At 36.2% G+C, this 72,089-nt stretch overlaps 1 protein-coding gene across 2 annotated transcripts; it reads right to left on the reverse strand.

The window, feature by feature from the left end:
• Positions 1–26,751: 26,751 nt before the first annotated feature.
• Positions 26,752–39,639, reverse strand: LOC134668558 (zinc finger TRAF-type-containing protein 1-like). Of its 2 annotated transcripts, none has more exons than XM_063526005.1 (7): positions 39,397–39,639; positions 38,026–38,192; positions 36,675–36,843; positions 35,352–35,552; positions 34,759–34,864; positions 27,845–27,969; positions 26,752–26,888 (listed from the first exon to the last, which is right to left on the reverse strand). In XM_063526005.1, the coding sequence occupies exons 1-7, from the start codon at positions 39,431–39,433 to the stop codon at positions 26,791–26,793; spliced, it is 903 nt and encodes a 300-aa protein (XP_063382075.1). In that variant the 5' UTR covers positions 39,434–39,639; the 3' UTR covers positions 26,752–26,790. The 2 variants fall into 2 exon arrangements, with proteins under 2 accessions (XP_063382075.1, XP_063382076.1); XM_063526006.1 differs by lacking the exon at positions 39,397–39,639 and adding an exon at positions 39,083–39,191.
• Between the last annotated feature and the right edge of the window lie 32,450 nt (positions 39,640–72,089).

The following is a 72,089-nucleotide window of genomic DNA, read 5'->3' on the forward strand; positions in this document are numbered from 1 at the left end:
TCCAAGTACTGACCACGCCCGACGTTGCTTAACTTTAGTCAAAAATCACGTTTGCTGTATGGGAGCCCCACTTAAATCTTTATTTTATTCTGTTTTTAGTATTTGTTGTTATAGCGGCAACAGAAATACGTCATCTGTGAAAATTTCAACTGTCTAGCTATCACGGTTCGTGAGATACAGCCTGGTGACAGACAGACGGACGGACGGACGGACAGCGAAGTCTTAGTAATAGGGTCCCGTTTTACCCTTTGGGTACGGAACCCTAAAAAGGATTCGCAATTGAATTGAAATTTCCCAATAACATTTAATCAAACAAGCGAAAAACGAGATAAAAATGATAAAATACGCGTGAAAACGTTCCGCCAGCAACAAAATAATTTCCATCAACTCTGAAGCCGCGTAACTTACGTATTCCGTTGTCCCAGTTACTTTTGTTTGAAGCCCCATCCGCCGGACACGGCCATAGTTAACGAATGTTTGCAGGCCCGCGTTGTCGCCTACACTACGTATTGTATTTCTGTGTTCATTGTGTGCCGCGTTGCGCTTAGGCGAATTTCAACCGTGGTATTTGGTCTGGACACTCCAATATAAATAAATACAAAACACTTTACAATTCTAGTAGCTATGCTTTCTTTAGAAAAATAAATGCTAATACAGTGAAACCTGGATAAGTGGGATCTCAACGGACGAGCAAATTTGTCTCACTTAAAGAGGTTTTCCACTTACCCAGGCTCCCAGTTAGCCAGGTACAAATAAATTTCTGTCTCATTTACAGAGGGTTCCATTAATAGAGGTGAGAATAGAGTATTTCAGTTATAGAGGTGGTTAATATAATAAATATCTTTAAAAATAAATAAGGTAAAATAATCCTTGTCCCTAAATATTTTTTAAGTCTGTTTAAATATTTCTTTGTATTTATTTTGAATCATTCTCCAAAGGATAGATATTTCAAAATTAAATTAAATTTGATACGGACTTCATTGCGTATTAGAAATTTAATATATGGGAAGCAGCTACATATTTGCGGCGTTTGGTGTCAAAACTTTGGGGCCGTGGGGGCCAAGTGCGCGTCGACTGTACAAAGACTTGTCGGCGCACTTAATAGAGGCTTCTGGTGACCGGCCACTATTTCGCCCAGCGTATTAGCATCGATATACAGCGGGGAAATACGGCCAGCCTTCTGGGCACCTTGCCCGTTGACGGCGACCTGGGGCAAATTTTTTATCTATAGTTTTGTAAGTTTTATTATGTTTGTTTATTCCTTTCTTTGTTTTTATCAATAAATATATACCCCATATATGAAAATTTATTTTTTCGTGTTATATATCAAAATTTCAGCTTTCGTTTCGATAGTTTTAACTACTTACATAAATTAACTAAATCAAACTTGAAGTTCTTTAGACACAATTAGGCAAATGCGGAATTTGTGGATAGACTAAGAGTTAATAAGAATACGGAAATTTTTCAATGAAGTCCAAGTTAGAGAGGTCATAGATTGACTTTATCTCAGATACAGAAGTCAATTCCCTATAAAATTCTAAAACACAATTAGGAAAATGTAATCTTATAAATATAGTCTCAGTAAAAGAGGTAAAAATACACTCTCTGTCTCAATTATAGAGGTAAATGTGACTATAAAATCACAACAACGAATCCCAGTTATAGAGGTTCGTTTTTTCTCAGTAACAGAGGTAATTCAGCGCTAAAGTGTCGGGACCGCACCATGAGTCCCAGCTATAGAGGTTTCTCACTTATCCAGGTTCCACTGTATATCATATTTTCAGGCGCAGCCGAGATGGCAATCGTTAATCGTTAACGCCTATTCATTGAGCAAACTTAAGAAGTTTCCCACGTGACTTTTCGTTTGCATCTGTTAATCCGATAATTTGTTTACATTGTTTACTTTTATTTAAATACCTAAAGATACAGACAATAAAAAGGTTTGGATCTCAGGCTTCTTTCGGATGCAACCGGGAAAGTATTAAGATAGGAGAATTAAAAGTGGATCTTACCGCAATATTGTCCTTTTGAGTTTGAATTATTTAAAATGTTCTTTTTTTATAAGTTAAAAATAAATAATAATATATTATTAAAAAAAAAATGTCAATGGATTGCGTGGGTCAAAAAACGTATTAAGTTTTTTTTTTATGTGTTCTTCATGGTAACTGCTGCAGTCCCTTTCTTCTCTCTCTTCTCGTTCACCTGCAGTTCAGTTTTGTGAACTTGGCGGGATCATCTAGTCTAGAAAATGATTTCATAACTGAAATGGCAATGACCGTGGAGCATATGTACCTATTGAGATACACGGCGCAATTCGGGAAATGAATTAGAGATTCACTAGATATGAAATAGTAAAGATATGTGACGTTCCATGGCAAAAGGTACCTCATGGCGGCTGGGACTTATGCTATTGTTAACGCCGCTCCAATATTCAGCCAGGGCAATGGTACCTTTTGCTGTGGATCGTCATATCTGTACTATTTCATATCAAGTGAATTTCTAATTCATTTCCTGAATTGCGCCGACAGACGGGGGCAGCAGAATACCGCGTTGCCTGGATACAAAGATCCTTTCTTGCTTGTATAACCAAAAGCTCTATTCTTACATAAGACGGTAGCTGTGTTTTGTTTGCGTCTTTTCATTACAGAGTATCCTATTCCAAAATATATCATACTAAAATCTTATACACGGAAAGCTCAGAAAGCTTAGCCATAATGTAATAACATTTGAGTAAGTATATTTATTAATTTACTTTATGCTTGAAAAATATTTATTTCGGTACGGTAAGGATAATGGTACATTATTTACAATCATACAAAACTTAAATATATCTAAAATTACTTATTAGCTTATAAATTCATTGAAATTTTTATTTAATTAATTAAATTATCAAAAATTACGTTATGTAGAAAACTATACGTAAGTATCGACGTATATGTATAGTATAGTTCGTTTTTTTTAGCATTAGAAAGAACTCCACAGAAGCAAACGTGCAGTTTTTATCAGGCTCTTTAATTGTTAATAATTATTGGATTATCTAATGTAGCATGGTCAATACATATAATTTACTTCAAATGATTACCGCTATAAGTGTCGGATTTGGAACCACAAGCTTACTTCTGCGAAGTTCTTTCTAATGCTAAAACAAACAAACAATATTTGTGTTTTTGAACAAAGTTTACATGTACTCTGTTTTTCATTCAATATTGTTATAAGTTTGTAGCGGACAAATAAACAAGAAGACTTTGTATTTTAATTATGTAGATATAGTAGCTATAAATGCTAACCACTATCAGACTCAAAGCCCTGTACTTACTGAACAAAAATATTCAAACACGGCTCAGCATAGAGCTGTACCGTGGACTCAAAGTAAACATTCGTTAGGGATTCACATGTCTCATCTTTGTCAAACGTGACCGGCCTCTGCGATGAAACTACACATAATATACATTACATAAGCTAGGTATGAGTCTTCGTTATGCGGGCTTACGTTTTCGCTAACGGATGGCTTTCAGTATTGTGCGAGCTTAATGACGATATTAGTTATGTAAGGAATGTTTATTTCTAAGGAATGTTTTTTACCTACCTTTCAAGGAATGTGATTAGGTAAACTTGTATAAATAAATCGAAGGGCGCGATTCGGAAAGTGAATTAGAGTTTAACTAGATACGATATAGTAAAGATATATTCTATTCTATTCTATTCTATTCTATTCTATATGACGTCCCACGGATAAAGGTACCTTATGGCGGTTGGCGCTTACGATTATTAACGTCGCTCCAATATTATTGCGGCGCTGTGCGACGTAAGCGCCGGCCACCATAAGGTACCTTTTGTCGTGGAACGTCACATAACTTTACTATTTCGTATCTAGTGAATCTCTAATTAATTTCCCGAATCGCGGCGCCAGCCGCCATAAGGTACCTTTTTCCGTGGAACGGCACATATCTTTACTATTTCATATCTAGTGCATCTCTTATTCATTTCCCGAATCGAGCCGATACACGACGACACGGGAAAGTGACAAGAAATGAAGGCGACGACGACGAAATAATTACTTACCTACTTGCGATGCAGTAGGCGCACTGGCGCGATGACGTAGCGTGGGCGCAGCTTAGGACGGAGACCCCTGGTATGCTCTGTTATTATAAGACTGAAATAAATGTTCTTTACTCTTATTCATAGTCTAATAAAACATGGTCTTCTCTTCCCAGAGTGACACAAGCCTACGTCACAATAACATGGCCGCTATGTATAGCGCTATCGCATATTCTCATATAGCGCTGTCGCATGATGACGTAGGCTTGTGTCAGTCAGGTGACCTAGAAAAGACGGGAAGAGAGTACCAGGCGGAGTATATTATTATACCATGCTCTTATTTAGTGATAAGTGCTAACACATAATAATAATATGTACTGAGGTAGTAACAAATTCAGCAGTTCGTGTTTTGTCCGCGTCACATGCCTTCACTTCAATATAGTTTTTAGTCGTTGGGCACCACATTAGATCAGAGACAAAAAATACATGTAACAGTGATTTTTTTTTACAATACCGTCCGATATTGTGTAACGGCTTTTTAATAGAATAGAGCGTTAACTTAATTTTCACCACACCAGCTCGGAAAGGTTTACTTTGCACTTCGAATACGAATAGCAAAGTTGCATTTTATCCACATGTGAGGCAAAGTAATCAAATGCAAATTTTGAGTTGTTTTCTTATGTTTGCTGGTAGATTTGACTTTTAAATGATGATTTTGGATGATAAATATTTAATAACATTCATTTGGATTTGATATTGTTTCATTTTGTTTGATATTTTACATTTAATATTTGCTTCGGGTTGGTGTGGTGAAAAATTGTGTGTTTCACTCGGGGGCAAATTTTGTTTAACCCTCGTGCTTTGAAACCCTCGCAACGCTCAAGATTCCATTTTTTCCAATTTTGGAATCTTTCGCTTGCTCGGGTATCAATATTAGCATGAGCGGTTAAACAACAACTTTGCCCCCTTGTAAAACAAATAACTATTAACTAGTAGGTTGACAATGACAACCCTTTTGCCTATTGTAGTTGGTACTTAACAGTGCTACGAATATTTATGATATGCTTGGGTTTTTAGATGTTTGTATGTTCATATTGAAATTTTATTGTATGTGTAAAAATAAATAACAATAAATAATAAAAATATCTATACCTCCTGCGTACTGTCTATAATATCTATCTGCTCATTATCCTTAATAACCATCATCTTAAAGTTAAAACCATTTTTGGGCCACGATTTGAAATAATTAGCAGCAATACTCGTAAAGTTAACGGTACCTAATAAATAAGTTACTCCGGACTCTAAGTAGCTAAATAGAAAAATAATAGAATGGTCCATCATCCAAGATATTTCTCCAGCGAATTGTTATAAAAGCAAGACTGGCGAGTATAGAATTCCTTTTTGCAATTTTATTTTAAATACCTATTTATCATTTGAGTGAGCTCAGATTCATGCTAAGAAATATGAACAATAAAGCTTCTCGGACGGCGGATGCAAACTGAATCGTAAAGATTCTGTGGTTCGTAAATATTCTAAGAAACAATCAAATTTCTAAAGGGGCCCACTGATTAACAGTCCGCCGGACGGTATCGGCCTGTCAGTTAGAACAAAATTTTGACAGTTCCGAACAACTGACAGGCCGATACCGTCCGGCGGACTGTTAATCAGTGGGCCCCTTAAACAGTATATAAATTATGATGCTAAATGTTATTAAAGGCTTTGAGTGGTATACTGTACTCTTACCTAATTTAATAGCATTTTCTGATTTAAGCAGATATTTCAAGAGATTTAAGTAGGTACTTCAGTTAAGATTAAAATAAGACAAGTAAAATCGTATTCAATTGTTTAAGAAACTTACCTACCTAGAGTGTGGGATACGTATCTAGTTAGTCCCAGAAATCGCGAAGTATTTGGTTAAGAGCTGGCGGCTTCCTCACACAACGTATCCTTGATAGGTACATTAGGTACAATGCCTCAAGAGCCTTTTTAAGATTTAAGCTAGTTATTAATTTAGATTAGTACTTGTACGGTTGCTGTAGGTGTATATCTGTTATGGAAATGTTTATGTTGATTTCGTTTTACATAAAAGAAAAATTAATGTGACTTCGCCTACCAATAGGTGCACTAACATTATTGTCCGAGAGACTTTTGATCTTTGATAGAAATAGGATCGTTTGGATTTTTAGTCTAAATTATACTGGTTAACTTTTGTGAATTATACAATAACTAAATTAGTAATAGTAATTAGTAAATTAGTAGTATGTTAAGAATTCTTATATACATATTTAATATGTCAAGTAAATTTAAAAATAGAGTACATGTGTTTGGTGACAACTAATGCGAGAATTCTTGTACTTTCGAATTAGTTCCAGGTTTATATAGTTTAAAAAAGTGGTTTACTGATGACTAGAGATGTAAATATGATGCACGCAACAAAATTGGTTTTCAGGGCAAAAGCAAACATAAATTTTACTTTACTTTTGTTTCAACATTATTCTAATTCAAGAGGTCACTGGTAGTTTGGAAAGAAAATCCACCAGCAAAGTCAGCAGTAGGTTTTCGGAATAATTCATAAGATGTAGATATCGCCTTACCGAGTGTCTTCCTCGGGACACACACTTTACACTAGCTAGGTTAAACTACATCCAACCGTCGTTAGGGTTCGTTCAGCAAAATGCTAGTAGGTATCTAAATAACTACGTGGCTATATTTGGCTTTATATGTCTAAAATATTTATTCACGAATAAAATATGCAAGCAGTTATTTATGAATAGTTACTATGGGTAAATAGTCTCAGCCCTGAAACAGCAATTTCGATACATACTTATTTAAAACATTTTATTTTTCGTTATGTTTTGCAAAAATATGTAATTCCCTACTTTTACATAAATATTTAATTACACAAACGGGTCTACCGCGATATAATTTCATTGTTTTCGTCACCTTGGCTTAGCTTGTTGGCTTGGCTATATTAGTGTGACAGTGACAGTTGCGTTTCGATAGCTACGGAGCGTAAGCGACTGGCATGTTTGGAAACAGCATTTAATGCAATTAGAATTTTTGGCCTAGGCTGGCTGGTGGACTGGTGGTTGTATCAACTTTCCTTTCTTCAGTACGTACAGCAATCTTACCAATAGTATTCCCTGTTGCAACATATTTACGGTGTTGCACACAAACTGCGATCACCCGCTGACACGCCTGTTACAGCGAATTCAATATCAAACGTGATTTCCTTTATCAATCATCTGCGTGTGACGTGACAAATTTGCCTACGCAGAGGGTTGATCGTTCTGATGTATGTGGGACGCTGTCATTGGCGTCACAGATAATATTTGCGTGGGACAGATGTCTCAATTTATCTTCGTATATAATCAGACTTGGGCTCTAATTTGTCTTTTTTGTACCTATATAAACCCTGTATTGTTTCAATTCTTGTAACTTACATCATCAAAATACTTTTGTTGGCATGTTAAATACTGTAAACCCAAAAGCTCAGCTTTTGAGTCCTTATTTTAGGATTAAGTGTTACGACTCCATACAAATTCCTTTTTATTACAAATAATAACCCTGGATAGCATTCGATAAGAAAAACTTTTACTATTTACTATTTTATTCATGTCTAACTGGTAGATTTGAAAGTTTAGGTTGAACGCTTTTACGCCGATTTCTGTTCTGCTGAGTTTGCATGACATGATTATTAATAAAATTACACTTGACTTGTCGCCTACTTTATTTTTAACCTCAATTTTATCTCGTGTCATAAGCAGAAGAGCAAAGGACCTTTGAAAATGCCTGTACCTGTACTCACCATCATTTTTGCCTCGCTAAGCTAAGGTAGAGATTACAGACTTTTACGTCGTGACACACTTTTCTCACTCCCGCATACTAATCGCCTATTACACACACGCCCGCCGATTGCAGCTCTGAGGGCAAAAAACCTCACCTTTACTCGGTGCAGTTTTTCAAGAGGTTATAAAAGTTGCATATAGTTAGCAAACAAGCAAATAAATGAATCTGACAAGACCGACTTAACAAGGAGGTAGGTACTTATGTGTAAAGAAAGACCATTTGTGACGTCCCACGGGTAAAGGTACCTTAAGGCGGTTGGCGCTTACGCTATTATTAACGCCGCTCCAATATTATTGCGGCGCTATGCGACGTAAGCGCCAGCCGCCATAAGGTACCTTTTGCCATGGAACGTCACATTTACTTAATACTAATATCCGAATATTATGAGTAACTTAGTCACGCAGCTACGAAATTAATTGCCGTAACCTTAGTCCTTCTTTTATCGTTTTATCATCAGCCAAAAAATATATTCTACTCCGGAACCTCTTTATCGGTTTCTTAGAATTTTAAATTCATTGCACCTTATTAAGGGCCTTCCCGTGTACATTTTCAAGCACATAATTGTAGTTCAGTTCAGTAGCTTTTTGTCCGTGTGCCTCCTACCGAATTATAATATGCAAAATGTGTCAACTCTTAGCAAGTTAGCTAATTAAGTATTATATCGTTGGAGTAAAAGTTTATTGGAGTCTGTGAGAGTAAAATAACCTTTAAGATTATTATGTCGACGCTAGTAATTTCTTAGTCACAGATACATTTATAACGTCGACTGAATTGAAAGGTATGATGTGATATGGTATATTTTGATAAGGTTAAAGCAGTTATGCGAACTCACGTTGACTCTTGGGTCCTAATGTGATTAATGCGTCAACACGACGGCGAGGACCACCCTGTATGATTAGTGGCGATCAAACCAGTTATGAAAATGTTATGGAATATTTGCTCGACTGAACCATCTATTCGTGACAAGGAATTAAAGGTTCTCTATCGCAAGTATCAGATAGTCTGATTAGGCATTTAGGCAGGTAAGCATTTTACGGCATTTTAATTTAATTAAGTTGTTTTTATTTACTTAATCTTATAAAACGGCATTAAATATTGTTTTTGGATAACTTACAAATTTGAATAATGAATTATCTACTTAATCTGAGATGAATTGTATCGTATATAAATTAAATAACAGTAGGTAACTTGGTTAGTTGTTACCATTATACAAATATACCCGTATTTTCATTAGGGCTTTCTTATTTCTATAATCTGAATTACACACATTTTTTTAAGTCTCATACAAAGAGGTATTACATTAAATGGGCACGCAAGTTTGCTTGAATATACAATTATACATGCCCAAATCTTACTTTACATGATCTTGGTCACGTTTAGTTTCTATAATTCCTTGGGAATTCATAACAATAAAAGGTTATTGAGAAATGAGGTTTCTGCGAGTAAGCTACGTTAATGTGCCAATGTCATGCTCTCACTTGTGTCGGTAACAAGGGTTAAGATCTGTTTGACTAATGGGTAGAACGTTTGTTACTTTGGGCCCGATTCGGATTTTGAAATAGACATCTATTAGATATCTTTTAGACATCACCAAGATACGACAACGATATGTTTAAGATCTAACCTGTCAAATTTGACATTTGCGCGATTCTGGAGATACTCTTGAACGATTTCCACAGGATATGACTTAGAGATCCAATTCACATCTATTATATATCTTACTCTATCTAACGTAAAAGTGACATTGGTTGCCCGAATTGCGCTGCAAAAGAGAACTAGTTGATATCTAAACTATAACGTATCTAGAATGGATCTTGTACGTGTCGGCTCTTGTGAATATCTTGAAGTTCGAATACGGCAGTTTGTATCCATTAAGTATAATACATTTACGCTGAAAGCAAGGAATCGGATGATTATAATAAATCTTTCAGTAAAACCTATCTAACCTTATATGTTATATCTGTCGGCGGCAGATCGTAAAATCGGGCATATCGAGATATTCCTAGGCATATCATTAAACGCCGCCATTTCATGATCTGACTAAGATTTGCCCAGGCATATCACGATCTGCCTTATAAAAGAGGCGGCAGATCGATCAGAGCATTGGCATTCGTTGATATTCCTAGCTTCATACCGGGCGCATCGTAAAATAACCTCGTGAGGATTGCACGATATGGCTGGTGTTCGCTAGGCATATCATGAAATGCCGGCGTTTCATGATCTGCCTAGGAATATCACCCTGTGAGGTTTGCACGATATGGCTGGTGTTCGCTAGGCATATCATGAAATGCCGGCGTTTCATGATCTGCCTAGGAATATCACCCCTTGTTGCAAAACGACGCGGTTTTGGAATGAGATGCAATGCTAATTCACAACATTCAGGATTCTGTACCTGAACCTGTATGAGGATTCTGTATTATCAGGCAAATCGTCAAACGTTGAGGTTTGAACGATATGGCTGGTAGTCGTTAGTCAGATCATGAAATGGCGGCGTTTCATGATATGCCTAGGAATATCTCGATATGCCCGATTTTACGATGTGCCGCCGACATATCGTTTATCTGTGAATTAAAATAGAATAAAGTATTCGTACAGTTAGCGTAGTAAATAATTGTTCGATTACAAAAAATGTCAGCACTTTATAAATAAAATACAAAGATTTATCTATATGGGTCAACATATAAATAATCTATTCTGATTTCTCTTTTCTGTCCCCAAAGTTAAGAGCATTGCCTACCTAAACAAAAATGCACGGACTTCTGGTACCGGTAAAGGTTGTGGATGGTATACCTAAATCACAACATGAAAATATTACGATTCAGTTGGTATCCTAACTTTTTATTACATGTTTGGCTTAGATAGGTGAGACATTAAAATAATAATATTATAAAATATTGTTTGTTTCGTCAGAAAATCATAAATAATGATCGTAATTAGGTAGGTACTAAAGTGAACGGATATTGGAAATTAGGTGTTTGACGGGAAATCTCCTACGTAAGTAAACAAAGGAAGATGGCGGAATGTTGCGTCCGCTCCTAATCAACTTGATAAATCGGGAGGGCTGTAAGTTTGGTTCTGATTCGAATGCAAGGACGTAGTAAATATTTGTTTAGGGTGGGACCCATATGTGCCTTATTTTAGTTCAAGAATCTACTTTAGGTGTGTATGTATAATACTTTTTGTGTACTGATGATGTGACTGGATGTGCTTATGAAAATATTTATTTATTTTAATCTTTATTGCACAATACATGAAGGTACAAATGGCGGACTTTTTTTTTTTTTATTATGAATGGGCTTACTCATGGCCACATGGGTACATGGGTTACTTAATGCCTTAAGGAATTATCTACCAGTCAAATACGTGCAAAAGATAATGCGAAAACTGACAAAGGAGCTTGTTTTTGTGACTGCTACATAATGCCTAATTATCGGTAAAGTAAAACGATGCTCACGCATGTCACGCAACCGTTACGTGGTTTATTTATTTAGACAGACTAGAGTTGGCGCTAAGTGCCTATCGCTCGATATCGAGTAATAGGCGAAATATGTCAAAATTATTTATTTCGAATAAAACGTCATCAGGCGTTTTCTAAAATAAATATTGAAAACCCGATTCTCACAGATCCTGGTGTTTTTGGGTTTTTTCAACTCAGAATCACTAGCATATTCAATCCCGATGGTAAAAAACGTGTTCCAAAAATTTGTATGAAAATTGTACATTCCACTACGTCACGTCCATACAAGTGAAAAATTTTCTCATAATAAAACGTGACGTAATGGAATGGACATTTTGGGACATCTTTTTTAAATGGAAGGATGGAGAATGCTGTCGATTCTAAGTAGAATGAGCCCAAGAATGTCCAGATTTATAAGAACCAGATTTTCGATATTTATTTCAGAAAATGCCCCATCTCAACTGGTTATTGGAGTTCAAATCTTGTTTGTCTTGTCAAAGATATTCGAAGTTAGAATGTATTTATAAAATCGATTTTGTTGCAATAATGAAGCAATAATAACAATTCCACAGATAAAAAATTTGGTGTGGCAAATAAGTTGATTGAAATAAACTGACCCAATAATAAAAAATCATCAAATTTTAGCCTTTTTGAATTAACTAAAAATTTCATAATTATAAATATCTATCAAATAGGTATGGTAATTTGTTACAGCGACTGTTCCTTAACCAACCAACGGACCAGCGGTAACGCAAGTAACGCAACGTTTAAAGAGCTTCATTACAATCTTCCACTTTTATGATGAAAAAGAAATTTGGTGCATTTAAATAAGCGATAAATGCTCCCGTCTAAATTCTAAATTCTACATTAAGTATAGTACCCAAGACACACAAAAATCAACTTAAAAAAATATTATTAAAACGTTTTCGCCAAATAGACTAGACAAAAAAATTCAAAATCGCTCTCCTTCTTGATGCGACTGGCAAATCATATTACTTTTTGGCAACCGGGTTTTTTAACCTAATTAGACCCCGCTGAATCCGAATTTGCCAGTTGCTCGATCGAAATCTTGACCGGAAGTGAGATATTTGACATTAAAGGTCCCTTTTTTTCGTTTTTCGTAAATAACTCTTAAACGGTGGCGCATAGCAAAAAATGTTCTATTACATAAGTAATCTACATAAAATTGCCTACAAGAAAGATTCAGTACAAGTTTTCGCTAGGATCAATATTCAAAGAGATTTCAACGCGGGAAATTTAATTATAATCACTTCTAAGGTCCCGTTTTTTAGGTTTTCGTAAATAACTCATAAACGGTGGCCAAAATCAAAAAATGTTGTGAGACTCTAATAATCTACATAAAATTTTGAATAAAAAAGATTCAGTACACTTTTCGCAGGGATCAATATTTAAAAAGATAATAAAGAGGGAAAGTTAATTATAATAAATTCTAAGGTTCCTTGTTTTTATTTTTTCGTTAACAATTTGAAAAGTATGACTCACAGCAAAAAAATCTTATACATAAATAATAAACGTAAAATTTCCTACAAGAAACATTTAGAACACTTTTCGCTAGGATCAATATGTAAAAAGACAAAGCAGCGGGTCAGTTAATTATAATCAATTTTAAAGTCCCTTTTTAGTTTTTTGTAAATAACTCGTAAACGGTGTCCCATAGCAAAATAGGTTTTTAAGAACAAATTATCTACATAAAATTTCCTCCAAAAAACATCTAGAACACTTTTCTCTAGGATCAATATTTCAAGCGATATTAAAGGAAGAAATTTAATTAGAATCAGTTCTCAGGTCCCTTTTTTTTAGTTTTTCGTAAATAACTCTTAAACGGTGGCCCGTTGCAAAACAATATTCTACATAAATACTAAACATAAAATTGTCCACAAAAAAGGCTCTGTACACTTTTTCGCTACGATCAATATTTAAAGAGGTATTAAAGGGGGTAAGTTAATTATATTCAATTTCCAGGTCCCTATTTTTAGGTTTTCGTCTATATAGGTAAAGAACTATTTTATTTTATTTTATTTTAAAAATGTAGACCCAGTAGTTCGGAGATTAAGGGGGGGGGGGTGGTCATTTTTTGTATTTTAATGTTTTATTTTGGGGGGAGGGGCTTTATCTCCGAAACTATTGGGTCTAAAATTTTGAAAAAATATACAGAATAGAACCTCTATAGATGACAGGAAAACCTATTAGAATTATGCAGTCAAGCGCGAGTCGGGCATTACTTAGTTTTTGAACCGATCCCGACAGGTTTTTAAAGGCGCGTTTCACATATACAAAATACATTGTTAAAAATTGGGTAATGTACGGAACCCTTGCAACGCGAGTCCGACTCGCGCTTGGCCGGTTTATTTTCATTTTAAGGTACGAAACCTTAAAAAGAGAAAAGTGTTCCATATGTTTTTCGTAGAAAATTTTATATCGATTATTTATTTACAAGAACATTAAGAACTTATTTTGTTTTGAGCCTTATTTTACGAGTCATTTACGAAAACCTAAAAATAGGGACCTGAAAATTGATTATAATTAACTTACCCCCTTTAATACCTCCTTAAATATTGATCGTAGCGAAAAAGTGTACAGAGCCTTTTTTGTGGACAATTTTATGTTTAGTATTTATGTAGAATATTGTTTTGCAACGGGCCACCGTTTACAAGTTATTTACGAAACTCTAAAAAAAAGTGACCTGTGAACTGATTGTAATTAACTTTCTTCCTTTAATATCGCTTGAAATATTGATCCTAGAGAAAAGTGTTCTAGATGTTTTTTTGGAGGAAATTTTATGTAGATAATTTGTTCTTAAAAACCTATTTTGCTATGGGACACCGTTTACGAGTAATTTACAAAAAACTAAAAAAGGACTTTAAAATTGATTATAATTAACTTACCCGCTGCTTTGTCTTTTTAAATATTGATCCTAGCGAAAAGTGTTCTAGATGTTTCTTGTAGGAAATTTTACGTTTATTATTTATGTATAAGATTTTTTTTGCTATGAGTCATACTTTTCAAATTATTAACGAAAAAATAAAAACAAAGAACCTTAGAATTTATTATAATTAACTTTCCCTCTTTATTATCTTTTTAAATATTGATCCCTGCGAAAAGTGTACTGAATCTTTTTTATTCAAAATTTTATGTAGATTATTAAAGTCTCACAAGATTTTTTGATATTGGCCACCGTTTATGAGTTATTTACGAAAATCTAAAAAACGGGACCTTAGAAGTGATTATAATTAAATTTCCCGCGTTGAAATCTCTTTGAATATTGATCCTAGCGAAAAATTGTACTGAATCTTTCTTGTAGGCAATTTTATGCAGATTACTTATGTAATAGAACATTTTTTGCTATGCGCCACCGTTTAAGAGTTATTTACGAAAAACGAAAAAAAGGGACCTTTAATGTCAAATATCTCACTTCCGGTCAAGAATTCGATCAAGCAAATTCGGATTCAGCGGGGTCTAATTAGGTTAAAAAACCCGGTTGCCAAAAAGTAATATGCTTTGCCAGTCGAAATCGTTTTTATGAAAAATATGACCAGTCTAAAAGATTCCGTTTGATGTACTGCGGTTTGATATCATGCGCCTTTGTACATTGTAAAGACACACAGAAAGTGTAATCGAAATTTGGACGAGAAATTGGATTTATTCTTTACTTTTGCTTTAGTTGAATGTCTCTGTGTTGAGGCTAAAATATTTTTAGACCGAGATGTTAAGTAAACTGTCTTACGGCTCGATTCCGAAAATGAATTAGATATCTACTAGACCTCAACAAGTTACGATATGGATAATTTAAAGATATTTGTAAGATAGATTCTGGAGGTCCTCTTGAACGATTTCGACAAGTTATGACTTAGATATCCAAGTCACATCTAGTCGATATCTAATATAAATCTAGTTGATCTCTATATCGTTTCTAGATCTTGTGATTATCTCGTTTCCCGAATACGCGTGTTAGTGTTTGCAAATTTAAATTTCAAGTTTCTGTTACTCGTAATCAAGAGTAGTCTAAGCATGAACCATTTTCAATCCACGTTTGTACTTAAATAGATTAGATTAGATTAGATTAGATTAATTTATTTCTTATTGAAAATTACATGATATTTAACAATGTCATAAATGTCATAATGTTTCCAAATAACATGAATTCACAAAAAGATCGTCAGATTGTAAACAATAATAATAATCTTTAAAATAATTAAAAAATAAGTAAAAAATATAAAACAATCAAATAATCATAATAAAAATTAAAAGTAATAGTCAAATACAGTAAAATAAAATGTCAGAGAGCGTAATAAACATACTAAATACAATGTCAAATAGTTACCTATGTATGTCAAAATAAAGCGGTCAAAATGTATATAATGCTAGGGCACCCTAGTTAATATAATGTCAGAATAACTAATAATATTGCAAAGTCAAATTAAAATAAAATTCCAAACAAACAGCTAAAAACAATAAGAAATAAAAACAATAAAACATAAAATATAACAATGTCAGATTAAATTATAATAGAAAAATATTTACATTTTAATCGCGTTTCATGTCAGTGTATTCTTTAACAGAATACAGCGATTTTGTGATTAACATTTCTTTGAGTCGGCGTCCAAAAATATCATTGGAGGTTTCATTTCTGAGACTAGCGGGTAGGCGTTCATAGAATGCAGGGCCGATAACGCGCGGTGACTTGTCGAGCAGCGCTAGTCGCCGCCGCACAGGCAGCAGGCGCCCGGTCTGGCGGGTTATTCTGCACGAGTTATTGGACCGTTTGAAACTGTCTATATTACGGCGTGTAAACATTATGACTTCATACACATATAGCGAGTAGTGCGTCATAATGCTATAATCTTTAAAAAGGTTTTTGCACGAGTGCCTCGAGTGTACACCTGCCAATACGCGTATGGCTCGCTTTTGCAGTTTAAACACTCTGTCCGAATGTGTTGAGTTCCCCCACAGGACGATACCATAGGACATAAGTGAAAAAAAATAGGCGTAATAGATTTGGAGCAATGCGTCACTGGAAACAACTGGCTTCAGTTTGCGCAGTGCAAATACTGCACTGCCCAGCCTTTCACACAAGTTGTTAACGTGCTCCTTCCACTTCAGTCCGGCGTCGATAGTAAACCCGAGGAACTTGCACGAATCACAGCGCGGTATCGGAATCTGCATTTGTGGAATATTAACCTGGCTACTGGCTGAAAACAACAATACGTTTGATTTATTGACATTAAGGATGAGGCCGCTCGCCGAGAACCACTCGTGGAGTTGGCTGCATGTATTTGCAATCTTTTGTTCCAGCTGTAGGTATGTATTCGCCCTCACTACCACGGTTGTGTCGTCAGCAAACAGTGCCATCATACCTTCGGCAACAGAGGAAGGAAGGTCGTTCATGAACATTAAAAACAAGGTATTTCCGAGCGATATATACTTATATTACATCAAAAAAGGCTTTTGTGATATTAATATATTTTCAGTTCACCTTGAAACATGAAGACGTTTTAATTTCTCGTTCAAGGATAAGTAGAGGACTTAGGTGTATGCCCTCAGAAACTATTTTGAATTATATTAAAATACATTATTAAATTTGAAACACTTTGTTAACAATAAAACGGAATGTTTTGACGGTGCACCTGCCACGCGCTGCGGGACACTATGTGAACACTTTCGAGATAACGCTCGCATTGTTTCGATTCAGTATACTCGGGTTCGTTTCGTATTTTGTGTTATTCGAAGCTTGAAATTATATTAACTGTAGTCATTTCTGTTCTACCGTAAAGTTTATTCAAAGGTTTTGCAAAAAAGCCTTTATTATTTCGGTTTTTAAATGTTTAGTTTTATAAAGATAGATTTTAAGTAAACTTATACAATGTATTTAAGCAGTAAATCTCTATCTTAACGTTTATGGTTTTGCGCATAATATTTGCATTAAATAACTTAGAAATATACAACTTTACTGTAGTGAACTTATAGGTAGTTAGGTTATTGACATGTAACCTTTGCAGCATATGAATGGCTATTAATAAAAATACATTAATTGATATCAAAATACATTAAGCCCACCAAAAAACCAGTAACATTATTAAAGTAATGATCCACTACAGCACACATTAAGACAGTTCTTTAGAATATTCTTAATACAATACCTTCAAGCAGAGCTAGAGCACAGTATTATTTAGGATTTTTATGCTTCTTTATTTTGTATGTACCTACTTTTTATCATGAAAATAGGATTACCGAGCTACGACTATTAGGTATGTTAGCTTTTGTGGATTGTAAATTCCCAGAATGACTAAATTGTACTCGAAATTTTCATGAAATTTTTTCCATATATTGCATTAGGCATAATTTCGATGCTTTCTAGTAGTACGAAAAAGGGTAGTCCATTAGTAATTACATCACACAAAATTTTGATTTGTTATCGAAACGACCCCAGGCTACCATGAGCCGTGGCAAAAAACCGGGACAACACGAGGAAGATGACCAAGGTATGCACTCTATTCTATACCTACCGCGTTCAATGATGATTCCTATGACAGTTAATTTACATATGCAGTGGCTGTCACTTAAAATGTTTGTAGACATTTTTTGGAAGTAATAATAATATCGTAAAACATATTTCTTTTTTTTTTAATCTAGCTTATCCAAAAGCGACTTAGACTAACTATCATAGATATTCATTTGACGCGTGAACCGTGGAAGTACTGGTACTCTATAGAGCTTCAGAATACTAAATTACAAGTTCAAATCAGTTCCAACCCACTAGACATGCATTATTTCCTAGTAATGAATGCATCGAATAATTTTCGTTATACCACAATTTGGTAGCTTCGAAATATTTAATTTTGCATCACAACGTCCAGGCTTAATTAATTTGCTCTCTCGACCTCGTAATGATCTCGAGGGGAATCGCAAGATGCCAGATTGATCATTCCATGGGGATTCAACTTTAATTTATTTATCAATATTTATTTTACAAATCTGATTAGGCTTTGTAGATTGGCAAAAACACATAAACTGATGTGAAGATTTAATTTGGTTGCAAATTAAATCTTAACACCTATTTTATAAAAAAAAATGAGGTTGTTTTACTGACTATCACATAGTTATTCCAAAAGTTCAATGAAAACTGTTTTTCGTGGTTATTCATATTGCGTTTAAAAATATCAAATTCGTAGCACAATGCTCAACCTTTTGTCGTCAGCTATAAAGAAGCGAAGCGTGCAAATAATGCGCTTCTTTCTACCGATTTTAAAAATTTCAAAAAGCTCATTGTATAGCGCTTAACATAGAAGGAACTTACTCGTACATACTTTTTTGAAGAGCTACGCTTGATGGCATGATGCTTGCTTGATGCAATACATACGGATCGCATTATTGGTGCAATTGGCATTTCTAACGCTTAGGTATTTGATTTCCTTTGTTTCGCTGTGCCTAGCTTTTTGATTTGATCTGCAGAGGTAGTGTAGAATAAAAGAGAAATCATTTGTTTATGGTAACATTTTATGTTTAAAATAATATAATCAGTACCTAGGAACATGCGTGTGCAGAAATAAACATAACTAGTTTACGCATATTATACCAAACGGAATATGGCTGTTGACATCGACTAATTGTGCTTTAATATTTTAATTGACACCGAGGTCCAGTCTAGACGGTACGGATATAATCCGCTTTCTGAATCAATTAATTATTTCGACCGGCATCGACATTCACCAAATCAGCTCTTAAATGCCCGTGTACTCGACAAGCAAGCCAACTAAATGTTGTTGTTTTTTACTAAAAAAAAGATTTTTTTTATATTTAATATTGTTTTATACGGGCGTATTTTATTGAGGACAGGTACTTACCAAAAAACGGCGCTGATAATTATATTAAATTGGTCTTAGAAGACCTCTTCTAACTTTTTAATTAACGTTGATTGGAATTTACGGATTTTAGAGATAATGTACAGTCAGCGTCATAAGTTATGGTTTTTTATGCAACTTGATTCCATTTTTTCCAAGAATTACAACTGGTTTTAAAAGGGTTATGCTTGTTGTGTACTTTTGATATACATTTTTTTTTATATAGTGGTATCATTCCGACCGATATTCAGTTCTCGACTTCAGCTTTCGAGACAGCTGCATGATGCATTAGATACATGATGGATCGTTTATATGCTGCCTTGCTCTGGCAAATAGTAATAGTTTGCTATAAGTAGCATTTTTGGCAAAATAATTTAAAAGGAACTAAGTATGAAAACTCTTAAAACGTATTGACCTTCTCGTAATTCTATCCACAAAAATACTTGAAGATAACAAAATTAAAAAAAATAATTCAAATTAAATTTATAATAAATAATGAATTTTTTAGAAGGAAATAAAAAAAAATTGAGTGGCTCATTTTATTTTTTGCCGCGTGGTTTTAAATATCATACTCTGTTAATGCCAGTTATGTGCCAGTCTTCGGGCAACACCGGCTTCCGACAAAAATCATGTGTGGGATTCCAGGGATACAATTTCAAGAAAATTATTTTTAAAAAGCTGATATAAAATCACCTAGGTATTACGAATATTTTTGTATAATGAAACGTAGTGTAGTGGTAGATGGGCAGGATATGCAGTATATCGACCAGTACATCTACTTGGGCCAGTTAGTATCCTTCGACAACAGGCAGTTCAAAGAAATCGAACGCCTGGAAGAGCTTCTGGTCCTTGAAGACACTAAAATGACGGGCAACCTTCCTCTCTTTAAAGCGCAAACTAGTCGACATGTGTATCCTGCCTATCGTCATCTACAGCGCCCAAACATGGTCTCAAACTTAAGCTGAAAAGTCTAGACTCAAGGTTTGCCAAAGAGCAATGGAACGCAGTATACTGGGTGTTCGTAGAACCGACCGTGTTAGAAACACCGAACTGCGTTCCAAAACCGGCAGTGTGGATGTAGGCAGGAAGGCCGCCAAGCTAAAGTGGGACTGGGCAGGGCACATCTGCCGAATGCACCCGGAGCGCTGGACCAAATTAACTACAGACTGGGTCCCACAGGACGGATCTCGGGGCAGAGGAAGACAAAAACGGAGATGGCGGGACGACCTTGACACATTTTGTAAAGTGGCGGGAGTGTGCATCGGATAAGAGTAAATGGCGGGAAAGAGGGGAGGCCTTTGCCCAGCAGTGGGACACTACTATAGGCTAATAAAAAAAAATTAACCAGGTGTCGTATCGAAAAAATATCAAACATTCGACTTTAATAGAAGGAAAACCTCGATTTGACAATAATTAGTAGCCGCCGGGAAGTCATAGTTAACTGTACACCAAAGAATAATGTACTCACTAGCTGTACAGGTACATAGGTACACTGTAGGTACCTCTAATGTTGCGGACTCGCAAGATCACTTCACTTAAAGAAAACTCAACGGAATAGCTGCATAAAAGACTTTCATTAAGCCACGCTATCACACTTTATGTTCTAAGGTACATATGAATGTTTATTTAAGAAGATATTCAAATTTGAACATTTCGCCAGCTGCGAGCAGACGTCGGTCGCAATTTGAGAAAGCCAAGAAATAATGAAGCGCATTCCTGGGCGCTGTCTCCCTTAATGAGTAGTCAAACGACAGACTTCCGGCAGCACTCAGAGTATTAAACAGTACAACAAGTTTCGTAAGATATTCATATTTTACCTTGTACGGACTACGTTTCGATATGATTCTAATTCAAACTAGATGGAGTTGTGTTTTCATAGCAAAGTTTTGGTTTATCTGTCGCCGTAAAATAGACAAATGCAATTTTTGAATCTTCATGACTCCCTTAATTTTATTCGAATACGTGAACTAGAATATCTTTAAAAATCCTAGTAAAAACTTTATATCTCCATAAAAACAATTAAGTTAACTTTAAAGGTTATTATTCTTATATGAGAAAAAAATAAAAACGACAAAGCCCCAATTCTTTCCATCGACTTAAGTCGCTATCCGGTGCATTGTCAATCTTTTTCGTCTAAATAACTCATCATACAGGCATAATCTGATTTTAAAGCATATCTACTCAAAAGTATAGTTTCATAAGTATAATACACCTCACAATACCAATATAACAAGCAAAATGAACAGAGATATGGATCGCATGTCATCGTATAAGTATCATATTTTAAAATATGAAATTTCCTCTTGAACTCTGTATACTGTAGCTCCACCTTGTAGCGCAAAAGTAATTTGTACGTAGACACATTTAATAAATAAATGACTTAACGAATGGAATGTTTCAAATTCAGTATCACTGTAAATGTGTTCAAGGTGCAAATGAGGTTTATTCAAGTATGTAAACCGTGAACGTATTTAGTTTGTAATTCGGATAACTTGCCATGGTAGTTTCATTTAAATAGGACGGATTTTGTAAACAAGAAACGTATTACCTAATAACTCTCGAGTTTGTTTTAACTCGAGAAATTTGAGGTGATCCGATTAACTGGTTGGTTGAATGGTTGTATAGGATTGAAATGTAAATAAGTAAGTATACGAAATAACAAAATCATTAACAATTCTACTAAATAATTGCATACCGATTGTATTTTTCATCCCACTCCGGAACTTGCACAGAAACTGGCGTTTAATATTGTTGTTTTTCGACGTAAAATCCACTAAAATAAGGTGTATTTACTTAGTAAGCTATACTATAATACTGTAATAGCTTTACATGCCCTTACAAAATTATGAAATAATGAAGACAATTAATATATTTACGGATACAGGATGTCGTAAAGCAACTCGCCCTAAACAGCAGCAGACGTGGACCCGTAAATAAGTCCGTATTGTGTAGAGAATTACTCTCTATGATGAAAATTTGCAACCCGAAGCGAATGTAATAAATTTCACGCTCTCATAATTCTGCGGCGTGATTTACAGCATGATTCCCAGCGACACGAAACACTTTTGTACAATATGCCAATTAAACATTGCGCTGAAATTTATTATTGCAATGAACAGTTAAAATATTAACCCGTTCGGGATACTACGCAGCGCTGTGGTGTGCTACGCAGTGTAGCTATATGGCTATTGTATCAGCAGCATTTTTAAATTATGTAGCAAATAAGTTATTGGCAAAAATTGACATTTTTGGTACAAGCTTTCATCGCTGACTGTACTTTTCTTACGACAGACAACATTGTGTCATCGAAACAATTCTAAAAACCCCTAACACCATTAGGTTGCGTTGTTTCATCACAGAGTTCCTATAGCCTCCTCCTGTCTCTGAAAGTAAAAAAGAGCTCGTAAAATTACAGACGATGTGACGCATCCCGAATCGAAGTATGCGTTAAATAGGTTATGAAGCAGTTTAATACGTACGTACTTAAGAAAGCTAGCTAAGCACTAACATTAACATTTCTGTCTGATCATTGATAGTAATTGCCAGTCAATAATGTTAATGTTTTTGTGGCTTAGTTACGATTAAAGTCATTGCTTAATAGACACGTGTACAAAAATTAAAATAGGAGATAAGATTAATAAAGTAAATGTCATCCGTCCATTTTCATTTATTTATTTAGCGTTACTCAAATAATTACTTTAATTTGTTCGATATATTGTTGTCAAGTGCTTCCTAAATAATACGAGACTTAGCGTATCTCATTCAATTGCTGCCTATACCGAAAATTTCTACTTGAGAGTAATTTAATAACAGTTTATACGCATATATTTGTACACTTTATTAACATAAAACCGCTAGTATTGGTGGCATTTTGTGGTATTTGTGGACAGTAGTGACATGACCTTTGTTAGTCTATTTTTAAACTGTATTTAACAAATGTGAAAGCCACTTGATGTAGGCATTTTACATGAGTGGTTATTTATATCTTAGCCGCGGGTCGGCTCAGTATAATATGATGTGATAGACAGGTACTATACTTGTATTTTAGTTAGTTATTACGAACACAGGTGGACAAACGAAAGCGCTCATACCCTTAAAGCTGCTGGCGAAATATTTTCAGGAAGAAATACTGGTACGCATGACGTGGAAAAAAAGGAAATGGCTGGTAGACACGCGGAAATTATAAACTAGACAGATATACTTACAGTCTCTTTTAGACCAGAGTATAGAAGGTTAAATCCAGGTATGCGGGATAAGGTATCTAGTACCTATGTGTGTGTGAAAAAACTGAAAAATAGTCCATTATTGGGTCGTAAGTGTATTCTTACACCGCTTAAATATTTTGTCTCTCCATTCCTGCGTACTCGAGTAATAAAATTTAGATCATTTTTATTTACAAAAATCAGATACTAGATTCAGAAGTTTATATAGACACTTATGCCATAAAATAAATTCTAAAATCTCCTGTCCGCAGTCACCATCTTGAAGTTTCTACAGCTTATCTAAATATATCATCGAGGGTTATTGTCAGGGCTCGCATCTGCCAGTCCAGCATGAGTTGCATTCTCGCGCGCGACTCCATACATCTAGCTTACTAGACTTCAAGTATGGACTCGCGCGCGAGATAGCAAGTTTATGCTAGACCGCCTGTTCAGTTTTACATTTATATTATAGCTGTACCCTACAACTCTCTTCTTGATCGGGACACTCTTGACAGAGCGGTCGTGGTCATCATTGGAAGTCTCCCTTTGTGACACGTTTGACGGCTCGCCTCCACTCCTCCCTGACGGCTGCGCGTCTAGCGCATTCGTGCAAGGGGCCGTCCATTGCTGCCTTTATTTGGTCCGTCCACCTCATGGGCGACCTTCCTCGCGCTCGGGTACCTTCTACTCTGCCCTGCACCCTACAACTACATATATGTAATATTTGTTAACATTCATCCGCTTCCATTTTGTACCGTTCCGCTGTGATTATTCAAGCGCGTCCCATTTTCGTATAAAGAAAGGGTAAGTTTAAAAATCATCCGACCGCACCGTAGTTGCCAAACGTCCATAAATGTAGACGGAAAAATAGTTTCAAAGGAGTATTTTGCTTTGTCGTGGTCGCTTTTTCCGATATTTTCCATCGTCCGCTTAGCGTTTAATGGTTTGTGGGAGATCGATTGCAGTACGTACCGATATATTTTTATTTTAGTAGTAAATTTTCAGTTCGTTTGCTGCCAGTCATGGCAGTATAAAAAGCAATGAACTAGAGATGGGAAAGTAGTTCTCAAAAAGTTTTGAAACGATCAACAGTGTTAACCGTCATGTTTCTAGTAGCATGCAAATGAGTTAGTTGGGAGTAATAATACTGACTAGCATGTATTTCATATTTTCTTTGTATCTTGGTTAGGTTGTAGACGTGATGATTTGTAATTTTAAATTTTTGGGTTTGAAATGTCCTTCAAATCCTAAGAGGGTGAATGAGATATTAAAGTTTGTTTAGGAGTGAGAGAAAAGTTTTGCGGATGAACTCGAAACCAGGCTTACTAAAATATAAATATAATGAATATGCAACTCAATTTGCGATTTACGTGAATATTTAAATCAATAGAAGTCCAGCGCACATCCCTAACAAGTCAATCTAAATAGTTCAGTCGCTTTAGTGCAGTTAGTTCACGCTTGACTGACACTCAATCGTTGGAAACTTAGACAAGACTAGTCCAAAGAATTGGAACTTCGAAATACTGGAGTAAGTACTTGTTCCCGACATTCCTTTCATAAAAAGTATATATAAGTGGTACCTATATTAAAAAAACTATGTTTGGTCACTATTTCTGCATGATGTTGTATTCAGTCATTTTGTACATACTAACAATAACTTCTCAAATTAAGACGCTATTGTTAGTATTTTGACTCTAAATGAAAATCATATGTTTTAAATTGGAGTTAAAAAAATGTGCAAAATAACCAAAAAATATTTCAAAATATTAAAATACTAATTCCCTCCACTTAAACTCTGCTATAACTTAAAACAACCGTTTCAATTGCCTCAATACGACATTATAACTGATGTAAGTAAATAAGAATACATTTAATGTTTAAATTAATTAGGTATTACACTGTAGGTACACCAACTTAGGTACGATTTATGAGTAGTTTCACATGAGAAGGCAATATAATGAAAATATGGCGGTATAAACCACAGCCATTAAATGTGTAATATCGTTAAACAACCTGACATACCTTATGACTTATTATGATAGTTTATTAAATGAAAGGTGCAAAATAGCTCTAAAATTTTATAAGTATTTTTTCACCCCACCAGCTAGGAAAGGCTTACTTTGCACTTCAAAAACTGATAGCAAAGTTGCATTATATTCACATGTGAGGCAAAGTAATCAAATGCAAATTTTGAGTTGTTTTCTTATGTTTGCTGGTAGAATTGACTTTTAAATAATGATTTTGGATGATAAATATTTAATAACATTCCTTTGGATTTGATTTGGTTTCATTTTGTTTGATATTTTACATTTAATATTGGTTCGGGTTGGTGTGGTGAAAAATTTTGTGTTTCAGTCGGGGTCAAATTTTGTTTAACCCTCGTGCTTTGAAACCCTCGCAACGCTCAAGATTCCATTTTTCGAACCACTCGCTACGCTCGTGGTTCAATTTTGGAATCTTTCGCTTGCTCGGGTATCAATTAGTACGAGCGGTTAAACAACAACAAATAATTATATCAAAATCGTTTCTGGGGTATTAAATTGTGAATATTTTAATTACTCCATTAGGTTAGATCTATTGTAGTGCAGGGCAGGTAGTGACCCTGCCTATGAGGCCGATGGTCTTGAGTTGGAATCCCGGTAAGGGTATTTATTTGTGTGATGACCACAGACATAATTTGATCTTGATTCATGGGTGTTTCTATTCTATGTTTTTAAGTATTTATACATCCATTTTTATATATCGGTGTCTCAGTACCCATAACACATGCCTTCTTAAGCTTACCGTGGGGCTTACTCAATATTTATATTTTATATTTATAATATTTGTAGATTCTTGAAGTTATAATGTTTGGTCATGAATGCTGGCGTGTATTGAATATTTCATGCATCGGTATATTTTTAAAACACATTTGTTTTTTTTTTAGTAAGCTGATATAAAGGATTTTCGGCACGCTAAATAAATAAACCTATGTAGAATAACGCAGTTAGGTATACCTGTTATATTATTACATTAAAATAAAAATTATTGCTGACATTTTTGTTATTATGCGATTCGATGATAACGTACACCTTTCTATCCTGTTTCTGTCACATTAAAGCATAGTAATACAGTAACCGTATTAATCTCGAAATAACATTTTATATCAATTAATTTGAAAAGCAATAAGTCATAACGATTTGACTTCACGACATTTTATTAAATTAAGTTACAATGGTTTGTATCATTATAATTATGTTAAGGATGGCTCACGTTAGACCGGGCCGTGTTGTTTTCTATGGAAAGCATCAGGTGATCGTCTGTCATGTCATAGAAATGTAAGCGCCGGAAGCTCCATCCCGGACATAGCCCGGTCTAACGTGAGTTATCCTTTATGGTATGTAATTTAATTGTCGATGTGAAGGATTTCCTCGTCGTCATGTAGAAGGATGCGACTCTCGCTCACTGAAGGCGATTCCAGCAGCGCCAGGTTTTCCACCTCGCCTGGGAAAAAGTGAAATCCGTTAATACCTACTTAATACGTATCATATTAAAAAGTCACAAAAGCTAAACTCATAATACCGTCGTGATATGATATTAGTGAGTAGGTACGGTACTCGCTTCCATATACCTGATGGTGACTGCAGAGTGCAGAAACTTATATAAAAAACAAGATACACTATTGTAATTTGATACGTGTCAACCCTGATACTAGTATTACATTACTTAATTATGAATAAATACTACTTTTTGATGCTCCTTTCCCTTGGTGATACACGTATTTGGTGAGGTTTTGGCTAGCCGCTCTCCCCCATTTAACCTAACGTACTTTTTAGGGTTCCGTACCCAAACGGTAAAACGGGACCCTATTACTAAGACTTCGCTGTCCGTCCGTCCGTCCGTCCGTCCGTCCGTCTGTCACCAGGCTGTATCTCACGAACCGTGATAGCTAGACAGTTGAAATTTTCACAGATGATGTATTTCTGTTGCCGCTATAACAACAAATACTAAAAACAGAATAAAATAAAGATTTAAATGGGGCTCCCATACAACAAACGTGATTTTTGACCAAAGTTAAGCAACGTCGGGAGGGGTCAGTACTTGGATGGGTGACCGTTTTTTTTTGCTTTTTTTTTGTTTTTTTTTTGCATTATGGTACGGAACCCTTCGTGCGCGAGTCCGACTCGCACTTGCCCGGTTTTTTTAATTTATTCATTCGACCTAATTTAAATATAAAAAATTGTATTGTATATAGTAAATCTTGTTTATTTTTCTATTTTTGTAAAAGTATCTACTCATGTGGTAGATATTGTAGTTTCATTCACTGTAGAAAAATACATTAAATCTTGCGTGATTTGTGCACAAGCCCTTATCAGCTTGAACGTTTAAATACGCGATTAAGACCCGAATAACAATTTAACTTTCTTTGACGTTTGATCGTAAACATGTACCTAACTTACCAATCCGAACAGTAAAGTTCATGGACTCGCTCTCATCCAGCATGGAGAACACGTTTTCTACAGGAATGTACACGTTCTGGGTGTGCTCCAGGAAGTCTGCGTCCTTCTCGCACTTACACGGACGTCTGCTTAAAACAAGTCAAAGTTAAAAATTCTGAAAATATTTTTTCTCTCTACTTTTTAGATAAAGAAATAACTAAACTCTGTGAAATTGAAACGTGTATATTTATTCTGACGTCGCAAAGAATATCTTTCAAAAGACAGTTAGAGTGGCAGCAGTGGGGAGTGGGTGTCGTCTCGGCCACTTGTTTACGTAACAAGTGATTGCTCGAGATGGTTCGTGTGTAATCTGATTATTCGTTAGGAATAAATAAACCATAGACATTTCAATATGTCGAATTATAAAAGTGATGTGTTAGTAAACTATCCGTACGACACGAATACAAATAGTGACATAGTGAAGTGCTACCATTGTGACACAGATAACAAAATAAAAAATTTCTACGATTGGTTGGACAATCAAACCAAAATTAAAGTACTTTCTTGCGAAAAATGCGACAAAAAGTCATGCGTCAAGTTATTTGCGCATACAACAGTTTCTCGAAATAAAGAAACAAACCAAATGGTAACAACGATAAAATACTACACGTTCTGCGTTGCAGAGAATAAGACAAGACAGGGGCGTGGCCCAGAGTGCACGGGCAAGGGCTGTAAGCAGCCTACTTACACCAGAGTAATAGATCAAGATAGATTCGTTAATAAGGAAATTATATCATGCAAGTTCTGCGGTACCGTAAATGAAATTACTGCTACGAGCCCTTCACTGAGGGATTCGCCCAAGATACGTCGCGTCGGTGAATGGATCACTATAAACCATCATCAACAGATGCGGCGCGATAAAGAAAAAAGCAATATAGAAAAGTTCAATAATACCCACAACCCGAAACCAAAAAATATTCAGGTGCCCACCCAAAACAGGTTTGATGCGCTCCGAAATCTTGAAGATAACATGTTAGTTGACGTGGAAAACGCGTCACTAAACTCTTTCGACCAAAATAGTATAACAAGCATGAGTGGATCACGAAAACGTGCAACATCGCCTGTTAGCGACACAGTCCCCAAAAGAGGTAAAGTGAACAAACCGGGTGCATCGTTTCAACAGGATCGACGACCACAAGACAAAAATAATGCAAAATCAAACAAACCTTCGGAAATAAAAAGTGATCAGTCAACAAAGAAAGACTCGCAGCAGAAAATGACTTCACATAAAAAACTACCGACTGTTGTATGTACACACGAAGGATGGGTAGAATCAACGTACATGTTTAAAAATATTACAGAAATAGCACGTCTACACAATTCTGACCTAAAAACAGATAAACGTTCCGGTAAGCTATTTTTCACACCGAGACAATTAGAAAACAGAAAAACACTAATAGAAGATTTAAAAAAACGACCGGGCTTTGAATTCCATACACATGGGACCAAACTTGAAAGGAAACCGTCAAAAAAAGTTGTAGCCAAAGGAGTTATAACCAGTGGCTATAATGAAGATGAAATAAAACAGGACATTAAAGAAAGATACGGTATGACACCAGAACGGGCAGTACCACTACGAAATTCGGCACTCGTGTTAATATTTAGTGGTGAAACGGACATGAAAGATATTAAAAACATCACAACAATCCTATACCAAAAATAGAAAAATACAGGGTAAAACCAACAGCTGTCACTCAATGTAAAAACTGCCTAGAGTTCGGTCATGTTCAAGCTCACTGTGGACGCAAACATGTATCCGAAATCGAGACTGAACAGAACGATGAAGGTAAAATCATAGAAATATGCTCAAAATGTCGTCAACCAGGGCACACTGCTAGGCAGGCAAAATGCCCTTTGTTTCAGGAGGAAATTAAGAAGCAACGAGAAAGAAGACTTCGTTTTCAACAAGCTAATAAAGAAAAATCAACATCTAATGTCAAACCTGGACATCGACAAAAAAATATTTCATCTGGTCTTGCGAAACTGGAAACTTCATACGCTCAAATTACCAAGGAGGACGAAACCTTGTTAGGAAAGGAAGACATAATAAACAAGATGTTTACATTCTTCCAAACAATGCAACAACAATTTATGAAACAGATGCAACAACAAATGCAGCAACTCATTCAACTTATCAGAAATGGATAGTAAAGGCAAGAGGATTACAACTAAGAACCTCAGAATCTTTCATTGTAATGTTCAAGGAATTAGAAACAAATTTACAGAAATTAAAAACCTAATAGCAAAAACAAATCCACACATTATAGTGCTAAACGAATGTAAAGTTGACTTCGAAAAACAGAAATTTAACATAAATGGTTATGACAAACTATACGATATGAGAGAAATTCATCTTGGTACAGCTGTATATTTAAAAAAAGGGTTGCGATGGAGTCAAGTTGAGTTAATACCGGGGCATGGTAACAATGATAGAAAAATTGAGGGGGTGGCTATAAAACTGACGACAAACTTCGAGACTGGAGAATCTATCATAGTAAGAGGAATATATGTACCAATAACAGGATATAGAAACATTCGTGAAGAGGTAGAAGATCTCCTTGAAAGCAGCGATGCGGTTAACATCGGAGACTTAAATCTACGAATGCTACAGTTGAATCACACTAGAACTGTTGGTGCTGGACTAGAAGTGCAAAGACGTATCGATGATGACCTGTGTACATTAAGACATACAGGTTTACCTTCAAGACCATGCCATGCAGGAAATGGTATATTGGACGTAGCTCTAATTACTGGAGAAGTAAGATATGCACGCGTACATTGTAAACATCTTGAATCAATATCTTCAGATCATCTGCCCTGGCTTTTCTGTATGGATATTGACATGGAGGAAGAGCAAAATGAAACTAGAAATATGCGACTGCTATACGAAGACGAACGTCTAGCAAAGCATTACATTGAGCTAATTGAAAATAATATCGATCCAAGTGCGCAGCTACTGACCGACGAACAATGTGAATTATATATAGAAAACATCGAAAAAACAGTTAACATGGCTTTGGATATTGTCGTACCAAAAAAGATTCAGGATAAAAAAGAATTACTACCATTGGAAATACAATCCATGATCAAAGATCGCAACGCTGCAAAACGAAATGTGAAAAGGACTGGTGGGCATTTGCAGGCTAGAATTAACTACAATAACGCTAAAAAACAACTTCAAAAAGCATTACAAGATTACAGAGAATCTACATGGACAAAGATAATAGAAAACACAAAAGACAACAGAACAAAAATGTGGAGAATTCAAAAGTCTTTGAAAAAACCACCACAAAAACTCCCCCATCTTGAAAGCTGTAATACTGAAAAAGACACTATAGATAAACTTGTCGATGCAGCAATAGTGAAGGAATCTCCCATACAAGAAACAGACGAAGGTAATGAACAATACACTCCGTATCAACCACTTGAAGAATGTAATGTTTTAGAAGTAAAAAAAGCTATTTACTGCTTTAAAAATAAAAAAGCGCCTGGGCCAGACCAAATCAAAGTAGATGCATTGAAGTTAGCGGGTCCTGCTTTTTACTGGGCTTTAACTAGAGTTATAAACTACGTCCTAATAACCGGCTACTATCCAAGGAGGTGGAAATTAGGCGAATGTATTTTTCTACACAAAGCTGGGAAAAACTATAAGGACGCTAAATCTTATAGACCCATTACTTTACTGAACGTCATGGGGAAGATTTGCGAAAAAATAATATATAGCCGCATTCTAAGGGCATGTCAACATTTAATTCCGGATTACCAGCATGGTTTTATGCACAAACGAGGCACAGGAACACAGATTCTGCGAACATCAAAATATATTTCAGATGCTTTAGAAGAAGGGCACAGTGTTGCTATGATTTCAACGGACTTGAGTAAGGCTTTTGACTCAATAAACCACAAAGGCCTTACATTCAAACTAATGGAAAAGGATGTCAGTAATAATATCATCAAAATGATTGAAAACTATTTGTTGAATCGAAAAGTGCGAGGAAGGTTCCGAACTACAACCGGAGATGAAGTGGAAGTCCCGCACGGAGTGCCTCAAGGGTCCATCCTGGGGCCTTTAATATTTAATCTGTATGTGCATGACATACCGAAGTCAGATATAGCCGGGCAGATGCTTTCACAGTATGCCGACGATTTGTGTATTTTAAATTCAGCACTTCGGCCGGATCAAGCTACACGGCGCGCTACATGAACGTTGGGGACTACGCTGTAACGTTGATAAAACAGAGTGCATAATGTTCACTAATAAAAGAGTACGTAGTGTACGTAACCCAAACGGTTATAAACCGACAGTTAAATTAAAAGGAGTCCATCTAGAATACAAAAACTGTGTTCGATACCTAGGTGTCCAATTAGATAAACGACTGAGTATGAACGAACACGTCAAAAGCGTTGTAAGAAAAGCTAAAAGTGTTAGAGGAATGTTAGAACCTATAATCGGCTACTACTCCAATGTAAACATAGAAACCAAACTAAAGGTTATTCAGGCATGTCTCCTGCCTGTACTAGACTATGGAATAGTACAACTACTCCCACGAGTAAGCAAGACGAACCTTTTAACGCTTGAGAGGCAATACCGCATGGCTCTTAAGTCTGCGGGAGGGTTTCCTCGTTCAATACCCACAGAAATGTTATGGGACTTACTAGATGAAGACCCATGGCATATTAGACTTCATGACTTACACCGAGACATGCTAGATAAGCTGAATAATTTGTGCATCCCGGGGTTAGAGAACCCTGGTCCACAATATGTTAAGTACGGTCAATATAACCCGATGATGTACAGTAACAGAATCGGCGAAATAGATTATGTCAGTAAAAAAGATAGACATAAATACGTGAGTAAAAGGAGCACACCCTCGAGGGAACATCTTTTAAAATAAAAATTAAGTGATAAATAATAAAAATATAATAAAAAGTGTAATTAAGTACATTACTTTCCTGTGAGCTGTAAATTGGCTACACGACATAAAATAAATGTATAGATCTTTAAGACATATTACATTAAGAACACACCCCCCTTTGGCGGACATAATTGTATGTAACAAAAATGATAAACAATAAAGAACTTTCTATTCTATTCTATTCTATTCATAAAAGGTTCACCACACTACCTACTTATCTACCAAGCACGAGATACTCTAAGGATTGCTTATACATATATGACACTACATTTATCACATGACGAAGTAGTGCAGTGCTGTATAGCCTTTGTTGCTTTGGTCTGTGCACAGACCAAAGCAACAAAGGGTTCGTAAAACTTCTCATTCACACTTGGCTCGTTATTTATTATACATACTTTGTCATTTTGGTTTGTGGGTAGTATACCCAGTAGTGGGAGCCTTTTTTAAGGTGACAGTCCATTTCCAGCGACAGCAGCACTACTACCCTATTAATTTTACTATGGAAATTGTCAATAACACCGACGCGTTCGTTCGTACTAGTAGTGCAGCTGCGGTAAGAAATGGAATGTTACCCTAAGACTACAGGAAGGGTACAAGGACACTTTTTTTTAATAAGATGTTAATCTTAAAATGCAGAATTCGTAATAAACTATTCCCTACTAATTTTTTTACGTTAAATATTGTCATATTATGCGTTTGAATTAAATCGTTCATAATTCTAAAACGCGATAACTCAAAGTGTTATGAAAGCCAAAGCGATCAACGATCATACATGTTCTTTCCATGTGGGTATCCAATTGCGTTTATCTTACCAATCCGAACTATGATAATCAAAATATTGTCGTTTGCGAACACGTATTTAAGAAGCTCATTTTAAAAATATGACGGCATTTAAATTTCCGCCCTAAAATCATTTTCCTTACAAAAAGATACTCATTTCTCCCCAAGGAAATAAACATAATTTTCAGCAAACTTGGTAAACGATGCGATATCATTAACAAACGGAAGATTAAGCCATAAATATGGCGGGTTCTGTTCAATTTGCACTTATCTTGGAGTGTTTAAAAAGATTTGGCCTATTTATATTATTGAAACACTCCTTAGGGAAAGAGTTTAAAATTAGGATAAACAAGGTGAATTGGGGTCGGTACTCGTAATGTCGGCATTAAGAGTATTTCTTATGCAAATGAAATAACGCGAAAATTCCCTTTTTATGCGTATGAAGAATAATAAATTCATATTTAACTCGAAAATTGAAGAGACGCATGGGGCCCCTTAATACAAATTGGTTTGTATCAAGTGTCATGACATGAGTTATGACCTGAATTCATTTTTCTTATTGTTTCTTTTTTAAGTAAGTACATTGCGGTTGAACTTTATTATTAATTATTGTATTATTTAATCATATTTTTGAGATTTCAATGTTTATGATATATTTTACTTTTTTAAGGAATTGTCATAAAATTTAGTATTAAAAAGGCAAGCTGTTTGGTTTCTTCCTGTAAACTATCACTCATACAATGACATGTAATACAAATACGAATATAAATGTTGGTTTCTTATTCATTCATACTACGAAATATAATATAACTATATTTTAATTTAGTGACATTATAATACTAATAACCATACCTAATATAATTCAGCCTATATACGTCCCACTGCTGGGCACAGGCCTCCTCTCATGCGCGAAAGGGCTTGGGCTATAGTCCCCACGCTAGCTCAATGCGGATTAGGGCCTTCACACACACCTTTGAATTTCTTCGCAGATGTATGCAGGTTTCCTCACGATGTTTTCCTTCACCGAAAAGCTAGTGGTAAGTATCAAATGATATTTCGTACATAAGTTCTGAAGGATTTGAACCCGCGACCTCCGGATTGAAATTTGGACGTCATATCCACTCGGTCACCACCGCTTACTAGCATGCCTAAATATTATAAAATTCAGTCACGTCTTACCTATACATTATTCTTTTACTTGGCAGACTCGGTAAAAATATATCAACTTCAAAGTAGAATTTCTCAGCGTGCTCATCATTCACCAAAACTGTCCACATCATTCTTCCTGGAAATAAAGAAAATAATAATTTGCAGGTTATTTCTGATGTCAGAATGATTTGGTTAATTTCGCTAAGAATATTTTTCTTTTCGTCTGAGAAAACACCAAATTGCATCAATATCGGTGCTTTGGGAAATTTAATTTAAAAATAAGGTACTGCAGGAAAATGTCGGCTATGTGTACGTTTCCGGTGCGTATTGAATTAATTCTATTGAAGATTGCAGTAATATGTTAATTGGACCTTTTATTTTATTTTACATACAGCCTGCCTACCAGTAAGCGCCTACGCCTACCGTTGCCTTCGGACACTCCCAGCTGGGGAGTTTGTACAAAAACCGGTACATTCCTTTTTTTTGAATAACCCCATACTGTTGTCCCTCAGGGTTCCCAATTTTGAAATACATACATTATTGCACAGTTAGGGAATTATCATAAGCCTAAACCTAAAATAGCCTGAACTGAAATTCTGAAAAAATAATATAGTAAAACTTACCTCCTCTCTTATCATAAATCTGGTAAACGTTGAACACCTTCTCGTAGCACTTAAGCAAGAAGTAGTTGAGAACAGGCTCCGTCCTCTTGGGGTCCCACTTGTCCTTCACGGTGATGAACGGGACTTCGGTGACTCGAGACTTGTGCTCGACAAAACAGTGGTCCATCCACTCTCCAGCTCTGCCTTCCCATTTGCATTCTCCTGCAAAAAAGATTATACGTTCACTTTTAATTGCTGGCTGCTCTGATTAGGTATAGATATCTTATCTTACACACACTTATCTCCCACAAGGTGGACTGACGACCTGATAAAGGTCGCGGGAGTCCGCTGGATGCGGGTGGCGCAAGACCGGTCATTGTGGCACTCTTAGGGGGAGGCCTATGTCCAGCAGTGGAGGCCTCTGGCTGATATGATGATGATGACGATGATGATGATGATCTTATCTTATGGTTTTCGGGGGCCCTTGGACTCTTCCACCCATAGGGATCTTTTGTGCATTTACCCTATAGGAAAGATCCGTCAACTACTCACGAGCTTTTTCCACCATCTCCATACGTCGGATGATGTTATGGAGCTCATGGGTAGCGTTTTAAAGTCCTTTGGTTTGGCTGGAACTGCTCCAAAGTCCTTCATTATTTGTCTGGCGAGGGCGTGACATTCACACATTAGGTGAATATACTTAAGTCCGTAATATTAATTAGCACTTGTTTAAAAGGTTGGCACATTTGGATGGCAACTGCAGCAGCTTTTCAAACACAGAGTCGTTGTGTTGGTGCAAATGGTGCCCTGCGGCAGTGTGAAATAATTAATAGCTATCACTATCGACTTCCTTCATTAAACTGCGTTGCTCTCGCGATAATGAAGTTGTCCTAGCCTATTTTTGTTAAGGCGACTATGATCAGAATACTAGCCCCTTAAATAACTTATTGAAGAAATAATGGGTCAATCGAGACAGAACTGATTGGAAAAGGATTTTGTTGTTTGCTGTTCTTATACCAGCTAAATATAGTGGGGCTCCTAGGCATAATATAATGCAGTCGCTGTGACCGAAATCAGTCAGGAGAAGAGAGAGAGAGAGAAAGAGAGAGAAAGATAGACAGAGAGAGAGAGAGAGAAAGATAGACAGAGAGAGATAGAGAAAGATAGACAGAGAGAGAGAGAAAGATAGAGAGAGAGAGAGAAAGATAGACAGAGAGAGAGAGAGAAAGATAGACAGAGAGAGAGATAGACCAGCTAGATGCACAATAATGTGGTAATAAGGGATAAAAATAATTGAACAGGTGATCACTGACTACTCGAATCATCTTAAATTTGCATTATTACCATAAACTCGGGCCATGAAACAGTTGATGATGCGATACTGGCAATGCGCAGAGTGCTTCTCGAGCAGCGGCAGCGTGGCGTGCTTCGGGCAGCCGCTGTTCACGCAGGGGAACAGCACCTTGTTGGCCAGAGATTCCAGCACCATCGGCCGGATGAGAGAGAACTCTTTCTGAAATTATCACGGTTTACTTAGGGTGGAATTACATCTGTCAGCATCGAGCTGCATTTTATCTATGAGAACTTGCTCGTTTGTATGAAGATGCGTACGCATCGGAAAGCTGAAAGCATGCGTATATGCATCTTCATACTAACGAGAAATTTCTCCTAGGTATATAAAATGCGGCTCGATGCTGACAGATGTGATTCCACCCTTATTATGGTCAAGCAAATCTTGTCAGTAGAAAAAGGCGTGAAATTCAAATTTTCTATAAGACGATATCCCTTGGCGCCTACATTTGTCAAATTTGCGCCTTTTTCTACTTTCTACTGACAAGATCTGCTTCACCAACTATATTAAGAAGTGGTGGTGGGCGAGTGGATATGACGTCCGACTTTCAATCCGGAGGTCACGGGTTCAAATCCTGGCAAGTCAAATGTTGAACAATGAGTTTTACGGAACTTATGTACGAAATATCATTTGATATATTGACCATTAGCTTTTCGGCGAAAGAAAACATCGTGAGGAAACCTGCATGCATCTGCGAAAAAAATCAAAGGTATTGTGAAGTCCCTAATCCGCATTGGGCTAGCGTGAAGACTATAGCTCAAGCCCTGCCGCGCATGAGAGGAGGCCTGTGCCCAGCAGTGGGACGTATACTATACAGGCTGCAATTATTTGTTTATTAGCTATTATTGATATTTACATTTTAGCTGACTTAGGCCTGAACGGCTTCAATCTAATTGGTTACATACAATGAAATCAATTTCACCCGATAAACAATCTGAGCCATAAATCGTCGTGGGCATATAAATAGGCGCTTTTGTTTGCTAGAAATCAATTATGGTAACAATTGGTGGAAGCCTAGCCACGTATCAGTGAAATTGTGTATTTAAGTACCTTAGTATCAAACTAGTTATTATGTTGCTGGATTCGTCGATCTATGAACTCAAAACAAAAAAGGCCGTTTTTACTTAGGACGCATAGATTAACGAATCCAGCAACATAAAAACTAGTTTGATGTATTCAAAAGGTACTTAAATACACAATACAGCCCGTAGCAGCCTCCCTTTTAAATACATTTCTTTAAATTTAAATGATCACGATTGTTTAGCAGTGGCGCTGGTGTTCACGTTAATATCACGACTAAGAAGCATTATTAACAAACAGTTTAATATAAAATGGTACACCTACCTTGCATACATGGCACTGGAAGCTCTTTTCAAAGCAAGATCCACATATGCTATGTCCGTCCACACACAAGTGGATGGGGGGTTTCATGTACTTGTTGCATTTGGTGCATGTTAGATCCCTCACTAGGCTCTCGTAGTGGTCCGTCTCAAGCAGGGTACCCAATACCACTGGAAATATTGTAGAATAGAGATGCCTTATTTTACGTCACGTTATTTGAGAAATTGGCCGCAATAATAGCTAAGTAGATTCCTTACAATGAGTTTATTTTGTTATATTTGTGAAGAAAACTACATATAGTACTTGTATGTATTCCTCACCTAATAAGTGTTCTAAAATCAAGTAAAATTAATCTTGATACAATTTGTAGTATTGGTAAAGTTCAAGCAAAACCTCGTCATACTTAATTCGCAAATACATAACACTCAAATGCATGAAAAGTCCTACAGCAATGATAGCGTAACAAATAAGAGTAGAAATTAAGAAATGGCAATACTGTAGTGTCGTCTCTTTCAAAACAATTTATAGGTATTTATTATTATCATGCCACATTTTAATTTCTACTCTTTTTGTATATATGAGATTGAAAACTATAAACTAAGTAATTAAAAAAAAAAGATATTTCAGAGATGTCGATGCCGCAATGCGTACATACATACAACACATGCGGTTACTGAACACATCATAGAGAGCTCATAATATGTGTGTAGATAAAACAATTTATGTAGGTAACTGTACATAATTGGGCATTAAACACTCGTGTGATCCTATTATGAAACTCGCTTCGCTCGTTTTATAAACCCACACTCGTATTTTTTTATGACTTTTATTATGCAGCCGTCAATAAATAAATACAAATCAACGGAATATTTTCTTTAATAATAACAATTTTTCAAAATCCAAGTAATGACGATATCATTTAGTACATAATTGATAGCCTAAATCGATAACAAAGCAATTAGTATATAGAATCCGTATTGAGGACAAATTGAATAAAAAAAATAAGTATTATTTTTTAATCTTTCTTACAACATTACTTTAAGTTATAAGAGATACTTACTTAAAGGCATCATTCTTAAAAACAACTTAAATACTTATAAGTACACTTAATATCATCACACATCCGTACATTTTTTCACTGGCTAATCATTATATTTCTGTATCAACATCGTATAATATCACTTCCTTAATTGTAACATGAAAACTTCATTTGTTTATTTGTTCAATAGTTAGTAGCAATAGTAGTCTTAAGGACACCTTCACAGAACGAACCACAGGTGCGCGCGACTATAATCAAATTATACAACACAAAAACATATAGGCCAGACTAATCTAGCAAACTAACCAGACACACAACTAATAATAGGTACTAACATTTTTTTCCCGCGAGTGACGTTGTAGACGACATCATAGAAATAACCCGCTGCACTACACCACGTCAAATACAAATTTGCACTTTGTAAACACTGAATCATGGGGAACTATTGACGTTAGTCGATTATCTTGTAATCGTTCAGCCATTTTCAGTGATAAGGTTGGTGACGTTGGTGTACACGAAAGAGGACTGGGCTAGTTCTTGGCGACAGAGTGAGACGGTGTATTTTTAGACAAGGCCGGTAGGGCCGCGAGAGTGAATCGTCCGACTAGACTATGAATAGTCCATCATCCAGTGTCATGGTTACGAGCATTTTATAGCATTTGGGTACCCTATTAACTAAATTTTAATGATATTTTAATGATATTTATTTCAGTAAAACCTTGCGGTTCTCGGCTGGAATTTTTTACAGTGATCATTCTTTTGATGTTTCTATTTATTTACCGTATAATAACATCGGGTTGTAATTGGTAACAAAAATACAAGTTGAATATATTGAGTAGTTTCAAACTTATGGATGCGAGGTTATTTCAAAATTAACCAAATGGACTAGCCAAGTGTATTTACGTCAGCAAACATCGTAAATAATTTTAATACATTTCGTTACGTTCGAGTTACGAAATGACCTATTACTTTGAATACAGTATTCTATTAATGAGCGTAACAAATGCGGGAACAAAATATTAACTGCCCCTCTGAAACAATAACTTTTTATATTCATATCCTTGAGTTTCTTTATTATAATTTTAGAGGCTTTTAATTACATACATCTGAGCCCTTAAAGCATATAACCTAATATACTATGGTCGACTACTCCTAGATATCATATGAGTGTTTAAAAAAATTCGCGGCCCTGGTGTCTAAGTATATCAAAATAAGCTAAGTGAACAAGTGTGTCAAGCCATGCATGAATTCGTATTCAACTGCTATACATTTTGTAATAAATACCTTTACCAATATTTCTATTGGTAAAGGTATTTATTAAAAAAGATTTCTCTTTTTATATTTAAAAGCCACCGTTATTAACAATGTACAAGATATTGATCAAACGTATCTCCTGATAAGCTATCGGTATCAGTGCCGCAGTATACCGCATTTGATTTGCGTAATTGTTATTTATCGGTACTTATAGCAACCTGTACCTACTTTATCACTGATTAAAACAATTCACTTACTTTTATTAAAACACAACACAATAGAAATTTTAAAACAAAATACTACTTTGCAAGATTTCTAGCTAACATTTACATTATAATAAGTGGCATCTCTAATAATAACTTCCATTTTATTCCACTTTACTGTAGTTAAGTAACTATTGCATGTGTAACTGTGGCGAAATATAGGAAAATCACAAAAACAATAATGTATAGTGAATATCTAGCCCGTTTTTACTAGCAGTTATAATGTACTTTGATTGGTTTGTTTTTAATACGTTCGATGTTTTGAGAATACTGAAATTAAAATACAAAAAAAAATGTTTTTAATCCACACTTAGTTGCGCAGAACTATGTATTATATATATATATATATACTTTTTATACCTAAAAGATGTAAGTAAAAGACAACATTTAAGAACTAATATTACGGTAGGTAAGTATACGTACATTCGTTCAGTATAAGTATTATAACAAAAGGACATTTTCTACAGCAATATATAAAGTTACTTTCAAAGTAAACACCATGAGCGCTTTACCGCGCTATAGGTTTCACTGTTGTCTAGCTTCAGAGGGATTAGGTTCCGTAATCCAGGACACGAGTCTGGCTTCACGCGGACTCTTTGTTTGTTACTTAATTTTTTCCAATAATTGAAGACATCAATATTGAAGAACATAACAACATATATGTTTATATTTTTTATTAACGCAGTGCAATATTTCGAATTGCAGCGTGGACAATGTTAAAATGGAAACAATACATAAAACTTGACCGCTTACAAATTTATTAAGAAAGTGAACTGAAAACCAAAGCAGTCATACTCGAGTAACATGTTTATTTGGTGCAGTGCAATGTGCTTTTAGAGGTGTTTTGATTTTGCTTTAAATAGCCATAAATATTTTTATTTTATAATTAAATTAAATTAATGCAGCAACTTTATACATTTATTAGCGTTTGCATCAAATCCGGTAGTTCTGATTTTTTGGAGACTTGTTTATGATATTGGCTCAACTTATAATCCTTTCAGTTATTTATTTATTTATTATTTTTTTTGGATTTCACGGGCCTATAAATCCCGGTCTTTTGATAGGCTTGCGTGGGGATATAGATCCAACACGTAGAGGCCCCTTGGAGAGCTTTAATGTCATGTAGAACATTATTATTTATTATTATTATTTATTTATACTTGTCTAAAAAATTCTAAAACAGCTTTTTGATTACTCGTATTTTTGAGTATTGTAAAAACTACATAACTTTAGACTGAACTGCTTAGCTTTCAATGTAGTGAAAGAAAACGCTTAGTCACTATAATATTACTTACAGAGTAAAACAGACCAATGTTGAGTCATTCGTCTTATTGGCTTTTGCTAATTTCACGGGAACGGTGATTCGCGCCCAAAGCCGTTCCTGATATTCTGCGGCAATTCAGTGGTTGAAATAGAAGTGCCATTATATTGCATAAAAATCGTCAGATAAAAAGCTGCTAGTCGCAATCTTCGGGGTTTTTACGTATTTGATTTTGTTAATTATTTCTTATTGATGAAATCTTTGGTTTTGAACGTAACTTATTGTTTGTGATTAATCTGGAATAAATAGTAAGTATGCATTGACTAAAAATATTTCTTAAACTACTTACTATGTTAAGACACGACACTTTCTTTAAAACTAAAATATTAAAAGGCAAAATCGAAGCTAGGAGAGGAAGAGGAAAACCACGAGCAAGCTATACACAACAACTAAAAGCAAAAGCAAATGTCGTGTCTTACAGGGACCTAAAGAACCTCGAAAACTGGCGCATACTCCACCGACAAGAGCCATGCTCTTAAATTATGATGATGATGAAACTTACTATATACATGGGGGTCAAATCGATAGTCTTTAAGGTTCTATATCATATTGACCTTTTGCTTGATCCGTACTGAATGTAACATCTTGTACCTATAAATCGTTTCTTAAGCAACAAGACACAAGGCAGTTAAAAGCAGAATAATAATAATATCACCTGGTCGGCGATGGTGTTGACGCTCCGTCAATAGCTAAGATAATATCTTACCAACTTTTCAACTATGATACTCATATTATGAGTCAAAAAAGGCGATAAAAAATCTATGAAAAAGACCAAAAACAAAACTTTTCGAATAAAAATTTTACAACTGATAAAAACTCCTTGGTCAAAGTTAAAATGTTTAATGCTGTTAGAACGTTTTGTGTATTTATAACTCGAGTTATTTTCACTTGGCCGGTTCACTTTCAGTTTATTTGAATTCTAATGAATCCCTTTTTCTTATACCTGTTTTACTCCCATCGGAAAAATGCCAAACAAATTTCATTGCGTTTCGTTCTCAATCAGTTTTGTTATTATATCCATAACATTAAGCTGAATGGAATTTCTCATTAAATGAAAAACTGTTGTTGTTTTACTGTTCCATTGTCAGAGATAGTCAGAAATAATGAAAGTCAGTAGGTGTTTACGGGAAAAATTATTTATATGAAATACATTCGTTTATTTACGAACTCAAAACGATAATTTCAATGGTCTCGAATAAAGTGCTTGTACAATACGATCACAAAAGCTCCAGTAATACGAGGCGCTCGTTAGGCCGTCAAAGTTACGGCGTAGGCTGTGAGCTGTGAATTTCAACAATCGATATGCAAAGTTCTCTTTTTTCTTGCACGCTGGAGAATTTGAAAAACTGACGCAGTAGTTTTATTGTAGTGCTAGTTTAGCTCTATCAATGTATTGTCCAAGGCAAAAGAATATGCTATTATTAACTGTTGCCCGCGACTTCGTTCGATTTTCTTTTTCACTGGATTCGTTAACAAGAAAGTAGCATCGTTACTTGATTTTTTTTTAGTTTCAGTAATTAATTAAGTCAAAATGGCAGGATTGTAACTATGTCCATATAATATTATTTACTCGTAAAATGATCAGAAATCCGTCATTAAAATCTGTCGGGCTAGGTACGCGTTTCATCGTGTATTTCTAGATTTTTTAGCACTATACAATGTACCTACACCATTTGTATGGAGCCAAGATGTTTCAAAAATAAAGTTTCCAATTTCCAAATCAAAACACTTTTTCGATATTCTCGGCAAATTATGCTCGAGCACAGATGTTCACTTTAAAAGTTAAACATTAAGAGTCGAGGTAAAAATGAAAAGTTCGCGAACAAAAGGGGCCGTGTCTCCAGTATATGAGAGGGCTTTAAGGGTGACACTAAATTATTGACAGGCTCAAACCCTCATTAAACGTCCAAGGAACGCGCAATCATAAAAATTCGCTAGCATTTTTAACCGACTTTTACAACGAGAAGGGTCTCATTAAAAATTTCGGCGTGAAAGTGTTAAACGTGCTTTTGCAAGTTTAGAAGTAAAATTGAAGTAATAAAAGCAAAAATACATTTTTACCCAAGAATTTATATTTATATTCTCTTAGACGTTTTAAATGATGGTGGAGTAACAAATTGTTGTTTAGGTAATGGCATGTGTCCTTTAGTTAAAAATATATTTAAAATTGTATAGGTATGTAAACTGTACTACGAGTATCATTTTATTATAATATAATAGTGCGATATTAGTTACTCAAAAGACGTCGCTAATTAGGATCGCTTTTAAAAAGTCATTATTAGTATAATTATATACTTTAATAAAAACATCATCTTTACAGTAACATTATAAGGTACGCTACGCTCAAGTTAGAAAATAAAGGGACCAAAAAAATAAGTTCAAAAACTAAAACCCGACTACTGCAAATTGCGCTCTAAAAAGTATGAAACAAGATAGAATTCTTATCTGAAATTATTAAACAGGAAATATTATAAATGTTTACATTTTTTAATAAAAAATATACAACGTAATATAATTTACTACAATTTTTATATATTTACAGAGATATTCAAAGGATCTCCGTGGTCGTATGCCACGATTATAAACTTTAAAGTAAAGTGGCATACGACCACGGCGATCCTCTCTGTAAATATATAAAAAATGTAGTAAATTATATTACGTTGTATATTTTTATTAAAAAATGATAACATTTATAATATTTCCTGTTTAATAATTTCAGATAAGAATTCTATCTTGTTTCATACTTTTTAGAGCGCAATTTGCAGTAGTCGGGTTTTAGTTTTTGAACTTATTTTTTATTTAATTAATTTTGGGGGCTTCGTTACTAACTATTTGAAGTTACTTTACTTTTGCGAGGGCATCTTAAATACAGAAATGCACGCAGAGCGCCGCATATATCGGGCTGCGCCATCCTTTGGCATGGAGGCGCGGCGCCCGGCTTTAGAATGCGTACAGCGTGCCTCGTACGTCGGGCTACGCCCGACTCTTTTAGTGTGAGGGCGCCTTCGGCGCCCGGCTTTGGAACGCGTACAGCGTACCTCGTACGTCGGGCTACGCCCGACTCTTATAGTTTGAGGGCGCCTTCGGCGCCCGGCTTTGAATCGCCTACAGCGTGCCTCGTATGTCGGGCTACGCCCGACTCTTTTAGTATGACGTGACGGCGCCTTCGGCGCCCGGCTTTGGAACGCGTACAGTGTGTCTCGTACGTCGGGCTACGCCCGACTCTTATAGTTTGAGGGCGCCTTCGGCGCCCGCCTTTGGAACGCCTACAACGTACCTCGTATGTCGGGCTACGCCCGACTCTTTTAGTATGAGGCCGCCTTCGGCGCCCGGCTTTGGAACGCGTACAGCGTACCCCGTACGTCGGGCTACGCCCGACTCTTATAGTTTGAGGGCGCCTTCGGCGCCCGGCTTTGAAACGCCTACAGCGTACCTCGTATGTCGGGCTACGCCCGATTCTTTTAGTATGAGGCCGCCTTCGGCGCCCGGCTTTGGAACGCGTACAGCGTACCCCGTACGTCGGGCTACGCCCGACTCTTATAGTTTGAGGGCGCCTTCGGCGCCCGCCTTTGGAACGCCTACAGCGTACCTCGTATGTCGGGCTACGCCCGACTCTTTTAGTATGAGGGCGCCTTCGGCGCCCGGCTTTGGAACGCGTACAGCGTACCCCGTACGTCGGGCTACGCCCGACTCTTATAGTTTGAGGGCGCCTTCGGCGCCCGGCTTTGAAATGCCTACAGCGTACCTCGTATGTCGGGCTGCGCCCGACTCTTTTAGTATGAGGGCGCCTTCGGCGCCCGGCTTTGGAACGCGTACAGCGTGTCTCGTACGTCGGGCTACGCCCGACTCTTATAGTTTGAGGGCGTCTTCGGCGCCCGGCTTTAGAACGCGTACAGCGTACCCTGTACGTCGGGATACGCTCGACTCTTATGGTATGAGGGCGCCTTCGGCACCCGGCTTTGGAACGCGTACTGCGAGCTTCATACGTCGGGTTACGCCCTACTCTTTTAGTATGAGAGCGCCTTCGGCGCCCGGCTTTGGAACGCGTACAGCGTACCTCGTACGTCGGGCTACGCCCGACTCTTTTAGTATGAGAGCGCCTTCGGCGCCCGGCTTTGGAACGCCTACAGCGTACCTCGTACGTCAGGCTACGCCCGACTCTTTTAGTATGAGGGCGCCTTCAACACCCGGCTTTGGAACGCCTACAGCGTACCTCGTACGTCGGGCTACGCCCGACTCTTTTAGTATGAGGGCGCCGACTGCGCCCAGTTTTGGAACACCTACAGCGAGCTTCGTACGTATAGCGTGCCTCGTACGTCTCTTGTACGGCTGTTGCCTACATTTTGGCTGATCTGCACTTTTGTACTATTTGCGTTATAAAATATTGCAGATCATTAAAAAACACCATGTATAGATAGTGGCCAAACAAATTTCTTTTGCAAAAATCTTCTTGTATCGCCTTAATTGGGTAATACGCGGATAGAATCCAGAGCGCTTGTAGATTCGTAGTTCGAATTACCTACCCGATAAATTAATGTTTTATCGGGTTCATGTAAGTAAAGCCGGATGCAAAAGCTAACAATATGTATATATTTGAAATGTGCTAATTGAGCTCTTTCAAATGATATACAACACGCCATCATTATTTTATTTTATTTTTTTGGTTCGTGACTTTATGACCTCTAGAGGGCGCCGTGTTCATTTTTTTGTGACGTCATATAGCCTATAACCAGCGGACGATTAAGACGATTCGAATGACATATCGTTTGTCAAATTATAATGCGTACTTTAGAAGTTCTGAGGGAACAAATGAACATACATACATACATACCCACATACATACCGGTCAAAATCATAACCCTCCTTTTGCGTTGCCGTAGTCGCGTAAAATAACCCTCCTTTTGCGTTGCCGTAGTCGGGTAAAAATATAATTAAATTTGTAGCGTAAAGTAATTTAGAAAAAGTCCTAAATTGTGCCTGTGTATGTATTTATTTAAGAGGGCGTCGAGGAGGGTAAATTTTCAGATTCTGTCAAATTACCCCATTTCACACACAAACGCAGGTCACACACACTACCTCAATTTACTGGGACAGGTCAGTGACCCCTAATGCTTTTTTAAAGGTGCTGTTTCGAGTTTAGTGTTAACTACGGACCTTCTTTGAGGAATTTAAACTGTCAAAGCTTTCCTTTGTGAGAAGACAGAGAAAAATCACTTTTTATATATAGCTTTCCTTGTTTGTTCATGTCATGTCATAGGTATGTGACGTATTAGGTAATTAATTATTTTCGTTGTTGACTTTTATTTGTATTAAGATAGGTACAAACGGCGATGCTCTTAACTGTCCATCGGTGGACCTTATGCCTTTTGTAATAAGGTTTACGAACTGTCAGTTAACAGTGTGGTCATGGGCGATGGTATGCGGTTTGTAAACATAGTCCGAATTTACCTACTCGAAAAAAGTGGACTATATCTAAAATGATCCCCTCATTAGTTATAGGGCTTGTAATATTTTTTTACAACTAAAGACGCTTATTATATTTCACTTATAACTTAATTGATAATAAGGCTTTAAAAACCTCTAATAAAATTCAGGTACTACATATACTTGGTCAAGCAGATCTTGTCAGTAGAAAAAGGCGGCAAATTTGAAAAATGTAGGCGCGAAGGGATAGCGTCTCATAGAAAATTTAAATTTCGCGCCTTTTTCTACTGACAAGATTTGCTTGACCATCTATATGTACTACATCTATACTTTTGTAAGTCAGTAAGTGATGCTTATCGGGAAATCAAAGAACTCATAATTACCTATATAAAAATAATTAAATTTACTATTTCGTCTCACGTTCAATAAGGCCCGGGGCCGGGCCTTGTCACCCGCACAGACAGAGGGCCTTTTTAGCCCAAGTACAAGTTCAAGAATAACAGAGAATATAGTAAGTATAATTTAGTTTATTTATCTCAATTATACAATTTTCACACAGGTAAAATGTACATACATTTCAGCGTGTAGGTACTTATCATATAACGATCGTTTTTGTTATAAAAAAATATTTATTTATTACACTGTGGTAAACATGAGAACAATATGTTATAATCTAGTTCCTTTTTATCCTATTCAGTTCACATACATTGTTCGTGGGTAATAAGGCCTACAAAATTTCCCTTTAGGCCTTATTATCCTTTATCTGGAATTAATTACGCCTTAAATTTAAAATGGTATACAGGGTGGAAAGATAAGTCGGGCCCTGGAGGGAGCCTTAAATCCTTAAGCTGGCTCATTTTACTTAAAGGAGACATTCCTTTATTTTTAAAAAGAAACAAAACTGCATTAAAAGTATTTTTCTTTTTTTATTCAATTTGGCTTGTCAAACGAAATCTTAAGTACTAAATATTAGATTTTATGGATATTTTGTACGACAGACGAGTGTAAGACCTAATGTTTCTTGGAGAAATGTTATCATTAACATTAACTGTATCGACTAGTAGAATAAACTTGCGAGTTTTTATTTTTTGGAATTTTTAGTCGGTTCGAGTCCCGGGCGAGGCAAGCGAGTTTTAGAAAATCTTTGAATGCAGTTTTGTTTCTTTTTAAAAATAAGGTATAATTAAAGTAATTTCCCTCCAGGGCCGCCCGACTTATCTTTCCACCCTGTATATTAAATTAAGGCCTAGATTCATTTGATTGTTGGCATTTTGTTTTATAGTTTCATGTGATCCACGATGACGCGCTGATTTGGTAAATCTAACCTTTAATAACATGGCAATACAAGTCAAGGCACGCGTTTTCGTGAATGACACGATCTATACTTTGCATTTGTAATAGGTACAAGATTGTAATATAGAGTGTTTGTTACCTAACTTACTAAAACAATCGATTCCAGGTATAAGACAATTTATTCTCAGAAGAATATACATACCTATACAAACTTCACTTTTAGAATTGATTTAAATTGTACTACATCGCAAAAGCTTAGTTTGTGTTTCGTAACGATAATTGTGTTAATAGTGTTAATACCTTACCTACCTTACGATGCTCCGCAAACTCCTGCATCTTTTAATACCACTGCCTTTTGTTATCGTTGTAACTTTTGAAAATGTACAGTCTCCCACGAAAACGATCTGATAAACATTTTTAATGTTATAAACCTACAGAGTTGGGATGGCAGTAAAGCTGTCGTTCATACTACTTTATACGGGCCCGACACTATCATGAATGACAAGACTTATCATAACATTCCAACGTTTGGTCCAGTTCGGTCATGACATTACAAAATCTCCTCAGTGAGGAGGCCTCAAACACTTATCAGTATTTTACAGTACTGCTTACAGCTATTTAATTGTTATTTTAACTACTATTCTTGAATGCTGGGCCTTGTTACCCGTCGGGCCTTATATTCCTCACCTAACTTTAACCTTAAATTTCTCTGTTGCCTTTAAGAGGAAAAATAGGAAAAGCCTGATTCGTTGTAGTCTAGTTATCTGGCTTTCGAAATCACTCGGTTTTATAGCTTGAGCATCGATTTTTTTATATAAATTTTACTAAACGCTGACACTCGTTCATCTCATTTTAGGTACAACTTTGCATAAGTGTATTTATTATATTGTAAAAGATTTCAGATTTTCAAGGGTGATTCGTTGTAAACACACTCTTTGGGATAATAATGACATTTATTATAATTTTTTTTATCAAGAGATGTGAACGCTAGCGACTAAACGGTGACTGCCTTTTCCGCTGATTTTGCTCGACACAAACGATTTATAAACGGCAACTAAGCCACTAGTATTGGGTTGCCTATGATCATTTTTCCGCGAATGTACTCGTAAACCTCTATCCGTTAGTATGCGATTCATTAATGGACGCACCATCGGGACACGGTTCTTTAACAGGTAATGTTAATAATCAGTGAACATCTTTAATTACGCTCAAATGCTTAAGTTTCAGTACAGGTAAAAGTACATATGAGCTGTACTTTTAATTGTTAGTACAATCGGCATCAAATAGATAGTGACGGCCAAAGTGACCAAATATAGCTATAGGATCTAAATGTGGACGAATAAGGCCAGGTGAAGCATATAAGGCCCACCTTTATTTTAACTGAAATAGTTCTATTAATAATCAGGATATTATTAACAAATCAATTCAATATAGATTTCTCATTTGTTCATGTTTCTTCATATACCAAAATAGTTATATAAATATTCCAGCGCTTTTGAAAAATACACGTTTTATAAAAAAACCGGGCAAATGCGAGTCGGACTCGCGCACGAAGGGTTCCGTACCATAATGCAAAAAAAAAACAAAAAAAAAAGCAAAAAAAAAAACGGTCACCCATCCAAGTACTGACCACTCCCGACGTTGCATAACTTTGGTCTAAAATCACGTTTGTTGTATGGGAGCCCCATTTAAATCTTTATTTTATTCTGTTTTTAGTATTTGTTGTTATAGCGGCAACAGAAATATATCATCTGTGAAAATTTCAACTGTCACTAGCTATCACGGTTCGTGAGATACAGCCTGGTGACAGATAGACGGACGGACGGACGGACGGACAGCGAAGTCTTAGTAATAGGGTCCCGTTTTACCCTTTGGGTACGGAACCCTAAAAACCATACCATGTTGGTTCGGAACCGGGCCTTGTTACTTGCACTGACAGTTGAACACTGACTTGAACAGAAGTTCAAGAATAACAGAAAATATTACCGGGCCTTATTAGCTTTTATCATGAATTAATTTCATCTTCAATTTAAAATGGTCTATAGTAAAATACGGCCTACATGAGTAATGGAAAAACAAATTGTATTTTATTTAGAAAGTACTTATATGTTGTTCATAATCTTCAGTAAGCTGACTTCTAAGAGTCTATCTATTATAATTAATGTAGATTGACAGTTTACTTAGCAAATTATACTTTTATACCTTTAGGTTTTATGTCGGAAGTATTTCAGCCAATTTGTACTGAAACAAGCATTTGAGCGTAATTAATGATGTTTATTGATTGTTAATCTTAAATATACCTATTATGTAGGGATTGTAGGGCACTTAAATTATTTTAGCGGACCGAGCGGATATGTATGTTTGTAGACCACTTATTTATTTAAATAATTAAATTGTAATTCATTCAAAAAAAGGTTATTAAATGAGGGATATAGATACCTCACCTACCTTATTACAAAGCATTACAAAAATGTCCAAAGGCCAAAGCCACGCTGATAAGACATAAGACCTCATAAATACCTATAAATAAACGTTCACTGAAAAAACTTTAAGGCATTTCTGAAAAGTAATTATTTTTCGTTACTGAGTTATCGTTTTGCACCGAATATCAATGAAATAAAAGCACGTTGTTATTTGATAGATACATTTATATAAACATCGTCACATGAAACCAATATAGGTACTCGTAAACCATACCACTGCGATGGAAATATCGTTCTTTCAACTGATAATATAGCCACAAAAACTCGCTGAGACTGCAGGTCGAGTCTTGGTTTCAATTTCTTGATGATATATCAATGAATTAACTTTCAAAGCACGTGATAGCTCAGAATAGCAACAAAACTGGTTGAAACTAAAATTTTTATTGCTGATATTATGTGAACAACATTGCTTCGTCTTCATAAATAAAATTTTAATAATTTATATTGTTTACGTTAAAATGTGAAGAAATTTGTTGATAAATTGTCTATCTAGTATATTGACATTATGTCATATATGTTTTTAAAATGACGTAATATGAATGCCAGCACAATGAAAATTTATTCCAATAAGATAAAACAAATCTTCAAACTTTTTTAATTTTTAGTGAATTAGGAAGAAACTAATTACGCTGATTTGGTTGTGTTTGTATATATTTTAAATAATTTGTTATATTTTTAAAGTATTATGACTTATGAATAAAAACAAATCAAAATTTTAATGACTCTGGATCTCCGTGTGACATTATTCATTTACCCTATTTATTTTGAACACAGTTTTTCACTGGTATCATCATTCGTATACGGACATGAATTTCTGTCAATATATATGCCAAATTGAACTGTCAATTTGGAAAAAGCATGTACGCGTCCGCTTCCAACGGCCCACAGCGGGCATCTGAGGAGAAGTAGAATTTGACAGATATGGCGGATGTATGGAAATTTTACGAAAGTTTACGTTTACGATTGAATTTCTCTGTAGCCTTTAAGAGGAAAAATAGGAAAAGCCTGATTCGTTGTAGTCTAGTTATCTGGCTTTCGAAATCACTCGATTTTGTAGCATGAGCATCGATTTTTTTATACAAATTTTACTAAACGCTGACACTCGTCCATCACGTTTTAGGTACAACTTTGCATGAGTGTATTTATTATATTGTAAAAGATTTCAAATTTTCAAGGGTGATTCGTTGTAAACACACTCTTTGGGATAATAATGATATTTATTATAATTTTTTTTATCAAGCGATGTGGACGCTAGCGACTAAACGGTGACTGCCTTTTTCGCTGATTTTGCACGACGCAGTCTTAACAGAAAATGAGTTCACAACTATTTCTTTCGCTTACGTCATACGTCTTCGCATACCTTTCACAAAATAAGGCTGGCGTACGGTCACAGCGATTCATATTAAAAATACCTAGCTTTAAATAGCTACATTCTGTTGGGAGACTTGGGAGCCTACATTCAAACGCTGAAAGGGGCTGGTCTCATGAAAATCGCTATAAGAATACTTCACTTACTATTAAGCGTACAATATTGACAGATGGAGACAATAGCGATTAAACACCAAGCCGCAGAGCTTTAAGTATATGCGAATATATTCGACATAATATCTTGCAAAATATTGTACATTTTTCTGTGAAAAACTTTAGGGAAAAGTTTAATAATGTTAAGGTTAATTGAATTATAATAATCAGATGTAGACAATAGGTATCCATATAGGTATGCTGGTAGAAAATATATCAATATGTTCTGTGAAAATTGTCTGAAAGTACCTATGTGAAAATTTCCAATTTTCCTATGCTGATTTCCTTATAACAAACTAATAATGAAGCAATTCATCATAGTTCTCGACTTTTTTTACGCTGAATAAATATTGTGAAAAGTACATTTTGGAAATTGAAATAGGAATAGTAAATAAGACTGAATATTTGCGTTTCCCAAACGTTATCCTTGTCATGGTGTCTCGGCGTACTCCGTTTATCACGCTCAAGTAGACGGCCCACTAATGTGTTCGGAAGTGACATATATCATGTGATATTCCATCTCGCAGGTGATGAAGATATATAATATAGTTAGAACTACTTATAACTTTTGAAGCCGCTGTCTTGATTATTTGAATCCGTATTATAAGGGCACGCTTTAGTTATTTGAGTATTTGCACATATTTAAGTACAAAAATAATTATTTAAATTAACGGACTAAACGAACCCGTAGACCTATTTACATTGATTATCCCATATATGTGAGCATTAAATAATACTTATAAGGTATCAAATCTCATCTGCTACTTATTTAAATAGACTGCCGCAGGCTAAATTTTGTTTGTAAAAAATACTATTACTTAAATATTTAGATCCTGCGCCGCTCCGTTATAGGCGGAGGTGGCACTCGTTGGGTTTTTAGACGGTAGTAGGTTCCTCGTCCTTTAGTCCGTCATACCCGTCTTGCTCCCCTCGGGACGGGATGCGTAAACGCATTTACCCAACGTAAAAAAAAAGGTACATAATATTATATGTGTTTTTGTTGTTGGCGCACCCTCCTCTCCTGCCTAAATAGCGCGATTTAACCATGTCGTTAGTTTTGTCTCAATAGTGACTAGTGTTATAGTGTAGTTAATCTAATTTCATTACACGTATTCTTAGGTACTTATACTAGACTATTATTAGAAGTTATATCTATTTTATTTATTTATATATTTAATAAGTCATTGATTGCGTTCTGGAGTGACCTACTGCCGTATTCGAACTTCAAGATATTCACAAGAGACGACACGTACTAGATTTATTCTAGATACGTTATAGTTTAGATATCAACTAGTTCTCTTTTACAGCGCAATTCGGGCAACCAAGGTCACTTTTACGTTAGATAGCGTAAGATATCTATTAGATGTGAATTGGATCATATCCTAAGGAAATCGTTTAAGAGTATCTCCAGAATAGCGCAAATGTCAAATTTGACAGGTTAGACCTTAAACATATCGTTATCGTATCTCGGTGATATCTAAATGATATCTAATAGATGTCTTTTTCAATCCAATCCGAATCGGGCCCCTATACACTTAAAGCGATCCATATAACTACCGCCTGAAAAAAAACATATTATTTCTTCAAACTAAGAAAAGTAACTATAGCTAAGTTCTTACAAAAATACGTTAGATACATTGCACAAACACTGAATGTTACTCACAGGCTCACACTGCTCTACTGTTATTCCCGTCACTTACATGTCATTGTCGCCTGATGTGAGCCAGTATAAGTGTGAAATTGCAAATAAAGATCATAAGATCGCACTTTTATTTACTTTAATAATAGATTTCCACCTGACCACCCTGGCTGTATACGTGAAGTATTAATTTCCATTAGGGCCCTTTGACACTGGACATTCCATTTTTTGCGGGTACGGCTTTCTGCAGGATCCCGTTTTAGTAGGTACATAGTATGCGTGCAGTATCCCGCAAACAAAATGCTCGTGTGAAGGTTACTCTACCTATAATATTAGCCCTTAGTAGGGTTCACAAACGTGCTTGCCTAGATAACTGATTCACTTGAGATTTTAAGACACCCAGATGATATCTATTGTCTCTGCCAAGATATGATACGGGTGTCTTCATCCATCCATGAAGCTTATTCGACATTATATGTGACATTTTTTGTTATATAGATACGAAAGAAAGGGTAAACCTTAGCCTAGCGGTGGGACACATAACTATAGCTTGAAAAATAGTTGCTGTTTCACCTAAAACAAGCGCTTGGTAAGCGATGTTAGTTACAGTTTTGCAGTAGGTTTCGGTAAATCAATGCCACGCGCTCGAGTTCACGCGAGGTGTCCAGGCGCTAGGCGTCGAGTCGAGAGACTGGGTCAAAGCAGTTTAATCCGGATACTCAACTTGGCTTTCCAAGCTAGTAGGGCATTGAAACGTCTTCAAAGCTGAATTGTTGAATCTCGATTGGAATTGAAAAGATCATTCACTCTTAGGCCCTGGTCTCCTATAAACGCCATCGGCCGCTTACAGCGTCTGCGTCACGATGCTTACTATAGAGATGTACTGTTGTGGTCTGTTTTAGACGTCGACGTCAGCGTCTTTTTTGTTCAAAAACGTTGACGCTGACGCCAGACGCCGCGTACAGCATAAAATAGGAGACCAGGGCCTTAGATTACGATTTGAAGTTACTTTTTTGTTTAAAGGTGCTTGCTTTTTTACCGGCGCTTGGAAAATATTAGGTGAGCCGTCGTTTTACTTAGTAGCTGCTACTCGTACTTTATTTATTCTTTTACTAGACTTTGGGGTTTATTCTGATTATGATAATGTGTTATGAATTTTGTCTGAATTTGTTAGGCCGTATACGTTATGGATGATATATGATAATACGTGTGGAGACTAGTTTGTTTCGTGAGTGAATAAAAAGAAAGATCTTGCTAACGTCGCAATTAAACCGTCAATTCCATTTCTAGATTGGCAATTTAATAAGATTAACTTATTTATCTACTTACTAAATGTCTCTCAGCTTGACTCTCTCTCTCATTAGTTGACGACTATTAATTATATTAATAGCAATGGAAGTGCCAACTAATAGGTATTTAAATTAAGCTGTCGAATATTGAGACGTTTACCTTATAAATAAACCGTGTGATCATTTAATAAAAGAAGAGAAGATTGTTGTGTACTACGTAAATGAAACTTTTACTCTACAAATTACGTTCAACAATACTTTAGTAACTTCTCCCAGCTTCCTAGAATAAAAGCAAAGTCCCAGTGTAAATCTAACTAATTTAATCCTTTGTTAAACAGCCTTTGTACGCAGGTACTTATTAATCGCAACTTCTCAAAAGCTTTGGACATTCGGAAAGTTTAAATCTTTTCGTTAATACGCCGGATTATGAGCCTGAAACTTTTTATTGTTTCTGTGCAGAAAATTGCTCGAATAGTACACTTTATACAGTTATACGTTTTGTTTGTGGCAGGAAAATGAGCGCTTTTATCCTTTAATCTTATTACTTGGCAAAGGGGCGTTTTTAACAGTTTCGTATTCATTTTTGGGTACTAAACCGTTATCACGTTAAGCTGTACTAATGACGTTTAACTAGGTGTATTCAAAAGATTAGTTCGTTGGTACATTTGGAGTGTAAACAGCATTTGGAAAGTTCCGAAGTTTCTACCTAATCGTTAACTGTAGGTAGACGTAATAATATAACTTACAACTAGAAATAGAAACATGTTGTTTATAACCCGCGAGCATTTATAAATATTGACTCACACGAATTATTTACTCATACCTAATTTTATTACGGATATGTTTAGGGTTCCGTCCCACAAAAGGAAAAAACGGAACCTTTATAGGACCCGTGCGGCTGTCAGTCCGTTCGTCTGTCAAAACCAATTTGCTTCAAAACTACTGGACCAATTCAGTTGAAATATGGTACATATTTGTGTATATACGAGTATGTTTGTTTGTTAGTGACCTAAAATGGACGTCCACTTTTAACTTGGAAAAAAAAAACACAGAGTCCGCTTTTAAGGGGTAAATTAGAACACAGCTCCGGTTATCATACGAAGGTCAAGAGAACCGGATTATAATTTGAGATATATCGTGCTATAAATTTCCCCTTTCTCATACATTATGGGCTGATGTTTTTATATTTTTGGTAAAATCGGCATTTTAAGTCCTTGCGCTACTCTTTTTGAAATTATGTGAGAGCTGGTGACACATTGTATAAGAACCTATTGAAATTTTACTTTGGGAAAACTTTAGTATCAAACAAAAAATATTTTTATGTATTTACCTACCTCTTAAATAAAACCATTGCAGGAGCTATAGTCTGTATCTTTAGGTATTTAAACAAAAGCAAGCAATCAATTTGTACATTTTCAGATAGTTATAACATTTATTGGTTAACCAACCAAATTCAAAACCCGCCTGGATCAGTCACTCAACGACAACGACTTTAACCTACATTATTTGATCATGTAATGTTTTCATCTACCCTCAACTGGCTGGAGCCATTTGGAAGATTTTGTTTGCTTTATTTAAATACCTAAATATACGGCTCGATTCGGAAAATGAATTAGATTTCTACTAGACTTCAACAAGTTACGATATGGATAATTTAAAGATATGTATTTGTAAGATAGATATGTCAAATTTGACGTTTCAGCGATTCTGGAGGTCCTCTTGAACGATTTCGACAAGTTATGACTTAGATATCCAAGTCACATCTAGTCGATATCTAATGTAGATCTAGTTGATCTCTAAATCGTCTCTAGATATTGTGATTATCTCGAAATCCGAATATGCCTGATACAGGGTATAAACCTGCCGGCGTATTATGGATAGCTATATCCATCTTCATATACGTGATAAAATAACTGTCACTGTTTAACACCGCGGGATAAAAAGTGACGGACACCGTTTTATCACTCGTCACGTAGACAAGAACGACCATCATATCCGTACTGATCATAAGCGAATTGTCGGATTTAGTTATTCAAAAGTGGACCAATAACAATTAATCGATGATACGAGCTAACAATAACAAAGTCGCCTAGAGTCAGGACACACATTAGATTTGTTTACATTATATGTCTGTCGTTGTGCAAGTTATCTAATTTACATAACATAGTTGTTTTGAAGAAACGATAAAGACACAATTTCACATGCATGGTATATGCACAGCGCCTGGTTGATATGAATGTAACTTACATTTGCATTTACAGCCTTCTGATCCCCTTTGAACTCTAAAGGTAAAAATGCCTGAATGACTAATTTTATACTTCTGACATTTTACAATTAGGTATAGGTGTTACTTTGAGCATCTTAAAAGTACATTCGCTAAGCAAACAAGTTTTGTTCGTTAGCACTTAACAAAAATGTGCGATTCAACGGTGGATATTTTTTTCACACAATATTACATTATGAAGTCTAAATTGGACTTTGATTTACTGTCACAATAACAGATTTAGATAAATACCTACAACAGCTGAAATATATTTGATTATTAGGTACAATTCCGTTGAATGATATTGAAATCGGGGGTCAAATGTTACAAATACTACACTACTGAACAATACATGTGTTTACATTTTTTACTACGATTTAACGAATTAGTATCTCAATTTAGATAAATTACATACGCAATAATACACACATTAAGTAGGATAGTACCGTAAAACGGGGAGAGTAGTTTTCGCGGGGAGAGTTGGGTTATGAATGGGGAGAGAAGGTTTGAGAGGGGGGTGAGAAGGGATTTTAAGGCTACTGCTACAAAAATAATGTATTCCAATTTAAAATGGGGCTATATGTAATACGCATAATAAAAAAAATCGATCCAACAATCTTCCAAAATCACCTTTGTATCAAAAACCCTCTCACCCCAAATACAAGGCACTACGGGGTGAGGTGGGTTTTCCTCTTTATCGTCAAAGTTATGAAATGGAACTCACCAAAATAAAATACAAACTTCCGATTCACTTATTATATACACTATTCAGTTTTCACAAGTAAAAATAAAATTTTATCGAGGTGTGAAAGTCAAATTTCACCCAACTTACCCCATTTTACGGTAGCTAAGATTTCTACCTTACTACGAAAATCGTATTCGAAAGATTTTTTTAAGTACGCCTGCCCAAATTGAATGTTGTTATAATATACAGAGTCTTTTCAGTATAGATCGAACAAGGGCCGGGCCGGAGCTTCCGGCGCTTCGTTTTTTATCGAAATAACTACATGATCACCGATCAGCCGTCATAGACAATGACAACGTTGGACGCCGCGGCCCGGGCCGGTCTAGCGTGAGTCCTCCTTTACTCGTACGAGTGCCCAACTTGAACCCCATTGTACTCGTAAGGTCTGTGAAAATGCTTTTCGTCGGTGCGAATAAAAAAATCGCTATGTGTTTTTTTACGATTTTTTTTATTTTGGTATATTTGAATTCCTTTTAAAATTTCCCGTCGACCCACATCAAAATTTTTGTTATATCTTTATTAATTTTCAAAATAAAAATTCCGCTATGTGAACACAGAACAACATTTGTACAAAAAAATAACAGAACTGAAACAAAAAATAGCCATGTGACTTTTTAGCACATAACGATATTAAATGCCTTGTTTTCCGTCGAGGGTGATGGCGATAATGTTGCACATGGCGATTTAATGTAGAATGGATTACCCGACATAGACCCTAAAATCCGCTATGTATCATATATCTATGATACTTTGGCAACAAATCGCTATGTGTACAAACTTCACACATGACGATTTTAATGAACCAAATTTATACCGCTATGTAGCAATATTTGGTTAAAATAATAATGTTGTAAAAAATTACAAAAAAATCTGTTTATATTCTTCATGAGTATCATGTAAAAATCATTGATCTATCAGAAAAAAAATACAGGTGCAACAAATATATTACAGACAGGAAAATAAACGGTTATTTTTGTCTCCTGAAAAGTAGCCTAAAAATACATGGCGATTTTTTTATTCGCACCGACGTTTTACAAAACATACTAAAAGTGTTTTAAAGGATAAAATAACTACTTACCTAAGTGAATTTGAAATTTATTTATCCGGATTTTTTGGTCTTACGCTACAAATACTTACCATTAAATTTGAGAAGAACTGTTCGCATTTAATCTTGTGTGCAATTTTCCTCAGGTAGTCACGTGTCGCCTCCGGACGTCGTCATCTCGTGACGTAGTGCCGCAATATATTCGCGGTGGCTTGCCCTCGCAGATAACTGCTGCAAATTATAACCTTTAAATGCGCAGGAGAAAAATTTCAGGTGCCTGAATGTTTTGTACAACATTTTGGTAAAATGTTGGACTTAGTTGTATGTGTTGAATTTGGTACCCGCCAGGAAATTTAACTAATATGAACAGTTTAAATTTCAATTGAGTGCGTTTTTTTAAAGCGGCATGACTGTAAAATAAAAGGAAGACCTCAAAAACGTGATTTTAATTAACTCACAACGTTTGTATGTAAGTATAATGAAATAAAATGAAATGAAATGATTATTCGAACACGCTGTAATTTCATATACTTACATATGTATGTAAGTTGTGTTGCAATGCGATATTATAGTATGATCGAGCTGATCTGATGATATTCACACTGCAGTATTCGAACTTCAAGATATTCACAAGAGACGACACGTACTAGATCCATTCTAGATACCTTATAGTTTAGATATCAACTAGTTCTCTTTTGCAGCGCTATTCGGGCAACCAATGTCACTTTTACGTTAAATAGAGTAAAATATCGATTACACGTGAATTTAGAATCGCGCAAATGTCAAAATTGACAGGTTAGATCTTTATCGTATCTTACATATCGTTATCGTATCTTGGTGATGTCTAAAAGATGTCTAATAGATGTCTATTTCAAAATCTGAATCGGGCCCACAGGCACCTCACCTCCGCCACTGAAACTATGAGATAAAATAACGCAAGCTGCAAGATTTTATAAGCTTGTAGGTAGGTACCGATTTATGAGAAGATGAAACATATTGCTATAAATAGTACATTACTACAGAGGCCGGGACAAAAGGGGTTGCCGGCCGAAGACATATAGACGGCCGAGCGAAGCGAGGCCGGATAGGTCTGAGCGCGGGCAACCCCATTTCCCGCCGAGGTATGTATAGTGCTTTTCTCAAACATGCAATGAAATAAATAAAATAAAAAATCCATGAAACCCAAGTTTTATTTATAGAAAAAACTAAAAGTAAACTACACCCAAAATATAACTAAACACGTACCTATATACTGATTTAACCTATATCTTTATCACGCGTATGTTTTACACGAGTCGTGTATTTTTACTACCCGTATATTTTCATGTATCTTTGATTTTTTCGCCTTGTATCCGTCTGACTGTCGTTTTCGCCACATAAGTTTACATAGTCTTTCATGTTGATATCATGTTTCACATGCATCGTTGCTTTATGCATAGAGAAAATAAGTATAATTTCCACAGTGTTTACGATTTTGTAGTTACTTTCATTTCTTTAAAATATGCCACAAAACTGTTTCTTTTTCTTAGATTCTAAAATAATAAAATTGCCATAAGCAACCATATATATAGATACTTCGTCTTTGACTTGACGGCAGAGGCAGCAAGTTATTTAAAATCAATTCTGGTTACGCTGCCAATTCCAACTCCTACGATTACAATTAAAATTAATTTCATTATTTTGTCGGGACTCATATTAAAGTAAAAAAATCAACAACGCACCATAAATCCAATAAAACAGAAATACAGAATGAAAATTTTTCAACTTTGCCTCCATAACAATTTAAAAAAATAACTACGCGTGTTTGAGTAGACCTTTTTACCGCTAACGTTTAGATGAAATATTTTAAATGTATTTATTTGTGTGGTTAAATTTATAATTTAAAATTACAGAATTTGGTTAATAATGTATTATTTATTAAGTTCATGTTGATTTTATACAAATAAAACTGCAAATTGTAGCAAACATTGTTTTTTGTTTTTTTTTATAGGCGTAGTGGCAGAGTGACATTACGAACCATAAAGCAAATACTGCCTCTAGTTTTTTTAAATGGCTGAATGCCACGATGCTGTGTCACAAATATCTGTGAAATGGAAATTAAAAAAGAGGACTTTGCCGGCCTAGACCTGCAAGATTTGTATGAAATTCCATTAAATACCTCTTGTCCTAGCCGAACCTGAAACGTCATACTTCGCAGCCTATTATAAGGAACATAACATCAATATTTCATTGCATGTTTGAGAAAAGTAATTTCCAACGATAAGTTAGGTACTTATTTGCGTGAACAAGAACTTTAGTTCAATTCAATTTTATTTGTGTACAGTTAAATATACTTATAAAAAATATAATGGTTGAAAAGTGTTCAGACTAGCTCAAAAATGCGATTTTTCTAACTTTATTTTTAAGTAACTAACATACTAGTGTTGGGTAGATTACGACAAGTACTTCACCTAAAAGCAGATAGGTAGGTGCCTGCCAGTATGTACCTATAATTGTACCTACATACTACTGTGCCTTACACTTTAAGCTATCACAATTTACATTATACGGACGAATTACACCACAAGAGTAAACAAACAAGTGAATAATATTTACTTGATTTAATTTACTCAATCAAATGAGAACAGTAGGTATGAATGCAGGTGAGGCTAAAGTTTTTGCTGACGAAAACAATATTGCAACGCTAACAATACCATTGTATAAAAAAACAAACCTTTTAAATAAGTCTAAATATATTACCAGATCCAAAAACAGATATAGTGCATACATATTAAATTATTTATCTATAGGTACTAAGATACTCGTAATGGAACATACTTGCAAAAAAAAGTTAGTTTACTACTTAAATTAATTTACTTTAAGATTTTTTTAAACATCTCGTTATCTTATTATCGTAATTCTATTTATGTTTAATAGTTTACTTAAGACATGTTGTTTAAAACTTAATTATGTTTAGTTAGTCACCATTGACACGTCGTGTTATCGTTATTGTAAAGATTGGTACAGACTGATTTGTTATTATTTTAAATTTTTACTTATTAGGTCATACTGAATATGAAGAAAGATAGCTGAACAGTGTTGCGCTAGCGTCTAAGTTATAGTGGAGTTAAACTAGAGTCGAAGATAAGTGTTTGAAGATTACTTAAAGTGGTGGTAAATTTTAGCTGGAATTCAATAGCAAGAATACGTATATACTATAACAATTACAATATATATATTTATTATAGGATACTACAAAAATTATATCTCCGAATAATTTTACCATTAAAATCTTCTGGCTAAAATATAAATGAACTTAGTTTTCTGAAGTACGTTCAATGTCAATGATTTGGTTTTATTATATGACACATCAGTTGATAACAATATAGTAACAGTAAAATAAAAACGTTTGCCTCCGTACGTGAGGACTCAGGTTTATTTATTGCTGAGGCGCTATCGTGGATCAGACGGAAGCAACAGACTGTCGCCAAATATCCACCGAGACAGTTTCCTACTGTTATCAAAATATAGAAACAAATTTAAAATGTGGCCAAAATTTTGTTCTCCGCTCTACTACATATTATATGGCATGTTAATTCACGTTGTAATTATAAACGGCGAAACTAGTGACAAGGAGATGACAATGAATTCCGTGTTGCATGACGTATGCAGCAGGAAATTGTCCCATTTGATTTTCAACATTTGTACCGGGAACATTAAGGTGCCAGATTTGCCGGAGTCGCGCCTTTCCAAAGTGCGGGCGAAGAGGGCGGCGTCCTTCTATAGCATGCGGCTGAAGAGAGAAATTGTCAGCGAGTGTTGTAAAGCATCTTGTACAATATCAGACATTCTCGATTATTGCCCTGAGTTCTGGTGAAAGTGGCTGTGGTGACAGTGATACGCATATATAAATATCTCCACAGTTTTCTTGTGAACTGTGATTTGTGATAATTTATCTAGTGACAATATTAACTTGTACATGAATAGTATTAACGTGTTGTTACTAATAAACATGATAGGGGTATAAAGTATTATGAAGTATGTAGGTACCTATGTGGTATGTATTATGTATATAGGTATGTTAATAAATTTATTTAAGAGTCAGAAAGGGTTATCGTATATATTTATTAAGATCGCTGTAACACGGCGTTTAAATAAGAACTACGATCTCATTAAATTATGTACATTTATTATAACTATATGTTTGACGTAGGTATATTTAAATAAGTTCATAAAATAAAACTAGCTTTTATTAAGACACGAGGTATGTTACACGTAGAGGTATTAATAACAATAATAATAATAATAAAGCTCTCCAAGGGGCCTCTACGTGTTGGATCTATATCCCCACGCAAGCCTATCAAAAGACCGGGATTTATAGGCCCGTGCAATCCAAAAGGAGACACAAAATAATAATAAAATACTTTATTGCACACTACAAAACAAAAGATACAGAAAAAACATTGGAGTTTAACGGTGTAGGTAACAACAGGCAACAATGTTAATATTATCTTAATTATTATAAAATAAGTACGTCATAATTTACCATCATTACATAATGTTATTTTATTATTAAATGAGCCTTCTTTTGTAAACAATCATTTAATAGTCGTGATAAAGTTATGAAATATGAAATGTTGTATAGTATTTTAATAAATAATCAGTGCAAGTTTTTATAATTTGGCTCGGCATTTGCATTAAAAACCACATCGCATCTGGCATTTCCCACGCACATCGTGTTTTCCTGGCATTTTATTTTCACAGTACCTACATTTTATCGTCACGCTTGTGGCGATTAAATTTACGCTTTTTTACAAATATAATAAAAAATCTGTATTAACGCGTTTTAATTTACAAAAAGTTCCTTCCGGACGGTCACGTACAGCACGCCAAACATTTCCTGTTTTAAACACTGGAAATTGTTGACGATTTGGTACAGAACATTGTGCGTGACATATCTTGGTAAGCCGAGGTTTATCTTTGGGCTCTTTAAGGATCATTATCCCGTAGCAAAGTGCGGTCATTTAAGCTCACAATTATAACCAAAGCCCATACATTATTTCTCGGTACCAGGTATAGTATTGGAGTGTCCTAATCGGACCTTAATTTGATTTGCGTGCAGAATGGACGCCCGATAAAGCGCTTAGTAAAGGCAAAATGGAATTTATGGTCTCGTGGATAACTCCGCAAAAAGGGCTATAATAAATCTTCTCTCTAACTTAATAAAATCTTGTTGAGCGCTTTATCTGAGTCTGTGACCGCCGTCTTTTGAATATTCTCCTTTAAACGACGCAGTCTGCTAAGTGCCCTTTTGTATTTTAACCTCCTGAGACCCAGAAGTAATTGTTTTGATTTTGAAATTCGAACCCTTAGTTAAGTAAATAAAAGTTCAAAATAGATTTTGGAATACGTACAAAAAAATTTACGCAGGGACTTAGGAGGTTAAAGGTGTTGCATTGTCTTGCAAGTATTTTTCTTGACCTTAGCTGTCAAAAACTCATAGCATTTACGAATCAACATAACAAATACATTAATGCAATGTCCTGGTTTCTGGTTTACAATATGAGCTACAGTAGGCTCACACTAGCTCATGACGCATAAGATTTCAAGATACGTAGTGTTATTTTTCTGCCTATATTACGTGTACCTACTGTTTTTTTTACATCATGACAATTGCAAACAAGCGTACTGTCCACGTGGTAAGTGGATACCGTAGATATAGCAGAAAACAAGTGATGAACAAACAACAACAACTTTTAATATAAATTTTGTTTCATTAGCATATATAATATGTACCTACATACATATGTTATCTCTTCGTGTAACTGAGCGAGTGGGAGTGAAACGTGCTATTTTAAAGGGGTTAAATAAATTGCAAAGCTCCGGCTTGTTCAAAGAAAGCTATAGCACGTTAGCACAAAAAAAATGAAATTAAATACTTAGTAAAAATGTGGTGTCTAAAATTGCTTGCTAGAGGAACCTAATTTGGGAGATGAAAAAGCGAACACAAATTATATTATAGAAACTTTATTAAACCTAAGATCTTGCCAGTGGTAAGTTTGTGATTTAATCCTAACCTGCGAGTCCTGTGTGAACCTTTAACTTGATTTGACGACACCTAATTTTAGAACTTAGCTCAGTGGACAGCTGGGCCGCTTAACAGGTCCAGAATAAAGCTTCACACAGAATTCTACTTATTTTAAGAACTAATTTATTTTTATACTAAATACTATGTACCAGGATTTTCAAATGTCTTTATCTTACTTTAGTGGTTGCTCAAAATTCTAAATTTACTCTAACTTTGCAGCTGGCGCTGATGCCTTACTAAATTAAATCATGGAAAGGACCGACCTCAGAATTTAAACGTTCCTCAGATGCAGCGGGGTGACAGGCTGCTTTCCCCGGTGAAGCTAGATGCTGAGCTGTGACGTAGAGCTCAGGGGCCGCGCACGTGGTACCAAAGTGACGTGGCAGAGGCAGATGGCGTGCTTAAATTCCTCGCTCCAGGAGGTCTCCAAAACTAAATTGACTTCTAGGATTTTGAAGCTTTTTGAGATAAATTACTCAACGAATGAAATAAATGAATGAATAAATAAATGGATAAATCCCGGCTCCTGAAAACCGAGAAAAGGTTATATTAGCCTACGCCCTTTATGGCCGCTAGAAAAGAGATGAAACCATTGGAAATTTGGCTCACCGCACTGGTAGCTGCTAAGCCTTCTGGCGGAGCGCTCCCTTCCCTCGAGCAGGAGTCTCTCTGCAAAGAACCACAATCTGGTTAACAACAAACCCACAACGTCTCGCGCCATTTTGGAGTTGATCACCACGAAATTTAATTTCTACTCACTCAGTGGAGCTTCCGAAGGACTCAAGCCGTTTCCATCTTTCAGACCACCATGCCGAAAGTGTGGTCTTCCCACAAATTGGGCTCTTGCGAGCGAGTGTCCCCAGAGGGGTTCCCAAATCAAATGTGCCTATCATTCTCGAATGATCTCCAATATGGAGTCCCTGAGAGCCCTATTAACAAAAGGTAGGGTGGCAGTCCCTTGAAGACACAAATCCCACGAAAATTCTGTCTGAATTATTTAGACAATATCACTCCTGAGCCTAAGAAATATATTTTTACCATTTAATCTAATATTGTTTCATTCCAGAGCCACTTTGTAAGTCTGTAATTTCTATGTTTTGTTTTAAATCGAAATTGTTTTTTATCTTATAAATCCTACCTACTTCATACAAAGTTTTCCTGGAGTGACAACATAAATATCTCAAGTTTTAATTATTTTTAGTCATATGACAACCCCGACAACAGATAAGCATCGAGAGGTGCATCTGAATGCAACAGATTATGCATAGAAATGCAATCAATGAGGTTTGTTTTGGACACCGTTAAAAACGTTGAAATAAGAAGAGGTATTTTTCTTTTAATTATCAATCGACCCAAAATATTTATTTCAAATTTAGAAAAATGTACTACGTTACAATACCCCCCTCCCCGATTTTAAGGTTCAACGTAGGTGAACCGCTCGCTGTCCTCAGCGATTCGGATCCTACAAATAAGTTTATTGGACTAGTCCAACAACACACCAAAGGCAAGAAAACTAACCTAATAAACAAGCTAATCAAATTGAACAAAAATCTAACGCGGCTTCGAGATTTTGTCCAACAGGAGTCTAAGGACTCTACTCTATATATCTTGAAAAAATCTAACGTTTCTACAAACATGGATCAACCGAATCTAAAAACCAACGACCAAATATAAAATCTCGAACCCACGTTAACATACGGAAGGTGAAAAAAAACTATGCGGCCATCTGCGCAACACATAGAAAAAAAACCTCCGCTATACCTTACTATCCAGTGAACAAACCGTTGGCCTACTCAGCACAACGCGGAAAAAGCTTGTTGTACTGAGAAAGCCAATTCCAACCGCCAGGACCGATGTTCAGCATTCATCAATATAATCTCTCCTTGTCCGGGCAAAATGATGAAGTCTGGGCAATAAACCATCACCCGACTCCAACAACCATAAATCCAAACCGGAAAACAATCCAACAAAATCTAAGTTTCAAACCATCAAAGTTGCTAAATTGAGTTTTAATCTCTACCTAAAAAATTTGTCCCCGACTGACTTGTCGGAGGAAACGAAACGTCCCAAATCATGTTGCACAACACCCCCAAAAACACGGTATACCTAAACAAAACGAGGTACGGCAACATGCGAAATAGTACTATAAAAAAAATCATTAGGACTTACGCCTAACGACACGTGAATTACAAAAATACGCTAAGTTAAAAAAACAAAATAAAGTACTATTTCGATATTTGTCGGGTATGGTAAGTACCGGACAAAGCGTAACAATGCGTTACCATTTGGTCATATTAAAGATAGCTCCGATGTTGGGGTTGAGAGGTACTTAGCAGGTGAGTGGTTTGTCGTCCTTGGCGGCACGACGACTGGTACAAGACGAGGGATCGTGCGTCCAAGGATAACTCTTCCAAACTCTAAAACCATACTAAGTCCTATAGTCCAAATCGCTCTGAGACTGAGCACAGCTTCGATCGCGCCTAACATACATCACGCACTAACAAATTCAACCATTTATCGCCCATGCAAAAATAATAACGTAACAGTTTTACTGTTCGCCACGTTCCGAACAAAATTCGTGAATTAAATATTTACCGAATATTTAACACTACTAACGATCTCAACCGTTTTTTGTTATGTTATGAGAGGTAGGTGATAGTGGTTGTCAACTCTGGCGGCAAGACGACAAGCCTAAAGAGACTCGGGATCTTGCGTCCAGAGATAACTTCCACCTCAAAACCTAACTTCCATTTCCTACTTAAAATCTTTAATATGCCACGACCCAATTGGGTGACCATCCAGCCTTTCAAGCTCATAAACTAAAGGAGATAAAACCTTTTTAACTCTGCACGGTTCATACTTAGGTGCGAGTTTTGACATAACAAACTTAGAGGCGTCACTTTGCGTATAAGTACGCTTGTGAACAATATCCCCTACTGAAAACTTCGCCTCTCGGCGTCTCAAATTATAATATTTGGCATTTGTTTCATGTGCTTGCAGCATACGTAACCTAACCTGCTCAAAAATGTCTCTCATACAACCAAATTCGCCTGCATACTCCTCTCTAGGCATACCCACATCGTACTGTTTATCAGTATCTTTATAAAACGAGCCGTTAATGACGGGTTCCCTAGCGTGCACTAAAAAGAAAGGAGAATACCCGGTGGTCTCACTTACTGCACTGTTTATCGCAAACCTGATTTGGTGCAGCTTTTCGTCCCATGTACGGTGATTGTCCTTTGCGTAAGACGCTACGGCGGTCATCACTACCTTATTATAACGCTCGACTAAATTTACCTGCGGAGTATAGCGCGGGCCATAAAAAATGTTAGGTACGTTGTAGCGTTTCAATAACTGCTTAAACTCTGATCCCGTGAATTGCGTTCCATTGTCTGCAATCACGGTTTCAGGCACGCCATGTTCCAAAATGACATGGTTTTCAAAATTCTTCGCCACCAAAGCGCTAGTAGCGCGGCGAAGTGGAAATAGCAGTGTGTGTTTCGAAAAGCAACATGTAACAACAAATAAAAATGTATAACCTGCGCGAGAGCGCGGCAGTGGACCGACGAGATCTATACTAACTACCAACCATGGTCGTCGACATACCTTTGGCTGTCCCATGAGGCCTGCAGTCGGTTTCTGCGAGTGCTTGTACGCTGCACAAACATCGCACGCTTTTACGAACTCGACTACATCCTTATACATACCGGGCCAAAAGTAGGTCAACGCCAACCGGCGATGAGTTTTAAAAACACCTAAATGTGCAGCAGTTGCTTCGCAATGATTTTGCTGCAGAACTCTCTTACGATCACACTTCTTCACCACTTCCTTCCAATCGAACTCTCGCAACAAATTATACTTTGACTTTGAAAGTCTAAAAAGTTTCCCGTCTTTTAAACAAAAATTTGGAAAATTTGCGGGAAAAGATCTACAGCCATTGAAGATCTTATCATACCATTCATCTGGCTCAACGTCATCATTTGTCACGTTAATTGCATTTACTTGCATGAGTCTTGATAGTGCGTCAGGCACAACGTTAAGCGATCCCTTTCTGTGCTCAATCTCAAAGTCGAATTGAGACAGTCTGCAACCCCAACGAGCTAACCTCCCTGACGGGTTTTCAAGATTCATGAACCATTTGAGTGACGCGTGATCCGTGATCACTTTAAACTTACGTGAGCCTAAATATGCCTGAAATTTCTCAACTGAAAATATGACCGCAAGAGCCTCCCTTTCAGTGGCGCTGTAATTTCGCTCACTTTTGTTTAGGGCGCGGCTAACGTATGCGATCGGATGCTCAACCCCCTGGATGGTCTGGGAAAGCATTCCACCGATTCCGTATGAAGACGCATCACAATGTACTGAAAATTCTTTTTCAAAATCCGGTACCGCCAAAATGGGTGCCGTCACTAGAGCGTTCTTCAAAATTTTAAATGCTTCCTCTGCTTCCGCAGACCACTCGAAAGGTGGCGCCTTCTTGCCCTGTGACGTAAGTTTATTCAAAGGAGCGGCTATCGATGCGAAATTTCGGATAAACCGTCGATACCAGGAACACGTTCCTAAGAATGCCCTTACGTCACGCGCATTCGTGGGTGTGGGGAAGTTTAGAACGGCAGAAACCTTGTCAGGATCAGTACGCAACCCGAACTCGTCCACGACGTAACCAAGGTATTTTATGGACTGCCTGAAAAACTTAGACTTCTCAAAATTAATTGTTAAATTCGCCCTTTCCAACTTCGCCAACACACGATTTAGCAAAAGCAAGTGCGTCTGAAAATCTGATGAGCAAATAACGATGTCATCGATGTAACAAAAAGCTAAACCGGTTTCGATGTCACCTGTCAAATTGTGATCAATAAGGCTGTCCATCAGCCTCTGCTGACGCGCCGATGCGCCGCAGAGACCAAAAGGCATGACCTTGAACTTAAACATTCCACGACCGGGCACGCAAAAACTTGTCTTTTCCTGTGAGGTTTCAGCTAACGGGATCTGCCAGAATGAGGAACTTAAATCGATCGAGGTCAGGTATTTCGCTTCCTTCAAACTATCCAAAATCTGGGGTATATACGGAATGGCCCCACGTTGGGCGCCAGTGAAACGTGCTATTTTAAAGGGGTTAAATAAATTGCAAAGCTCCGGCTTGTTCAAAGAAAGCTATAGCACGTTAGCACAAAAAAAATGAAATTAAATACTTAGTAAAAATGTGGTGTCTAAAATTGCTTGCTAGAGGAACCTAATTTGGGAGATGAAAAAGCGAACACAAATTATATTATAGAAACTTTATGAAACCTAAGATCTTGCCAGTGGTAAGTTTGTGATTTAATCCTAACCTGCGAGTCCTGTGTGAACCTTTAACTTGATTTGACGACACCTAATTTTAGAACTTAGCTCAGTGGACAGCTGGGCCGCTTAACAGGTCCAGAATAAAGCTTCACACAGAATTCTACTTATTTTAAGAACTAATTTATTTTTATACTAAATACTATGTACCAGGATTTTCAAATGTCTTTATCTTACTTTAGTGGTTGCTCAAAATTCTAAATTTACTCTAACTTTGCAGCTGGCGCTGATGCCTTACTAAATTAAATCATGGAAAGGACCGACCTCAGAATTTAAACGTTCCTCAGATGCAGCGGGGTGACAGGCTGCTTTCCCCGGTGAAGCTAGATGCTGAGCTGTGACGTAGAGCTCAGGGGCCGCGCACGTGGTACCAAAGTGACGTGGCAGAGGCAGATGGCGTGCTTAAATTCCTCGCTCCAGGAGGTCTCCAAAACTAAATTGACTTCTAGGATTTTGAAGCTTTTTGAGATAAATTACTCAACGAATGAAATAAATGAATGAATAAATAAATGGATAAATCCCGGCTCCTGAAAACCGAGAAAAGGTTATATTAGCCTACGCCCTTTATGGCCGCTAGAAAAGAGATGAAACCATTGGAAATTTGGCTCACCGCACTGGTAGCTGCTAAGCCTTCTGGCGGAGCGCTCCCTTCCCTCGAGCAGGAGTCTCTCTGCAAAGAACCACAATCTGGTTAACAACAAACCCACAACGTCTCGCGCCATTTTGGAGTTGATCACCACGAAATTTAATTTCTACTCACTCAGTGGAGCTTCCGAAGGACTCAAGCCGTTTCCATCTTTCAGACCACCATGCCGAAAGTGTGGTCTTCCCACAAATTGGGCTCTTGCGAGCGAGTGTCCCCAGAGGGGTTCCCAAATCAAATGTGCCTATCATTCTCGAATGATCTCCAATATGGAGTCCCTGAGAGCCCTATTAACAAAAGGTAGGGTGGCAGTCCCTTGAAGACACAAATCCCACGAAAATTCTGTCTGAATTATTTAGACAATATCACTCCTGAGCCTAAGAAATATATTTTTACCATTTAATCTAATATTGTTTCATTCCAGAGCCACTTTGTAAG

Source organism: Cydia fagiglandana, chromosome 11 (assembly GCF_963556715.1).
Source record: "Cydia fagiglandana chromosome 11, ilCydFagi1.1, whole genome shotgun sequence".
Taxonomy (NCBI): Eukaryota; Metazoa; Arthropoda; class Insecta; order Lepidoptera; family Tortricidae; genus Cydia; species Cydia fagiglandana.

Excerpts from the sequence above, each read along its gene's own strand:
- LOC134668558 (XM_063526005.1), bottom strand. The coding sequence starts at position 39,433 with ATGATGTCGTCTACAACGTCACTCGCGGGAAAAAAAT. Across the intron at positions 38,193-39,396 it reads GTCACTCGCGGGAAAAAAAT|TGGTATTGGGTACCCTGCTT; the intron begins GTTAGTACCTAT and ends CAATATTTCCAG. Across the intron at positions 36,844-38,025 it reads TCCAGTGCCATGTATGCAAG|AAAGAGTTCTCTCTCATCCG; the intron begins GTAGGTGTACCA and ends TGATAATTTCAG.